General features: G+C 52.2%; 1 protein-coding gene across 1 annotated transcript; it reads left to right on the top strand.

Moving 5' to 3' along the window:
* The first annotated feature begins 6,468 nt into the window (after positions 1–6,468).
* Positions 6,469–33,471, top strand: CHST3 (carbohydrate sulfotransferase 3). The gene is made up of 3 exons (XM_054572648.1): positions 6,469–6,685; positions 31,143–31,367; positions 32,193–33,471. Exons 2-3 carry the CDS (start codon positions 31,228–31,230, stop codon positions 33,469–33,471), a joined length of 1,419 nt encoding a protein of 472 aa, XP_054428623.1. The 5' UTR covers positions 6,469–6,685; positions 31,143–31,227.
* The last annotated feature ends 18,269 nt before the right edge of the window (positions 33,472–51,740 follow it).

The raw sequence follows: 51,740 nt of genomic DNA, 5'->3' as shown, positions 1-51,740 counted from the left end.
GGAGGCTGGAGAAACCCGTGTGTCGAGATATCTGCTCTGAAAACCAGCCGGAAAGCATGTCGGCTGATTCGAGGGCAAAGCCAGACCCTCTCTGATATGACCAGAGGGCAGCACCCAGGAGACATGGAGAGAGGGTCCCGGGGGCTTATCCAGGAGGTACTCTGAGGTCTGAATTCTCACCAAATCTCTGATTCTCTATGGCAGGTGTCATGAGCGTCTGTTTCATGATATGTAAGTAGCTTTTACATATAAAACTCAACCTCTGGTCTGGTTCTGGTCATCTGACCCGGGCCCCAGGAACCAAAAGTGCCAGGCCACCTACACTCGCACCAGCCCTCCTGGTGACACCAGCACTAAGAAATAATAGTGAGTCGACACAGGTGAGTATGCTGTTCACCCAGTTTTTATTAATGCTGATTCAATCCAAATCCATCCTAACCTAACAATAACAATCACTCAGAAACAATCAACAATAACCTCACACAAGAGAATTAGAGGATCATGAACCGAAGTCCCAGGAGTCAGAGGGACTGAAGCTCAGGAGAGCTTTCTCTCCTGAGGAGGAGCAGGCAGGCTGTCTCAAAGTGACTCACTCTCTGGATGCATCATCATGGTCTTAAATCCTCTGCTTTTATGCTTCTTTTTGTTGCAATGTCATGTTGCTTTTGCACAATTTCTCGTAAACATGTTTTTCATAATTTGGATAAGCACATGTTGTTTTCCTCAGTCCCGTTAGGTGCATTTTGTATACATCAGAGCTGATAGGCACGAGTTGTTTTGTGCAACCTCCACTGGCACACGGGGTTTGTGGTGCCTTACTGCGTATGCTCTGAGAGGGCAGTGGTACTCTTCAGGTAAGCATATATTGTCTACCACATGCATGTTGAGGGACTGCATGCTCTAAACATGGCTGCAGGTCCTGCTCTCCACGGCGGGTCACAGAACTGTTCACAACAGACTTGAAAGTACACAGTCAGGCTTTTCTGCGAAAAGAGACACCACGGTCTCAACTCACAGTCTGGAGCAACGCGCCCTGCAGCTCACAGCCTTGGGGAAGCTTAGGCTGGTCTGGACCCAGATAATGAAGAGGAACCTCTGACTTTGCCATATGTGAAGACATGCTCCTGGGAATACTAGGGTCCTGCTCAATTCTATTTGGGTTTCTCATCAACAAATGTTGATAATGACAGAGGGAGGCCAAGTACAGGTGTTGAGGTTTTTGCTTTTTTGGATTTTCCTATTTCTCCTTTGCATGAAATGACTTATTATATCTAAATCCTATTAAGTGCCAGGACCACTGGTCTTAGAGAGGCCTGAATTACTGGCTCACGTCCTACCTGTTGGTAAGACTCAGGAGAAAAGCCTCACAGGCTGGAATCAAAGCCTGAGAGGCAGGTGAGAGGCAGGTGAGAGGCAGGTAAGAGGCAGGTTCCGTTTGTGTTCCAGTTTCGAGCTCTGCGCCACGCTCCTGGTGAAGCCAGCCTTGTACCGCGAGCCTGCGCGACCCCGTCCTCGCTCGTCCAGCAGCCCCCAGCCGGAGGCGCCAGCTTCCCAGGAGGGTCTGAGGACATCGCGAAGCCGCTCCAGCCGGCCCGCGTGGACCCTACTTCCTTCTCACTTCCCAGGCGTCAGAGAGAGGGTGTATGGTCTTCGGAAGCCTGGGGGACCATCATTTGACCCTCTTGCTCCGGCCCCTCCCTTCCTCCCGCCGTGGAGATGGCGGAGAACCCGTGCAGCCAGAGGGGTCTCTCTGGGGAGGGACAGGACGGCAGGCTGGTAGCGGCCTGGGGGTATCCGGCCGAAGCAAGCCAGGAAGACCTCCCCCACCTACCCACCCAGGGGCCGGGAGCCCCTCCCAGCCTCTCTGGGAAGGGGTGGGGACCCGAGCGGCCCCAAGCGAGTCCCCGGGGAGGGGCGGGCTGAGGGGCAGCGCCCGGAACAAAGGCCCACAGAGGGGTCCCGCCGAGCACGATCCCCCGGGGGCGGGGGCGGCCCCCTTCCCACTCAGCTCCTCTCTCTCCTCCCCTTTTTCCACCCGGAGGCCCGGCCGGCACGCAGCCCGCAGCCCGAACTGCGCCAAGTTCGCCAACGGTTCCCAAGTTGTCGGCACGCAGGGGTGGGAGCTGGGTGGGGTGAGACGGAGAGGAGGAGGGCTCCCCGGGCGCCTTGGACGCGGTTCAGGAATCCGCCGCCGCCGCGGCCGCTCGCCGCTCGGCCCGAGCGGGGAGGGAGTCAGGCAGCACCGATCGCTCGCTCACTCGCTGGCCGGGACGGCGCCCGCCTGGCGCCTCTTCTCGCCGGGAGTGCGAACCGGCCGGGCCGCGCCGCGCCTCCCTCTCGCCTTCCCCGCCGCCTTCCTCAGGGAGGGCGCGGAGCCGGGGCCCCGAGGGAGCTGGTTCCGCTGAATCGAGGGCAAAGTTGCGAGCGGATGCTGCGGGCGCCGGATCCCAGTCGCGGAGAGTCGGATCCGCCCCCGCCGGAGGAGGCTCTGAGGCTGGGGTAAGTAAGTAGCTAGAGTCCCGGAACCGCCTACGGGGCCCTCGGAGGCTGCCCAGCCGTGCGCCCCCTCCCTTCCCCGTGCGGGCGCGCGCGCGCCAAACTTCGGAGGAAGAGGGGGCAACACGCAGGCGGGGAGAGGGAGCTCCCGGCTCGGGAAAAACTCCACGCAGGCATCCACAGTCTCCAGACCAGCTGCACTCAGATTCACAACTGCCAGGTACACACAGCTCACCGTCTCTCAACCCACCGACACGGCGCACACGCTCAGAGCAGGCGCCACACCGACCAGACCAGGCACACGCGGCAGCCCGAAATTTACAATCCGGGAGCGCGGCGGCTTCAATCTGCAGACCTAGCGTGTCCTGCTGCCCTCAGATAAATCCACGGTCTTTGTCTGCTGTCCCTGCAGCGTCCCACTTCCAGGCCCCCCAAAAGCGACGGGCATGGTGGGGGGGATGTCTTTGAAAAGTCGTGGCCAGGACCCTGAGGCCGAGAGGGAGGGGAAAGCAGAAGTTGCGGTCCGTTCTTGGGGTTTATCAGAAGCGAGTTTAGTGTGGAAACGGTGTCTGGGTGATGTGTCTGCCTGTGCACAGCTCTTCCGGCGGCGAGGCCGGGAGAAAGGAGGGAGTGATTCATGAACTCAGACCTGGCGTTCTGGGGTCTGTGAGCGGGGTGGAGAAGGCTGGCAGGCCGGTGCTGAGCTGGACAGCTGGGTGGTGGCGGTGACAGGGCCTGCGAGGGAAGCACAGACCCTTCTTGCCTCGGCACATGTGCTTCCTCAGAGGCACTTTCTTCCCAGGTCCGACTGAGGGGGATTCCAGGCCCAGGAGTAGATGTGTAAAACAGGGTAGGGTGTGTTTAAGATTCCAAGGTCACAGAGAACCCAGGACGTTTCTGAAGCCTTATTTATTTTCATTGCATTCGAAGTTGTGTGCGTGGTGGGTTTTTTGTGTTTGTTGTTTCCCCCCCCCAGATGTCCTGATGTTCTGAGGCTCCAGGATGTTTCAAGGATTGTCCTGGACCTAGCGCAGTGCCTAGCACCCAGTGGGTACTCAGTAAATAGTTGTTTGACAAATAATGACATCGGTAATCAATACCTGTTGATTGATTAAGGGCTCACTATGAGCCAAGCCTGGTGGCCTCGTCCGGGCTGGCATTGGTCTTCCTGCAGAGGAGTGGGTGCTGAGAGGTTCCAGGGCGCCCTGCCTGATCTCTTCGGGGAAGTGGCCCAAGCAGCTTGTTCCATAGTGTCTTGTGGGCTGGCATCGGGGACTTGAGTTTCATCACTGGCATCCGCTGCCCTTAGAGGGGCAGCAGGAGAGTCCTCATTTCTGCAACTGGCTACACTGGGGCTGGTGTGGGTGTTTCGTCCTGGCCTCTGCCGGCCAGGTTGGAGATGGGTCTCGTGAAGGGCCTCGGAGCCCTGTCCTCCAGCAGGGGCTTGGCTCAGTGGTGGTGGCAGGTGGAGGGGCCTTCTCTGTCCCTGCACTGAGCATTGAGTGCATGCGCCTGCTCCACCTGGCATGAACTTCCTGAGCAGCAGCAACATCTCATGTTCCTGAAACTGTGATTGTAAGCAGTTTTAGGAATAATCAATCCCCTGTAGCACCCGATTGAGTGTGCAAGGATGTGGGGCCATGTAATTGCAAAGAAGTGTGTCATTTCCTACCTCTGTCCCTTTGTGACTAGGTTCAGGGCGCAGTTCAAACTTCTTAATGGTCTTCATGCTGAAATTAGCAGAGTATGTGGGCAGCACCCAAGACTGTGGCCCCAGATGAAAGAGGGAGTAATCTGGGCTTGGCCACCCCCCAGTTTCAGGTAGGACGCTGCAGCCGGTGCCTTCCCAATATCATCTTTCCTCCTTAATTATGTCTGTGAATCAAGCTCTCTACATACATTTTCTCATTGAGTAAGCCCTTACATAACTATGAGATTAGCATTTTATCATTATATTATAGATTAGGACGCTGAGGCTCAGAGAAGTTAAGTACTGTAACTTTCTCAAGGTCACACACCTGGTGAGCGACAAAGCCAGGACTTGAACCAAGGTAGTCTGACCCTGGACCCGTGTTCTTTCCCCCATGCCAGGCTGTTTCTAAGCCCTAATGGTTCTCCATGGCAACAAGGATGCAACACTGATGCATTTACTAACATGGTCCTGGGGCCTCTGACTGCAGCCCCTTCCCTCCACACACTCTGCCCAGCCTGGGTTACACCATGGGCCATGGGAGTCAAAGGCTGGGTGGCAACAGGCTGCTAGAGCTTTCCATGTGGATCTGGAGTCAGGAAACAATGGGGGCTTGGGAGTGATTTCAGGGAGATGTTGCAGTAATTCCACTGAGAGATGATTCAAGGCTTATCTGAGAAATGGGGACGAAGCTGCCACAAGTCACAAGTTTGGTTTTGGGAGAAATTGCCAGATGAACATGCTCAAATGGATTACTGTATTCCTTTCCCTTTTTGGCCTTGGAAATCTAAGGATAGAAATCTATTACACAGGGAAATCAGCCCTCCCCTGCCACCTTCTGCTGTCACTTAAATGGTAAATATAAAGGGATGGGTCGTGGTTGTCTTTCTCATCCCGACACCAAGTGCCCTGGAGAGCTGGACTCCTCTGCAGTGTCTGATCCTCAGGAGAGCCAGCTCGGCGGGGGTAGGGGTCAGGGAGGTGACAACCACACGGCTTGCCTGGTCCCCAGTTTATGCTTTCTCACACAGCCCCACAGAGGAACAGTGGTTACTGTGCCCACTTAGCAGGAGAGGAAACGAGGCTCAGAGATGCCCACAATCCCAATGCTGGGGAGCTGCAGTCACGCTGCCTTTTGGACCTCCTGCAGGCATTTAGGGGCAGCCGTGCTTCTAGTCTGGTTGGTATTCTATACCCGCCCCCCGCCACCCGCCCCCGGCGGCCTGAGGGGGATCACCCATGGGGACCGGCTCCTCGCTGCTCTGCCCACCTCCACCTCTGCCCCCAAAGCCTCTGATACAGGTTTCCATAGTATGGGAAGAGCTGGCAACTTTAAACAAGGGGCCCGCCCAGTGGCCCCAGGAAGCCCACATGGATGCGTTGCGAGAGCCTTCGCAGTGCCCAAGTCCCTCTCCCTGCTCCTGCGGAGTGGACATGCCACCTAGGATGAAAGTTGGAAGGCTGGGTATGGGGAGAGGCGGCCCCACCCGAGGAACAAGGACTGTTTGTCTTTGTGCTGCTGGCTCTGTCCTGGAATCTGACACATGGAAGGACTGGGGAACGCTGACAGATAATAAGTGAAGGCCAGGGACAGGCTATGAGTCCCTCTGCTGAGAAGTCACAAAGCAGAGGACCCGGGGGAATCTTAGTCACGAGGAAACGTGCAGAGAGATCCTACCCTTCATGAAATCACACAGAAGGAAAGGAAACAGCCTTTTTCATTCCTTAAACAGAAATCCTTGTGCCTTTTTCATTTCTGATGCTAAACAAACGATAAAGGGCTGCTCGTGCTGCCCTAAGCATGTGGACTCCACTGCTGGGAATGGGGTGGGGGTGCTCCCTGGCCCACTGGACCGTTAGTCTTGTGCTTGAAGGTGGACCCTCTCGGCCTTCTTGTCCGCTGCCTCCAATCTGACTGGTCGCTCCTACACCCCTCCACACTGCGCCCCACCCCCAGCGTGGAGGGAGGGGGCAGGCAGGCCACCAGAGCCCCTGACCACCAGCAACGGCATGTCTCCATACCCCCATCTCCCTCTCTTGCCTCCCCCTCCCCGCCCTTCTCCCCACAAAGATGGCTATGTGCTGAGGGACTGTGGGTTCTTCTGGGCCCTGGGAAATTTATCACTGGGGTTCCAGAGAACTCTCTGAAAAGGATTTGGAGGAAAAGTGTGGAAAATAAATAAGCCGGTTCCCAGCTCAGCCTCTCCTGAATGCCACAAGTAAACAACCACCTCAGAAGCCAGCCTGGAAGCTCGGTTTTGGCCCCTCCTTCCCTGGTTACACCTGGCTCGGTGGCTGCCTTCTCCAGCTCCCCGCTCCCTGCCCCTCCTACTCTAGCCCCTCCTGCTTGACTTTGGGAGCTTCAAAAGTCAGGCACACACCCACCATTGGCCTGTCCTTGTGCTGGACGCGGGCACAGTGGCACACTGGCCGCTGGGGCAGGAAGAGCATGGGGAGAAAAGGCCACCGAGGCTTGCAGCTCAGCCCGGCCCCGTCTGAGTAAGTCTTCCAGCCTCGCCCGCTCAGCGAGGCAGAGGGTGGTCTCTGGGTTGGTGAGCTGGACTTCGGTGACAGAGAACGGAGGGGGCTTTTTCACATTTTATGACATCTTAGGAAGCTGTGTGACTTAAGCATCTGTTTGGAGTAAATGGACCAAAGCTGATTTTCCTTGTTGTGTCCCTCCAAGGTGGGGCTTGCGTGTGAGGAAACACTCAAAAACCTGACATTTCCATTGTAGGGCTTCCCGACTAAGTCGAATGTTAAGGTTCTTTGCTGTTGACCCAAGTCCTGTCAGCTTGGGCCAGATCAGTTTAGGGCGCTAGTGGTGGGAGTTCACGGTAATGGTTTCAAGGAGCTTGAGCACTATTGCAAGTTGCTATGTCTGTGGGGTAGGAGGCAAACTTGTGCTAACTTAATAACTTCGATTAATTCAGTTGACCCGCTCTAGGACCCAGCACCCAGTGAACCAGGGATCTGGAGTGGGGGCTGTTCCGTGGCAGGGGTGGCAGCTGAGGTCCACCCTCAGAGCCAGGGGGTGGCTGAGGGGCCTTTGCATTGCATGTGGCTAAGCCAAGCTTGGGATCCGGGGAGCGGGCCCTGCTGGAAGGCTCCGGGTGCTGCCTCCAGAGGGGAGGCCCTTTGTCCTGCTGCTGCCAGGCTGCTAAGAGGGGACTAGAGGGCTGAGCCCCATAGCTTGCAGCGTTGGTGGGAGGGAGGCCGCACACCACATACTCACATGCTATCACATACATTGTTATGGGCTGAAATACACACAATACACACATTCAGACGTACCCCCACCCCACAGGCACAAATATTTCTCTTAACGGCCAGGCACATCACACACCAAAACAACTTTTGTAGGCACCAAGTATGTACACATTACATACACATACACACACAGAGAGATAAACGCAGGAACACATTCATTCCAAAATGCAAAGGCAATGATTAAGAGTACACATGCTAAAGCCAGAATGCCTGAAGTACTGTGTGACTGTGGGCAAATGACTTAACCTCTCTGGGCCCGAGTTTCCTTTTGGCAAGAGGGGGCATGGTAATAGGTCACAGGTAACAAGGCTGTAAGTGAATTAATATCTGCGAAGAGTTTAGAAATGTGCCTGTGTGTAGTGAAAGTTAAGGCCTCCCATGAAAGTTGTTTTCTGAGAAGGCTCCACAGCTGAGCCGGTTGAAAGGTCCCCTCTCCAGGATGAGCCGCGTTCCATCGCCCTGTGCGGGTGGGCATGCCTGTTCACACACGCCATGCGCACGCCTGTGCCTGCGAGCCCACACAGCTACCTGAGGTTTGGCCCTGGGCTTCTCCTGCTCTCTTCCCCGCTCTCCTCTTCTCCCCTCCTTTCCAGCTGCCTCACCATCTGCAGGATTTGGAAAGTGCTAAAGTGTCTGAGCCAAAGCAGCGCTACCTGAGGAAATATTTTGAAAACAAACTGGGCCACCCCTGGCTGAGACTGCCCTGATTTGCAGCAAAGAATTTCACAACTCAGACCACGTGGGCAGGTTGGGCTTGGGGGGGAGAAGAGGAAGAAGCCTGGCTGTCCTGGAGAAGGCTCTCTCTCTGCAGCTTTAAGGACAGACAGGCCTGAAGAGGCCTGAGATTGGAGGCTAAAATCTGTGTCAGCCATGAAGGGGGAAGTCATGAAGGGAAAGAACCCAAACGTCAGCCACCCTGTCTCATTTTTATTTTGAGAGATTTTGTTTTTCTTGCACTGTTCCTCATCCTTTTGCATCTGTTGCAGGTGCCTAGGGGTAGGGTACACACGAAATATTGGTGATAACAGCCAGCAGGAGCAGCACCATACTTAGCACCTTTTGGGCTTGTGTTCATTGAGTTCTCCCAGGAAGCTCCTGAAGTAGGTACCACTGTTAGCACCATTTTACAGACGGGCACACAGAACCAGACAGGCGGAGTACGTTGCCAGCTCCCCTCAGCTAGTGAGTGCAAAGCTGGGCCTGAACTCTGCAGCCCGGCTCCAGTCAGTGCTCTTAACCTGCCACAGTGCCACCTGCGTGTGTCTGTCCTGCCGTGCCTGCAGCCCAAGAGGTCGAATGGCACACAGGTACTTTTTTATGTTTTATTTTGTAACTGTGGCCAGGGCGTGGCCCTGGTTCAGGCCAGGAGGCTCTGGGGAGGCTGGCTCCTGGGGTAGCCGCAGCCCCTGTGGGCACTGCATGTGGATGTCTGAGCCTCGCCTTCCCCAGGCTGACCTGGGCAGGGCATTTCTGGTGGGACAACAGCCTCTTTTGCGAGGCCAGCTGTCTGCTGATTACTGCTCCCCTTTAGCAATGGCATGTTCTCAGGAAGCGGCGTAGATGGCAGCAGAAAGAATTTAAATTAATAAGGACGAATAGCAGATCCAACAAGACAGAAACCCCACCCTGGGGTGAGCACCCGGCCGCTCAGGACGCCTGATGGCTCCCATGGGCCCTGTGATCTCCCGGGGCATGTTAGCCTTGCCCTCAGTGTTCCAAGTTTCAAGCTGTCTTCATTGGCAGGTGAAAACACTCTCTCCTTCCTTCTTTTCTCGTGGCCAGCTGCCAGTCCTCCTGACGCCTCAGCCTGGATGTCTCCTAGAAGCCAACCCAGGACAGCAGCCCTCCTCACGGCTGCCTGCCTGTCCCCCTCGGCGCACTTTTCCCTCCTGTGCGCCATGGCCGGTTTCATGGTCTGTGCTCTCCACTGGGTACAGCTCTGTGAGGCCGAACAGCATCTGCCTTGTCCACCCTTGCGGCCCAGTGCCTAGCGCAGCCCCAGGCATGTAGTGAGCGCACATACCCGGTTGTGGAACCACGGTGATGGAGGTGATATGGGGCCCTGGGATGAAGGAGCCGTGAATCTGTCCCTTCAGGCGCTGCAGTGCCCACCCTCCCAGGACAGGATGCTCCTGCTGGGAGTGATCTGTGTCTGGGCAGAGGTGGTGGCTGAGTCATGGTGAGTAGGAAGGGGCAGCTGACATGGACGAGAGGCTCTGAGCGGGACAGGAAAGGAATGGGAGAGAGGGACCCAGAGCAAATAGCTTCTTACAGTCATTACACTGCGGGCTCTGGGCTGAGAGCCTGAGGGTGGACCTGAAGCCCCCTGAGAGGCCGCTGTGAACTGGGTGGACTGGTGGGTGGTTGCAGTATGTGTGGGCCCCATTATTCAACCCCACCAGCAAGCGCTTCTCACTCTTTTCCCCTTTGCGGATGAATGTCTGTTCAGCCTCTCCAGGGTTCAGCCCTGACCCCCAGGCAGGGGAGGCCTTGGGTGGCTGAGTCCTAGCCCCTGAGCAGAGAAGAGGAAGTCCAGCTGGTCGGCTGCGTTCCCCAGGGATGGTTCTAGTTGCAGTCCTCAAGCTGTCCTCGTTGGAGCAGCAGGGCCTTGAGCTCCACATTCCCCCCTACACCTCCCAGGGAGCACACAGGCGGGTGCTCTGGCCAGGGCATCGCCTACCGGGGTACCGTGTAGCTGCTCATGCCTGACGCTGTGCAAGGTGGACTGGGGGATGGCAGAGGGCACCTCCAGGTTAGAAGAGGAGAGGAGACAGGCACAGATAACCACTTTGCAGTCCAACTGTGGTGAGCCCACAACGGTGGACATGAAGGAGGACTTGGAGAAGGCTCCATGGGGAGCTGGGCATTCCAGCGCAAGAAAGAGACGTGGGCAAAAGCACAGGATGGAAACGTTCATATCGAATTCAGGGGTGGCGAGGAATCCAGTTGGACTGTAATTTGCAGGATGCATGAAGAAGAGAGAGAGCTCGATAAGGCAGGATGGAGTTGTGGTTATCTATGCAGGTCCTAGAGGCAGGCTGCCCGCATGAAAACAGTGCTGCTTGCTTACTGGCTGTCTGACCATCACCAAGTTGCTTATTAACCTCTGTGTGCCTCAGTTTTCTCATCTGTAAAGTGGAAATACTGACAGTATCCACTACATGAGGATGATAGGAAAATAAACTGTGTTTCTCTGTAAGTATTTAGAGCAGTGCATGGCACATGGTTGAGTGTCGGGAAGAGATATGAACCTTTTGTTTAAATCCTCACCCAAGGATATATTTATTAATTTCAGAGAGAGAAGAGGGGAGAGACAGAGAAAGAAACATTGATGTGAGGGAGAAACATTGATTGGTCTTCTCCCATACACGCCCCAATCAGGAACTGAAACTGGAACCTTTTGGTATAAGGGGCGACGCTCCAACCAACTGAGCAACCCAGCCAGGGCTGTCCTTTTTTTTTTTCTTTTTTCTTTTTTTAAAAACACAGCTAGAAAAGTAAATTGAGGTCAGATTGTAGAGGCCTTTGAATGTCATACTTTCCATTTGCTAAGCATCTGCTCTGTGCCAAGTACTTTATAGACATTCTCACTAAGCCCCACATAACCTAGCAAAGTTGTTCGTAATGTCTCCATTTTACAGATGAGGAAACTGAGGCTCAGAGAGGCAGAGTAACCACCCAAGGCCACTCAGCCAGGAGAAGTCAGAGGCAGCAATGAAACCAAGTCTGTTTGGTCTTCCCTCAGTGTGAAGATTGGGCAGGACAGAAGCAGGACGGGGAAGCGCCCCAGGCCGGGGCTGCAGCCAGGGGCAGAGCATGGATGCCGTGGCCATGAGTCCCTGGGGAGGGAGGGCACGGGACGGGAGGCCCTGAGGCCACAGCACACAGCTCGCCATTCAGAGCCCAGGGGCAAGCCACTGAGTCATTCTGGGAAAACATGATATCACTGAGTGTCGCCGTCTGCTGCCCACCTGCCAACCTGCCCTCTGTCATTCTCCTGGCGACACCGTGCCCAAAGTCCTGCAAGGGGACCCTCACACCCCAGGTGGCGGGGCCTAGTCAGCTCTCCCGTTTCCTGTCCTGGGTTCCACTCCTCAACCGCTGTCTCCCACTTTCCCACCCCTTCCCTCCTACCTGGGGTCCCGTTGCCACCCCCTCATAAACCTGACTACGGCAGGAGCTTCTGGAAGTCATACGGGCATGAAGAGCTTCCAAAAGGGCCTCCATGCCAGGCCTCTGATTGGAATTCTGGGTGGGGAGGGCACAGCTCAGTAGGCTCTGGTTGAGCTTTTAGAGTTGCTTTTCCTTTGAGAATGGTGCCTGCTGTTCTCTTGGAATCACTTTTAAAATGGAAAGCCTGGTTGAATTGTGGGCGCAGCACTGTGCCAGGTCCCAGAGTCCGCTGTCTTTCTGGAAGGTACTGTCGAGTGTCTGAGAGCCCTTTATGTACTAAGCTTTCTCAGGCTGAGTGGTTTATTTGCATCAACCTGACTGCATGGGGCAACCCCATTTTTCAGATGCCAATGCTGAGGCCCAGAGGCGTGAGGTGACTTGGTCAAGGTCACACAGCCAAAAGTCAAACCTTTGGCTGCCCAACCCCAGATGTGCCTATGCTCTTAGCTGCTTCACAGTGAAGCCACCAGAGAATCACAGGAGCTGGAGGAGACCGGATCTGTGCCTGCCCAATGGTGTGGTGCAGACAGGAAGTGCCAGGGAGTTTTCATCGCAGAGTGTGGGTCACTTACCAGCGCTTCTTGGAGACTGTGGGTCCATTTAGGAGGTGGCAGAGCGTGCTCAGCAACTTGGCCACGCAAACCCTGCTGACGTGGCCTTTTGGGGTGAGACTTTCGCCTCTGGAAGGGGCACAGGGGCTCAGGGGGCGCCTGTCCTGTTTGTGGTGGGCCAGACCTGGAAAAGCAGTATGAGTCAAGCAAGCGGCAGGATTCCAGCTTCCTCAGCCCAGTCTGTTGGCACAGGATGTCAGGCTGCCGCAGCTGCTGCTACAACCCTCCTCCCTCCCGTGCCACCTGCCCTGCAGCAGCCCAGAGGAGGGGCTGGTAACCAGCCACGCTGGGTCGGGAGAGGGGCGTGATAACCCCCATTTTCCAGGTGAAGACGCTGAAGCTTAGGCTTTCTGGCTCTCCTGAACTCCCTGGGCTGGAAGGGCAGGCACCGAGACTGAAGTCTTTTCTTCGGAGAGAGACGGGAGGGAGGAGTTGGCGTGCCCTGTGACCTCGAGCAGCACAGGTCGGCTCTTTTCTTTTGCATTTCTGATTCACATGGCAGTGAGCCAGGTCCTGTGTTGCAGTGACCTCTGGGCTGAAAGAAAAGCTCTGATTTCAATGGGGCCCTCGGTCACCATTTGTCCAGAAGTACTTTTGAAGCCATAGGGGCCCTCCCAGGGTTGGTTTGGGCCTTGCGGGGGCAGGTTTCTTCTGAGCCCCTAGCCAGTGCCAATCCCGCCCTGGTCCTGGCAGTGCCTGTCCCTGGAAGGGCCTGGAAACAGGGGCCTCCCTGGGGGGCCTGGCCATGGTGATTGCCCAGCATGTGTCAGGTCCCTTAGTCTCGGACTCCCAGCGCCCTGAGGGTCTGCAGCTTTTAGCGGTGGGTCCCTTGTCCCCTTGAATGTCCAAGTCCCACATGGTTAGTGCAGTTTCATTTGCCTCCCCAAGGATATCTGGGAACCCCCCAGGATACTACAGCCTGCAGGGCGGTTTTTCCTGGCACTGTCCCCTGCAACCCCAGCTCCCCTCTGGCCTTGGGGCTGTCCCCTCAGCCCTCCACAGGAGGGTGGGGACCAAACCAGTTACTCCCTCCTCAGTTTCAGGCCCAGTCACTACAGGAATAGTTGCTGGAGAGTTGTCTCTTTTCTTGCAGAGAAAGTAGGTTATTAGACCATGGGGGCAGTTTTGCTTCTCGCTGCCCCGAAGTTTTCCTTCCTGGCTTTGCCTCTGCTTATATTCAGGGGCCTGTTCAAATGACATGCCCAAAATGAGAGTCTTACCTCAAAAGAACTTTGCCTCTACTTCTACAGGAAGAAAACTGCTCCTTTTTTTTCTTTTATTATTTTTTAGTTTGATTAAATTTTATAATATAATACATGCCCGTGGTACAAAATTGGAAAGGTATAAAAGGACATGCAGCAAAATCTCTCCCATGCCTTCCCCAGACACCCACCTCTCTCCACAAAGGCCCTCCAGCATTAAGTAGTTTCTTGTGTGTAAGCTGCTTTTAAATTGTTCAGTTTTAAAACAATTAAAGTCACACTCATTGGAATTCCTGTTCCACTACTAGTCACACTGAGGCACAATCCAGAAAACAGCTGCAGAGTCCAGCTCTGCTCAGGACTGTTGTGTGAACGCCGCCTGGGGTCGCAGCCAAGTGGCTGCTCCCTCCCAGGCGGTGCCCTCCTCCCGGCCTCCAGCCCCCGCAGTCAGCTTTGACTCCACCCACCTGTCACCGAGGACACAACCAAGGCCCTCTCATCCCTCTTCCCCTGCACGCCCTGCAGGCCCATCAGCTCCATCAGCTCCGGAGGGAGCATCCGCCAGGCTCCTGGTTAACTCTGTGTTCCTGGATGCCCCTCTTCATTTTCCCCTCTTGTCTGGCTGGGCAGCGGCCTGCAGCCGGGGCCCATGGGGTCGAGGCCTGGCCATGGTGATCTGACCAGGCCACGCCGCCTCTTGGCCAGACTGCGTGTTCAAGGTTCCCCCTGTGTGGGGCTCACACAGGCAGGGCGCGCCCTCCCCTCCCGGAGTGTGACCTGAAGCCTCCCTTGCCCCCCTCTCCCGTTTCCTCCCCTCTCCTTTCTCCCTGTCACCCTCTCTCTTCTCCCCTCACCACCTTGCCTGGCATCCTTTCTGCATCCTTCCCTCCTTCCTTCTTCCCTTCCTTAGTTATTAGGTGCTGTACTGCAAACAGTAATTCTAATGCAAAGTGGAAAGTGATAAGAATGGCCCGAGGCAGAGAAATAGGGCCTGAGACTGGCAGCAGCTTACCTTGCCCTTCAAGTTCCTGCCTCGCACCTCTAGCTGGGTGTGACCTTGGGCAGGCAGCTGAGCTTTTCAGAACCTCCCTTTCTCCTCTGGATAATGACTGACCGAGAGGGAGAGTGGCAGGTGGTAAGGATCTAGGCTGTGCCCAGGGCTGGTGTGAGAACTGAGAGGTGCAAAAGGGCTTTCTGGGGAGGAGAGGGCGACAGGTGTGTGGGGGCTGGAGCAAGGAGGGCTGCGCGCACAGGAGGGGTTAGCCCCCAACCTGGGGTAGAACTTGGCCAGGCATGGGTGAGGGAGGTGCCCGCAAGACTGCCTTCCCTTTTCCGTATTTCCATACAAAGATGGACGCTCGGTTTTGTAATTTTTTAAGTAGTGACTTTATTGTTTTTATAATGACGATAGATGCTTAGTATGTAAAATTCAGGTAAAATGGACAAATACAGAGAAGAAAGCAACAAACCATCTCTCTGTCTCACCGCCAAGAGATAATGGGTTAGTCACTAGGTCCACGTCCTTCTGGAGGTATATATACAAAGAGGAAGAAGCAACAGAGAGACAGGAAGTTTTATACATGTGGGGGAAACACCATTTAATTTAACTTTAGGCCAGTGTTGTAAAGAGGCCGTCTGCCCCGAGAGCAGCCCCTCTCGTCCGTCCTCTGCCTATGCGAGTGCACTGTGTGGGGCTGCCCCATTCAGACAAATTCAAAAGGGGAGCTGGTTGAAATGAGCGTGTTCCAGCCTGAGAACAGTGGCTTTCAATCTCTCTCTTTTGTTCAGTCAAAACCTCAGAGACACATGCACGTAAGTGAAACAAAGTCTTATGAAACCCGTATGTCCTTAGGACATATAATGCACTCTGATATTTTCTGTCCTACACAGTTGTGTTCTATTCTGTTAAACAACAGAAGTTTGTCTGACCTACCAAATTGATGGAAGAGCTGAAGTTTAAAAAATATCACTCTACAAGAGTGAGTTTCAAACTTGAGCATGCATCAGACTCACCTGCCAAGCTCATTGAAAGAGCCTGCTGTGCTCGCCCCTAGAGGTTCTGACTGAGGAGGTCTGGGGAGGGGCGTTTCTACCCCGCTCCCCGGTGCTGCTGCTGGCCCAGGGCCCCTCTTTGAGATCCCACCCTCCTGGAATGTCCCAGCCTCCTTTGGCAGAGACCACCAGAGGACGGCCTTATTCAGCAGATGAGAGTGGCTGACGGCTAGCACAAGAAGTGTGGGCCTCTGACATCTTTGAGGATACTGGGCAGGCGCTGTCTTTGGGATCTTAAACTCCACCCTCCTGAAATCCAGCTCCCACTATTACTGTCAAGTGCTGAAGGTAGAAAAGGTCTGCTAAGCAAAGGGATGTTTATGCCCAGCCCTGGCTGAATTACCTGCCTCTTAAAGTCCCAAGCCCACAGAACTAAAACCCTCCCAGCCCTTTTCAAAACACTGTTCTTCTATAGGCAATGAAAGGTGCTATTTATCATGTGGACTTCACCTTTCTGTCTTTTTGAAAGGGAAGAAAGAGAGTCAAGCATGACCACCCCATGGGGAAAGCTGTCCCCTTGGCTCTGGTTGGAGTCTGCTGGGTTTCCTTGGCTGCTTCTGGATTCCCAGCTTTAACTGGAACGTCTCCTGGCCTTGTAGCTGAGCACCCACATCGGCACCCCGGAGTCCCAGCCTTCTGACTTCTGAGGCTGGCCTGTGTTCCAAGCTGCCTCTGCTCTTCCAGCCAGCCCCCACCAGCCCCCGTCGTAGCCTAGGGGGCCTCCATGGCCCCCTCCCCAGCCTCACAAGTCCTCCAGAAGCCAGGCCTCAGCCGAGAGCAGCCTTGTGAGGGAGGGAAGTGTTAAATAGGCACAGAGCCCCTCTGTTCTGTTAACAATGGCCCGTTGATGGCTGGATTCTGCCCAGGGCCCCTTTGACTGGACTTTGGGGGAGGAGGAAGGACTGCAGCCCCCCAGGCAGCCGTTTCTGGGTGTGAGGTTGATCCAGAGGCCTTAGCCTGTGTCTGCCCACAGAACCTCATTCTTCAGGCCCTGATGCAGCAGCGAGAAACCCTCACGCCCCTCCCACCCCATCCCAGGGGCAGTTTGGGGCCCCAGGAGTGATTCAGTTCAGTCTAGTCCAACAATCATCTATTGAATAGCTCCTGGTCACTGAGGTTAGTGCGAAGTAGCTGTGGGGAATAAGAATAACTGCTAACATGAATTCAGTGGTTATAGTTAGCCCCACCGCTGACTGCCCAACAGAGTCACCAGGGAGCTTATAAAAATTCCAGTGCACAGACCCCCTTTCCCCCACCGAATCTTCAGGAGCGAACCCCAGGCACTGGTACTTTGTCAAAGCTCTCAAAGTGACGCTCATGCCCAACTGGAATTAGGCGTCATGGGCCTCTTGTCAGTTAGTCAGTGCTAAGCATTTATCTTGTAGTACCCCACTTCATGAGGTACATGCCTGTGAGGGACTGAATAGCGCCACCCTAAAAATATCCATATATGAACCCCCTGTACCTGTAGATGTCCATATGTGAGTATTCTGCACCTCACATGGTATCAACAGGAGGGACTTTGCAATATGATTAAGGATTTTGAGACAGGAAGATTACCCTGGATTATCCAGTGGGCCCAGTGTAATCACAAGGGTCCTTATAAGAGGGAGATTTACTGCAGAGAGGTTAGAGTAATACATCAAGACAAAGACTCAGCCAGGCATTGCTGGCCTCACAGATGGAGGAAGGGGCCATGAGCCATGGGAAGCAAGCAGCCTCTAGAAGCTGTAAAAGGCATGGAAACCTGGAACCTCTGGAGGGAACACAGGCCTGTTGATACTTTGATTTTAGGCCAGAGAAACTGATCTTAGACTTGGACTTCTGACATTCAGACTGCAAGAGAATAAATATGTGTTGATTTAAGCCATGGAATCTGTGGTGATGTGTAACAGCGGCCATAGGAGACTCATACAGGGCTCCTAGTAACCCCGCTTTACAGATGAGGCGGTGGTCTGGGATCACACAGCCGGTGAGTGGTAGAGTTGGGACAGGAAGATCCCAGGTGAATCTGACCCCTCAGTCAACGTTCTCTGCCCCTTACCACACACAGCCCCCCTTTGCAGCCAGACAGACGTGGGCTCAAATCCAAACCCTGCCACATTCTGTCCTTGTGTCCTCTGCTAATACTGGAGCCCATTTGGTCAGATGGAGGCTGTGGGGCAGGGGGAAGGGGGCTGTGGAGACCAACTGGAAAGCTAGGGTGGGCCAGGTTGCTTCCAGGTGGAGCGCCGCGGGGAAGAGTTTGAACCTGATTCCGGAGTAATGGAGCCCACAGGATGCTGCATTTCACAGTGCTGTCTCAGGCTCGCTCAGTCTCGGGGATCTGGCCTATATGCAGCTGCCACAGAGAACCTCAGGTTTGGGGCCAGGGGCAGCATTCACCTCACTGTTCCCGCTGCCCCCAACGGCTGCTTGTCTGGGACAGCCAGCGGGCTCCCATTTCCTGGGCGGTGAGATACGGCCTTGTGCCTCCAAAGCGTGTTTCTTTCAAGACTATCCAAGAACCTTGTTTGGAGGAGCGTGAGACGTAAAGGGGTCTAGAGAGTTGTCCAAAGTCGCACAGCAAGTTGGTGACCAGTCCTGGCAGACCAGTTCCTGGCCGCACTCGGAGCGGCCCCCGGCTGCACGGCTCCCATTTCTGGCTGCTTGCTCAGGGATACAGCACCGTGGGTGACTCCATGGGCTCTGGAGCCAGGCTGCCTGCGTTCTCGTCCCAGCTCTACCCTGCAACTGTTTGGCCTATGGTGGCCTTAGACAGAGGTGGTGGTTATTATGTGTTGTTATCTAGGAAGGTGCTGCTGTACCTTCCTCATAGGGCTGTTCTGAGGACTGAATACATGTATGTGTGTAAAGTGGTTGGAACAGTGCCTGGTTCATTTTAAGTGTTAACTTCTATTATTCGTCAGCTCTCCTAGGATAAAGGCTGTGTCTTCCCCTCACTCAATTCCCATGCCTCTTCCCATGCTTGGCCCAGAACAAGGACTTGGCAAATGAGCTTGTTGAATTTGAGCTTTTGTCATCCATAGGTTTACTAGACACTTCCCCAAATGTTTGCACTTTTTAAAAGTTCCACCTTAGTCCTTCAAACCCTTCTCTTCCCCTTCTTGCGTGGGAGCTGCAGAATCGCCATACAGCAGCCTGGAGCTTGCTTTGCCCCTTGCTAAGTCCCGTGGGCAGTTAACCCAGAGGTGCCCAGGTCTCACCAACCTCTGAGTGCCAGTGTTGTACAGTCTGTGTGGCCACCCAGATCACCTTCCCTCCAAGACTGCGCCTGCCTGACCCGCTGAGGTCCCCGAGGGATCTCTGAGCAGCAGGAGTCTTGTGTGCCCTCACGGGAACTGCATGCCTGCTCCCAGCTCCTCTCTACCTGGAGCTCCTGCCGGGTCTCCCCACGGACCGGGGGTCAGATATCATGTCGTTCCTTCCAGAGCCCCGTCCCCCTCTTTTGTTTTCCCCTGCTGTCAGTATGGGACTTCCTCAAGTGCTGGTTCTTCATTCAGCCTCCCCCTCAAAAAGCCCTCAAGTCTGTCCTTGCATATGCCTGGACCCCGGGAGGGTCACCAGTCCATAATTCTACAAAATGCCGAACTCGGAGTTGCAGTTTGGGGTCAACCAGTTCCCTCTCCTGCCCTAAGGAGGCCCTCCTGCCTTGTCTCGTTACCCGCCTCTAGCTCCATCTTCCAAAGGTCTCTTTAAACCGTGCCGATGGTTGTGGGAGCTAATTTTCTTTCCTTTTCAATGAAATGTTTTAAATCATGAGATAATTGTAGGTACACATGCAGTTTTAAGAAATAATACAGAGAGATCCCATGAGCCCATTACCCAGCTTCCCCCAATGGAAACAGCTTACAAAACTGTAGTACAATATCACAACCGGCAGATGATGCCGCTGCAGTCAAGATACAGACCACACCCATCACCACAAGGATCTCTCGCGTTCCTTTTTTATAAGCATGTCCACTTCCTTCCTGCTCCCAACCCCTCTTAGGAAGAGGGATCCTAATTCCTCTTAACTCCTGGCCATACTAATGTGTTCTTTTATAACTTTGTCACTTCAAGAATGTTATAAAAATGGAATCATGCAGTATATAACCTTTTGAGATTGGCTTTTTTCATTCAACTTCATACCCCTGAAGTTCATCCAAGTTGCTGTGTATATCAACAATCTGCCTTTTTATTGCTGAGTAGTATCCCACGTGTGAGACCTCAGTTCAGAGCCCTTAAAACCCTGTGATTTTTCTGAGTGCCGAGGGCGTTGGCAGCACCTCTTGTGCCGCGGTGGCTCTGGTCGGGGTGAGGAGGGGCCGCTTTGTGGGACTGAGCCTGGCCGGTGAGATCTGATGCTGTTTCTCCAGCCAGACTGTGTCAGAACTGAGTCAAATTGCAGGACGCCCTACGACTTGTCAGAGACTTGGTTGTTGCTGTGGGGAGAAAAAATCCATACATTTGGTGACCAGAGTACTGTTCTGTGTAAAAGTAAAGGAGACACACAGGGAAGAAACACACAGTGGGAAGAACTAGGCCTTTCCCTAGATAGGAAGGGGAAAAAAAAACCTGCATTTTTTTTCCCTTTACACCATGGTTCAGGGAGCAGGTTTTAAATGGACCACACAAACACAGACCTTGAAACTCCCCCGAGCACTTACGTCCTCAGTAAAACAAGGAACAGGCCTGTTCACCCCGCAGCCCATCCGCCCCGGGTCAGCAAGAGGTGGCAGCCCCGTGCCAGTTTGGCCTGGCTGCCGAGCCAACCCACGCAGGCAGGCGCCCTAGCTCTCTGACAGGCGCGGAGGAAGCTGGGCGCGCTAAGGTACGGCTTTCCATCTTTGTGATTCTAGGTTAGAATCAGCGGGGAGCTTTAAACAATCATGCCCAAACCATACCTACCGAAACCAATTCAGTCATAATCTCCTGGGGTGGGACCCAGGCCTCAGTAACTCCTGAAACTCCCCAGGCGATTGTCACGTGCTCTCAGGGGTCAAAAGCAGCACTCAATGCAGGCGCAGTGAGCACCCCACAGCCACAGGGGACATCGCCAGGCGATGCCCCCACTCCCTTCCTCCGGATATCCACCCACCTTTTCCAATACAGCACTACAGGCAGCCACTTCCTGCTGCTCAGCCCTGGCCTGGGTGTTGAAGTTGGTTTGTCCTCCCAGCTGGGAAGCCTGAAACTGTTCAGTAGTGACCGTGTCCGGGTGTGTCCAGGCCACAGAAAATAAGCTTGACCTCAGAATTATTCTCACCCTCGTGCTCCAGGCCAGTATCAGTCTATTGGCTTGGGTTCACGGGATGAAAATCATTTGCTGTCCTCGGCTTAATGGTGTTCTTTGGTTCAAGATGCTGTAAACCTGAGGCAGGCGCCGTCTTTGTCAAGCTCCCTCTTGCTTGTGCTGGGTTAAGTTCATCACAAAGTTTCTTGGACAACTTGTCATTAAAGTAAATTTTAAGAACTGTGTACAGTAAGTCCTCATTTAATGCCATCAATAGATTTTTGGAAGCTGCAACTTTCAGTAAAAGGACATATAATGAAACCAATTTCATCATAGGCTAATTGATATATAAACAAGAGTTAAGTTCCCACAGCACATTTTTTGGTCACAAAAACATCATCAAACTTCTAAATAAAGACCTAAACACTTCTAATATTAAACTTTAAAATAAGAAACATTTAATAAAGATCCATAAAAACAAGTAAGAGAATGACTTTTCAACCCGCTTATTCTAGTTCAAGGTCTCGGACAGAGGCGCCTGTCCCGCAGCTCAGGGTGCGAGGCCAGCCCCCACCATGGGCAGGGCACATTCACACAGAGACAGTTGAGGCACACCAGTCACCCCAGATGCACATATCTGGGATGTGGGAGGAAACGGAGGACCCAGAGCAAACCCACACAGACATGGGGAGAGCGTTCAAACTCTACACAGACAGTGGCCCCTGCTGGGAATCGACCTTTTTTTTCTTATAATGAAACGATGTTGAACAAAATGATGTTATTCTAGGACCTGCTGTATAGAGCAATGGATTGGAGCACAACTCCATACACTCTTTATTCCAATTTATTTTATAACCACTTCCTTTTATTTGGAAAAGGTAATAAATAAAAATGGTAACAAATTCAAATAATACAGGAGGGTAAAAGTGAAAAGTGCGTCCCCGTTCCCGCCACTGTTTCCCAGTTCCCCCAACCACAGCCACTCTTGCCAATTTCTCGTTTCTCTCTCTCTCGAGGTATTCCGAGCATGCCCCAGCATTCCGGCGTGTCCACCCCGATTTTTACAACTGCCAGTGTGCCGCGGCTCTCTTGCCCCTCGCTTGCATCACTTGTATCTTGAACAGCATTTCTTATCAGCCCATACAGAGCTGCCTCTTTTTTATCGTTACGGAGCATTGCACCAAGAGATGTCCCATCATTTATCTAATTCGTGGTTTTGTTTTTGTTTGTTTTTTGCCTATTTACAGACATTAAGGTCATTGTCAGCCTTCTGCGATCATAAACAGTTTGCTGCTGTGTGTTCTTATAGCCATGCAAGTGTATCTGCAAGATTAATTCCTGGAAGTGGAGTTCTAGGGTCTCCACAGGGTTGAAGGGTGTGCATATTTAAAATTCTGATGGTTTTGCCAAATTGTCCTTCAAAAGGGACGCTCCTATTGACATTATGAGGGAACCCTGTGTGTTAGGCTGTGCTGCAGTAACAAATAGACCCCCATATCTCCATGGCTTAGCACGACGAAGGCTTGTTTTTCACTTGCATCATAGATGCAGGTTAGGTGGCTCTCCAAGCAGCAGCTCAAGACCTGGGCTGCTTCCAACTTGTACTAAACCCATTGGCACATGTGGCCTTCAGTGCTGCAAAGGCAAGAAAAGGGAGGGCCAGAGGAATGAGTGGCATCATTTTAAAGACCAGGACTTGAAGTGGCGTACACCACTTTCGCCTACCTCCCACCCATCAGAACCTGGTCAAACAGCCTCAAGCTAACTGCAGGGGAGGCTGGGGAAGGTGGAGGGCATGTGGGCACTGGGTGAGCACCAAGTTGTTTCCCCAACTCTACCCACACAGTATATCATAGAACAGTCTGTTCTTCAATCTAATATGTGGAAAAACGGCACCACATATTGTTCCCATTTGTCCTTAGATGCTTTCTTTAGGCAACTGGCCTCAACCTTTTTCTATTTTAATACCCACACTAGACTGTGTTCACACTCAAGACACACTCCAGTGGACTTGCCCAAATTTTCCAAAAACCCCAAAAAACATTTTGTGGGGAAGCCCGGAGACTTTTTAATTTTGGCTCTTATTCATAAAAACATATAAAGACATGTGAGTAATAATATAAAATTAGCCGTGTAGAGGTCCGTGCCAGCTGTGGTGTGGGGTGGACTGGCAGCGGTTCTGCGCAATTTCCTAGGCTCTCTGCAGCTCCACCTCCACGCTCCATGAAAGCGCAGGCCAGGCGAGGAGGAAAGGCGGAATTATGAGCACCTTGCATCCACTGATTTCTTTTTTCTTTTCTTTTTTGATCTTGAGAGAGAGAAGGGGAGAGCGAGAGAGAGCTGTTCCACTTATTGATGCATTAACTGGTTCATTCTTGTCTGTGCCCTGACCGGGGGTAGAACCTACAACCTTGGTGTATCGAGACGACACTCTTTCCATCTGAGCTGCAAAGCGATGTGTCTCTGGCCAATTTTGATATGTTAACTGTAGTAACCTCGCCATTAATTGTAACCTGGTATTTGGTTCAGGAATGGGTTTTATCAGCTAAAGGAAAGGCTTGGAGGATGGATGTGCAAGGTCTATGTGCCTGAATGGAGGGTTTATGTGAGAGGAGATTTGGGATCTGGGCTGGCATTGCCGGGGGATGCCAGACTAAGGGGTGCTGAGGAATTTTGTTTGGTAGCCACTAAGGATCCTATAAATTTGGGAGGGCAAATCGGTTTTACCTCACGAGCCAACTCTGATGGGTGGGCACTGCATTGAGAAGTGCAGGCCCGTCACAACCGTCAGAGTAGAGAGGGCTGCGCTGCAGGGGCCCATTGTCCCAGCCCTGCCCCGTGGCGCCTGTCATTCCAGTGGCCACACGCACATCAGTGCTCTCAGCCCTTCCTGGCCATGCAGGGCCTCGTGGAATTTGTGAGCAGCTCCGGCCTCCAGGGAAGCTGGGAAGAGAGCATCCCAGAGGGTTCAGCCTGTGGGGTTTCTGGGTCTCTCTCTGGCTGCCCTGCTGCCTTGGGGCTCCAAGTGGCTCCAGTGCCTGGGATAGGGAAGGCCGCTGAGTTTAACTCCAGGTGGGGCCATGAGTCCAGGATGAGATGCCCGGAGCCAAATGCCATCCACAAATGAGTGGGTGGTGGCCTAGGAACAGTTCCAGCTGGTGGTCAGGTTCGGTTATCCCTGTTTCCTTCATTTTGATATAGTTAGGGTATGAGACACCGCCCCTCACCCTTCCAACACGTGCCGCAGTGTGCAAGCCACAGAATCTGCTGCATCTGCAAAGACAAGGTGAGCAGTTCTTTATTAGTCCCACTTACAGCATCTTCGGCATGGGCTCAACATTTTGCTAGCATCTTATTGAATTCCTCGTGACCACTGAGTTTACAGTAGATGCTGTAAACGTCCCCGTTTGCAGATGCGGAAACCACTCAGGTTTAACTTCCTTTCCAAAGGTCACAGGACTTCAAAGACAATAAGTAAAAACCAGGAAGTCAGGTGTAACCACAGCTGCAGAGAGAATCACTGTGAACTTGTTTCCAGAGTGTCTGTCTCTCTCTGTATCAATGTATTTTGTGTACACACACACACACACACACACAGTTTTTTACAAAATGGAATCCTCCTGTAGATGTGTCCTTTTTCAGTATAGCATCATGAAATAAACATGTTTCTGTGCAATAAATTAACTTTATGCCAATGTTCTTTTATCAATGGTGCCTTCTATGTGTCCAGTGCAACACTAGCACCGGGGAAGAGAACACCAACTTAGAGGAAACCACAGCTAACTCTTCAAGACAGTGTGTGAATCCATTCATTCACTTCCCAATTATTGTTGCGCCCTGCGATGTGCCAGGCGCTTGTGGGTGCAGCGAAGAATCAGACCACTGTCCAAGGGAAGAACCAGGGATCCTCCCGAGCCCTCTGTTTCCCTGCTTCCCACTGCCCGTAGACATCGCTGTTTATTTATTTTTTACTGTGGAAAATACACATACCATAAAATGTACTGTTTTACCCATTTTTAAATATGCAGGTCAGTGGCAGTACGCGCGTCACATTGCTGTGCGGCCGTCACCACCACCCATCTCCAGAACTTCTTCATCTTCCCAGACTGTCACTCCGTTGCCATTAAACACTAACTCCTCCTCCCCTCCCTCCGGTCCTGGGCGGCCACCCTCCACTTGATGTCTCGATAAGTTTGACTCCTTGAGGCACCTCATGTAAGTGGAATCATACAATATCTGCCCTTTTGTGGCTTGCTTATTTCGTGGAGGGTACAGTCCTCACGGCTCATGCACGTTGTGCCTGTCATAGCGATCGCATTGGCTTCCTTAATGTCTCGCATGCCTGTCCTCCCTCTTCACCCCTCCGCCGCCACTTCTCAGGATACCCCCTCTCCCCTGGATCATTGCAGAAAGGACTGACTTGTCTCCCAGCCTCAAGTCCTGCCCTTGTCCAATGCATTTTCCACAACACTTCCAAAGTGACCTTACGTTTTTCCTTCTAAGTTTCAGATTAGATGTTAAAACTTCCCCTGGTCATCAGAAATTCACACAGTATAAAAGGGCATAAAATGAAAAGAATCATCAGTTAACAACGTTCCATGTGTGTAGCTGTGCAGCATTTTTAACCCCTGTGTGGCTCGCGTTCATTGTGCCCATGCACTGCAAGTAGCCAGGCAGCCCTGTCTGGTGGGACACTCAAGTTGCTTTGGACATGTTGGATTTCCAGGGCTGGGTGCACATCCTTGGCCATGAATCTTGGTCCTTGTCCAGGTGAGTTCCAAATGAGCCAGCAGACTCCTCACCAGGCTGCCCCGGCTGCATGGTTATGGGCATCCTGGACGCCAGCCTCCGCTGCAGCTCCTGATCAGCCAAATGCAGCAAAGCCCAGAGCGGTGGGTCAGTTCCAAACTGGCCCGGGGCCCAGGGTTCAGCGTCAGAGGCATGGGAAGTGCCTTTGCTGACTGGGAGGCTTGGGACTGATCTCTGGGGCCCTGTATTTCGTGCAGCTGTCGGCTTTGGGGTTTGCACAGGATATATTGCTCACACAGCTGAGCTTGCCCCCAGTGAAGCGACTATATCAAATGAGGTTAGAGTGAGCGCCCTCATACCCCCGCACAACAGGCCCGAAGGGCAGCCGGGCTCCTTCCCAGCCTGGGATGGCTCCATGAGTCTGTGGCAGCGCCCCCTCCCCCGCCCCCCGCACCAGGCTGGCTTGCAGCCACATGGTCCACCTCCGGGCTCTGGCCCACAGCTTCACACAAGTTCTGGGATGTTCACTGCCACTCAGGTGACACATACCCTCACCCTCAGCTGTTTCTGTTCTGTTTTGGCTGAAATTGGACAAGTGCCCGTAGAAGGTTATAGATGGATTTGTTTTGGGAGAGGAAGCTGGAGCCCCAGGGTGTGAGGGTGCTTGAGGAGTAACGAAAGCCCCGAGCTGCACCGGGGAGCACTAGCCACACGTGCATTCACCTCCTCATTCTTTCATTCCTTCTCTTCTTCCTTTACTCATTGGTTCATCCGACAGCCTCTGGGCATTTACTCACCTGTCAGACACTAATCTTGAGATAGTGGGGGCTTTGGTCCTTCCCAAGCCATCTCTGGGTGTCACTCTGTGAAATAGAACCTAGCCTGACAGGCCACTGGATGGACTTCTGTGTTCCTGAAGCAAAGACCGTCTACAACAGAGGCAGGCCCAGCATTTGAGCTCCCTCTCCCTGTCCGGCCTGTCTCCACTCTCCAGAGGCTTCAGAGACAACTCGCAAAAACCTTCCCAAGCCCTCCCCTCACAAGTGTTCGGCAACATGGCGTGGCTGGGGCAGCCTCCCAGCCTCCCAGCACTGCAGCCCATGGGTTGATTCCGAGTTTTCCCACCATGGGCTTCACTGCTCCCTTTCCTGTCCACCAAGCCTCCTCCCTCTCCGCTCCGGCCCTCCCTCAGACTCTCCTCTCTGGGTGGCTCCTCCTCCTGCCTGGTGGAAAGGCTGTGTGAGCAGGGCCTGCAATAGCTAAGGCCACAGTCCCTACCCTGCTCTTATCCCTGAGCACGAAAGGGGAGTGGAGTTTGGCAGCCTGATGCAGTGTCTGGAACAGCGTGTCCCTTATCAGAGCTTCATCCACAGCAGACTCTGGGACCCCACCTTCCCCAGGAGGAGCCAGGGGTGGGCTGCAGTCCATTTGAAGCCTCAGGGGAAGGCCCAGGGAAGTCAGGGGCCGGGCTGGGAGCCTTCCAGATAGAAAACTTGTCTAGTGAGGACCCCTTGCCAGGCCATGAGGGAGGCCTGTGCGTAGAGCTTAGGACGACCTCTGCTCACAGCCCTCTTCCTGTGCAGTGTTCCCTCACTAAGATTTGTCTGGGGTGCCTTTGGCTGTTTTCAGTTCTCCCTGTCATTAGCACACAGCTGTAGAGGCTTGAACTGAAAGCCCCAAAGTTTAGTTTCTTCATCCTTGAAACAGTATCCCAGGTTGATATAATCATCCAAGAGACTGAAATATGTGAAGCCACAGTACACATCCATAGTATATGCCTATAGCACACACTCAGCACTTGCTTATGGTAGGTACACACTGAGACACATTCATTGAGCAGGCTTATTGTATACGCCTGCAGTACGCACTCAGACATACACACTCACAGCACACGCATGGTTCCCTCACGGGGAACAACGGCTTTTTCTTCATATTTCCCATGAATTAAGAATGATTAAGCTTCTCACGCTGGGCTAAATGCTTTGGGAAAGACACTCTTCTGTTCACCCGCAAGTACTACGGCGCACTTGCTCTGTGCCCGAAGCACAGAGTAAGGCACTGGGATTCTGGGCGTGGACTACAAAGGCAGAGCAGACAGCTGATGCTGTCGCCTCCTGAGGCTGGCGTTCAGGTATCCACAATAGACAGTAAATAAGTACATTTCTGTCAAGAAGAAATAAAGAAGGAGGCTGAGAGGGGGAAGCGATGGGGCAGGGGAGATGGCCAACGTTAGGTTAGGGGGTAGGGAAAGGATTCCAGAGGAGGGGACATCGGAGTCGAGCACTGGGTATAAGTGGGCTGAGAGCAGCTGCCCCACCGCAGTCTGAGTCCAGGCAGAACGGGGCTGGCACTTGCCGCTGACTTTTTCACCATTGGCCCACATGCCCTGGAAATGTGACTTCTGCTGGCATCCTGGTAGGGGGAATGCCACTTGTCCTTTGGTTGTCACGTCATTGCTGGGTGCTGTGGTTAGGAGAGGAATCATCGAGGACTCCCCTGGGAGGTGACACCCACCAAGAGAAAGAAGAAATTTTTCGTTCTTCCCATGAGCTAAACAAGGGAGCAGGTCTTGGCTTCCCATGAGCTAAACAAGGGAGCAGGCCCGTGCACATTGGCTTGGGGAAGGAGGGAGCATGAAGGTCTGGTCTGTGTCACATGTCACAGACCCACTTCTAGCAGAGGGCTTCCTGCAGGGCAGATTCTGCCTGGAGCTCTGCCAAGTGACCCTATCCTGGCCCTGTCCTCCTCACGCGTGACTCTGTGACCTCCTGGTACCTATGGCCTCTGCCTCCTGAGTCTGGAGACCTCCCACATTCCCTCGGGGACCTCTGCACCTCCCTCACCTGCTGCCCATCCACCCTGCTCGCGTGCCCTTTGCGCAGGCCAAAGGAGCCAGTAGTGTGCCTTGTGTTTCACGTCAGAGAATTTTCACCCTTGCTGCTTCCTTTTACGGCAATGCTGGCAGAGTTCGTAGGAACTCTGTATTATTCCAGGCGTGGTGAGTCTGGAGTGACAACTCAAATAGAAACAGTGCGGGAAGGGAGGTGAGGGGAAAGCTCAGGAGCTTTGTCATTAAGGCAACCAAACCTTTAAATCTTATCGAAGATGTTAGACTCAGAAGGGAGAAGACAGAGAGGATAACACCCCCCATCCCACCCCTACCCTTTTTTCCCTCTTTAGTATTTATTGAACTTGCCATGCTTTGGATACTGTTCCTTACAGCAACCTTATACAACAGGTACTACCTTTCCATGCTACAGGTCAAGAAGCTGAGGCCCAGAGAGGTTGAGTCACTTATACGGGGTTACACAGCATGGTAGACACGCAGAAAGGACTGGAACCCAGGACTTCTGTTTCAGTTCCTTCTGCTTCCCTCACACCGTCAGACCCAGACAACCCTCAGCTGACAGCAAAGAAGACAAAGTCAGGATTTTTTATTTTTTAAAGATTTTATTTATTTATTTTTAGAGAGGGGAAGGGAGGGAAAAAGAGAGGGAGAGAAACAGCAATGCGTGGTTGCCTCTCAAGTGCCCCCGACTGGAGACCTGGCCCGCAATCCAGACATGTTCCCTGACTGGGAATCGAAACGGCAACCCTTCGGTTCACAGACCAACACTCAACTCACTGAGCCACACCTGCCAGAGCCAAAGTTAGGATTTTAATGTCTGAGCTCTGCACACTCAATGTCGGGTCCCACCCTCTCAGTAGGATAGGCAGCCTTGCACCTGACACGGGCTAAACAGGGTGCAAGGGAAACATGGCCCTGCGAGTCATTCTGCAAACTCACACCAACAGCCTACCAGGCAGCAAGCCAGACCCCAGCTTTGACAGGTTCACTGATCATTGATTTGTTGAGCAGCTGGTTTGTGCCGGGCGTCATTCTGGATGCTAGTCCCGACTGCAGGAAGCTTGCAGTCTGGGAAAGAAAGACAGACCAGAGTGCCCTACCATGTGAGGTACAGTGGGGGCCACCAGGGAAAGGGCATTAAGGGCCTGAATGACCTGGATCTGGCAGGGGCAGTCGGGCCACTGCTGGAGGAATCTTGGGCACGGTACTTCCCTCAGCCTCCATTCCTCCTCTGTAATAAGACTTTTGTGAGGATTTGATGGGGAAGTGCAAATCAAGTGCTTAGCATGGCACCTGGCATAGAGTAGTAAGCGTTCAATGAACTTTAGCTACCCATAGCATTGCAGTTGGCCCTCCCGACCAGACTAAGCCCCATGAGGGCACGGACCGGGTCCGCCTCTTCACTGTTGTATGTCCAGTGCCTAGACCAGAGGCTGCACACAGTAGGTGCTCAGGAAATACTTGTTTAATGAGTGCATGGGAAAAGGCCCAGAAGAATTTGGAAGAGGTGCGATTGTTCCAGTTGCCCTGCAGCTGTCCTTGCATCCCTCTTCCCCGGGGCCCCTCTCCACCCACCCACACTCAGGAAGCGCCCCCTCCCCCCGGACCCCACGGGGATTGCTGCCTGCTGCCCCACTGCTCCGCGCTGCACAGCTGGGGACCTTCATTTAGCTTATTCCTTCATCCCTTCTGTCATTTAGCAACTGTGCTTGAGTGTCTCCTGTGTTCCAGATGCTAAGGGAAAATGAAAGACAAACTTGTCGTCCTCCCTGAAGGGATGATCAGCATTGAACAAGTCATTACAAGGGGGTTGTTTTATGACAAAGCCTCAGGTACTCCTGGGAGTCTTTGTATGGTGGTGGGTTCAAGGAGCCCTAACCTGTCCCATGGGAGGCTTCCCCAGGAGACCTGAAGGCCAAGGCCATGAGCAGGATTTTGTTAGAATGCATGTCCTGTGGTGGGTTTTTCCCTTTAGTTAATTTTCTAAAATGAACACATTATAAAATTCCTAACAGCGCACAGTGTAATACAGCAAATGTAAGACTCACCCCACCCTTTCTTGACCTCCCCAGCCCTTTGTTAAGAGGCCTCAAGTATCCCCGGAGTCAACAGTCTATTTGTATTTAGAATCTATATTTTTCTCTCTCTGAAAAAAAAAAAAATGTTTTTCAAATAGGATTACACTACATCAGAGGTCCTCAACCCAGGATGATTTTGCATCTCCTCCCTGCCTAGGGGACATCTAACAATTTCTGAAGGCATTTTTAATTGTCGCCTCTGAGCAGAGAGGATGCTTACTAGTGTCTTCTAATGAGATGAGATCAAGGATGCTGTTAAACATCCTCCAATACACAGGAGAGCTCCCACAACAGAGAATTATCTGGTCCAAAATATTAGTAGTGCTGAGGTTAAGAAACCCGGTTCTATATAAACACATTGTGTTCGCTGCTTGCTATATATATAAAAAAATATAATAGATAAATAGATTATTCACATCAGTATTTGTAGATCCTCCCCCATTTTTTTTTATTGACGTGTGTGCAGTCTTTTGCTATTGCAAACATTTATACTACAGGGAGCATTCTTTTCTATATACTTGCCCTTGAGTCGTGTGAAGTGAAAGGATAAATTACTGGAGGTGGCTTGGATGAATCAGAGAGCTCATTAGCATTTTAAATGACCTGATTTCCAGTCGCTTTGGGGCAGAGTCCATTAGAAGAGTGCTTCTGGGGTTTTGGCTGCTCAGCAGGACCAGGATCCTCAAAAGTCTGGTGGAAAAGCTCCTCTTCGTTCTTATCTGCAGACAAGGGTGTCCTGACAGCCCATCTCTCCACAGGATGAGGGTGTCCCCCGCCTGAAGACAACGAGCCAGGTCCTGAGTGATGCCCGGGAGCTGAGTGCCCACAGCCCCACCCTTCCCCATGGAGAAAGGACTTGCTTCGCCCCAGGACTGCCGGGACTTTCTGCACAGTCTGAGGATGAGGAGCAAATATGCCCTTTTCCTGGCTTTTGTGGTGGTGGTTTTTGTCTTTATTGAAAAGGAAAATAAAATCATATCGAGGTGAGGGATGTAAGCACAAGTCTTCCTTAACAAGGGGGACAGGGGAGAGGTGGCTGTAGGTGACACTGGACCTGCAGAGGCAATCCTTCAACCAAAGACCATCAGACCCTCCTGTGCCCACGCAGTGGGGCATGCACAAGTCCTCAGGGGTGAGATTTGAGCTCTAGGACACAGGCAACCTGGGTTGGAATCCTAATTTTGGCCCTTTCTAGCTGTGACAGCTTAGATACCTTATTTCACTTTCTGTCTTAAGTTCTTCTCTGAAACATGGCTCATAGTGGGGTCTGCCTTATTGTAAAGATTAAATGAGAAAACGTAAAAGCTGTTAGCTCAGTCCCTGGCGCATAGTTGATGTCTAGTACTTGTAAGAAAGCATCAACCAAGATAGGTAGGAATTGAAGTGAGTCAGAGCCCTGCCTGTGTTCCTCAGCATGGACTGTTGCAGTTCGTGCCTACAGGCCCCCACTGCAAGCCCCTGCTACCCTCACCGGCGAGCATTCTCTCCACCTGCGCACTGGCAAGGCGCAAGCACTGGGGAGTGAATCCTGAGGTGTGTTCTACACTGCCTTTCAGGGTCCCGCCCCCTCCCCCGTCAGAGTGATTGGCCCACAGGAGAGGTCCGCGCACCCTTTATGGACTTCTTTCCCTCTTCACTTCACTTCCGTAACTGTGTCCCAAATCAACTACCTACCCCCAAATTCTTGCCCCAAAGTCGGCATCTGGGGAAACCCAACTCAGACAGCTTTGCGTGACCAGCCTGGGAGGCTACATAGGGGATGGAGACTCCAATCAGTTACTGACCCCGGTCTCCCTCTGTCCTTGCAGGGTCTCGGACAAGCTGAAGCAGATCCCCCAGTCCCTGGTAGATGCTAACAGCACTGACCCAGCCCTGGTCTTGGCGGAGAACGCCTCCCTCTTGTCCCTGAGTGAGCTTGATTCGGCCTTCACGCAGCTGCAGAGCCGCCTGCGAAACCTCAGTCTGCAGCTGGGCTTGCAGCCCGCCCAGGAGACCGAGGGGGAGCGGGAGGGGGGGCCCCGCGGCCCCGCCGAGGTACGCCCCCGGCGCCACGTGCTCCTCATGGCCACCACCCGCACCGGCTCCTCTTTCGTGGGTGAGTTCTTCAACCAGCAGGGCAACATCTTCTACCTCTTCGAGCCGCTGTGGCACATCGAGCGCACGGTGTCCTTCGAGCCAGGCGGCGCCAGCGCGGCGGGCTCGGCCCTGGTCTACCGCGACGTGCTCAAGCAGCTCTTCCTGTGCGACCTGTACGTCCTGGAGCATTTCATCAGCCCCCTGCCGGAGGACCACCTGACCCAGTTCATGTTCCGCCGCGGCTCCAGCCGCTCTCTCTGCGAGGACCCCGTGTGCACGCCCTTCGTCAAGAAGGTCTTCGAGAAGTACCACTGCAAGAACCGCCGCTGCGGCCCCCTCAACGTGACGCTGGCGGCCGAGGCCTGCCGCCGCAAGGAGCACATGGCGCTCAAGGCCGTGCGCATCCGGCAGCTGGAGTTCTTGCAGCCCCTGGCCGAGGACCCCCGGCTGGACCTGCGCGTCATCCAGCTGGTGCGCGACCCCCGCGCCGTGCTGGCCTCGCGCATGGTGGCCTTCGCTGGCAAGTACGAGACCTGGAAGAAGTGGCTGGCTGAGGGGCAGGACCGGCTGAGAGAGGAGGAGGTGCAGCGGCTGCGGGGCAACTGCGAGAGCATCCGCCTGTCGGCCGAGCTGGGCCTGCGGCAGCCGGCCTGGCTGCAGGGCCGCTACATGCTGGTGCGCTACGAGGACGTGGCCCGCAGGCCGCTGGAGAAGGCCCGGGAGATGTACCGCTTTGCAGGCATCCCCCTGACCCCGCAGGTGGAGGACTGGATCCAGAAGAACACCCAGGCGTCCCGAGACAGCAGCGGCATCTACTCCACGCAGAAGAACTCTTCGGAGCAGTTTGAGAAGTGGCGCTTCAGCATGCCCTTCAAGCTGGCGCAGGTGGTGCAGGCTGCCTGCGGCCCCGCCATGCGCCTCTTCGGCTACAAATTGGCGCAGGATGCCGCCTCCCTCACCAACCGCTCTGTCAGCCTGCTGGAGGAGCGAGGCACCTTCTGGGTCACGTAGGGGGTCTGGGGCCACGTGCACCCCTCCTTGGGAAAGTCCCGCCCTGCCTTCCTCACACCAGGCCAGCTGTGAGCTGGCGGCGCTCGCAGAGGATGGCGGGAAGCTGTGCCGTGAGCAGGCAGCCCCTCTGCTGTAGAAGTAGCCCCCAGTCAGCTAGCTCCCCCACTGCAGCTGAGGGCTGGAGTTCCTTGCTGAGAACAGGATAGTGCCGTGCCCCCCTGAGGGCCATCAGACCCAACCCAAGGGGCAAGCCTAGGCAGGCCCCGCTTATTGACGGTATCTCTCTCCCTCTCTCTATTTCTCTCTCTCTCTCTTGCACATGGGCACACACAGAAACATATATGAAGCACGCATAAATGCCTGTAGACCCTGTAGGCCAGAGTCCCCAAATGTTTAGCAGCCAGAGGGGACTGTGGGCACTGATCACAGTCTCCGGATCTGGATTTCTACACAATGCAGTGTGGATTCTGGGTGGGTCCCTGATGGAATCTGCTCTGTAAAGAGCTACAAAACACACACACACACACACACACACAAAGACAAATACCTACATGCACACTGCACACACTGGAAAACATCATAAAAACACAATTCCACACACACACATAAATAAACACCAGCTTTCCCATTGTTTTATGCCCATGGGGTTCTAGGGATTATCTGTATCACATGCCTAAAGAGGAGCCTTTGATTATTTGGGAGCAGGGGAAGGAAATATGGTCATAGACCACAGCCCTGCTTCCCGACTGGGTTTAGGAGGAACGGTGGACACAGAACTGCCAAGTCCGCAACCCCTGCCCACTTGGAGTCTCAGGGCTACTTCCGCTGGCCTGTTCACGTCCTCACTGCTGGCAGGCAGGATGTTTTAAAATGGTGTGGTCGACCCTCACGTAACTGGGGCCCAAAGTCCCCTTCCCAGCTTGGCTGGTGCCCTAGAGCATGTCTGTATTTGAAGGCTGCCTCAGGCCTGACTGGCAGATGCAGCTGTGGTCCCTGGAAGCAGACAGCAACTCGGGTCCTGCCGCTCCCAGCCAGGCCTCCGTGGGGCAGGGCCCATGACATTCCAGAGTGCTCTTGGGGGAGAAGTCACATCAGGATAGCCCCTCCCCTGAGAAGATAGGGGACAGAGGTCAGCCTCCTGGTTGGTCACCACAGTTATGAGGTTAGGGTCTGGAATTCCTCCTTGAGGGCTCTGGGAAGAGTATTGCTTAACTTCGGATGGACTGGGTATTTGTTTTCTGGGGGATTTTTTTGCTGGGGAGGTTTAGGGTATTTATGGTTTGGTGTCTTGTTTTATGGCTGTGTTTTCATTTTTATTTCTGCAGAAGTGCCTTTTGGAAGCAATCTGTGCTTGAGGGGCTGAGGGGGCTCTGGGAGGACCAATAGGAAGCACTCTGGCTCTTGCTAGAGGGAAAGGAGGAGAAGGAAGAGCCTCGTCCCAGAAGGATCAGAGCTTAGGTGGCCACGTGACAGCCCACACAGGCTTTCCTGTTTGAACGCCACGTGAAACGAATCTCAGAAACCACCAGCATTCTTTGATATGTGTCCAGAAGCAGCATAAATTAGCAACCCTCACTCCTGCCCGGAAAAGAGGCCAGATTTATATATCTCTCCCAGGCCCGATCACACTTCCTGAGGGGTCAGGGCCTATGACCAAACACCAACATCCCCCGAGTGGAAGGCTCTCCCCACTCCTAGGCCAACCCGCGGAGCAAAGCTCAGCATTATCTTAGAACTTGCAGGAAGCTGTCACAGTTCATTGAGGGCTGTTTCTGATTTCCTGGACAACCTCTCTGTCAGATCTAACCCATTGTCAAACCCAGAGGACCGAGTTTTAGTTTGAGGAATATGGACATGAGGGAAATACAGGCTCTGAGTCCAGCTGGTGTTGCTTCAGGAAGGAAGGGGCATGTCCTGTCTAGAAACTGCCTTTTGAAAAAGTGAGGATGGCACCCATCTTGTGGGGTCCGTTCTAATCGCCATATTTGAGCTGCTGGGTCTGCATCTCCACGGACTTCACCATTCAAGGAGGTCTCCACTGTAGGTTTTCCAGCCCAAGAATAAGTTTTGTAGGGAGCTGACTCTAGTTTGGGGTCTGAAGGGACTCCAGCTCTGAAAACAGGGACAGAGTGGGGCCTGTATTTTTCTGGCAGGCCCAGAAGTGCTGGCGGTTTTTCCCCAGCCCCTGCCCTGCAGCCTGTGCTGTCCCCCACTGGGGGTGGCGGGGACACGCTCCTCTACCCAGTGTTCCTCTTGGGTCCTCCTGCTATGGCCGGCCGACTTCATCCTTCCTTTCCATGTCTGGGGCCAAGGCCTCCACCTTGAGCTCTGAGGACTGTACCAGGAGTGGACCTCTGGGACTTCTCAGGACATTGACAGTTTGTACACTGCCAGTTGACTTTATTTATTTATTTTGTGAAAAAGAAGAGACAGAAATACCTTATTATTTGCAGGGACTCAAAGCTGTATCCAAATCAACAAAGACAAACTAATAATAGAAACTATGCATTCACTGCACACAAGGGCACTCCGAGATGACTCAGAATATGAGAGGGGACTAAACCAAGACTGCAAGAGCCATGGCGGCCCCAGACTTTTGTTTGAGGAGATTCCTTGGTTTCCTCTTGTTGATTTGAAGATGCAACAGAAGGCCCGTTCTGCCATACGGCCTTTGCCCAGGTTTCTGAAGCAGGACATGAGTGAGTGTTCCCCAGGGCTCAGGGAACCCTAGGGGAAGGACAGGGTGGGGTGACTGCTGTCTCCACACTCACTGGCACCTGGTTGGAGTCGTGCCTTTGGGGCTTTCAGCATGGAACTTCGCTGGTGCCTTCTTTTCCAGCTCTCTCTTCTCCGTTGATCCACCAGGAGCCTTCGGCCCTGCAGCACCCACCTGCCTGGAGACAGAGGGAGCAGCTGAGGCCTCACCTCACAGCTACCCGCTTCCCCAGAACAAGAGGGCCATTCAGCAGTGTGCGTTTACTCATTTTTTTCTTCTTGAAGAAGAGCTCTTTAGCCTGGCCTATATAAATAGCTCAGAGCATTCCAGACCTTGGTGAGACGGGGCAGTGTCTAACGCCCACAAGCCATGGCCACCACTGCCCATTTCTGGCTTCTCCTCTGTGCCTTGTTTGTAAACTGGGGGATGGAGAAGGCACAGGGAAGGACGGGGTCTTCGGGAGCAGTCCATGGGGGAAGCTCTGTCACACGCCCCCACAGGTTGTCACTGAGATATTACTAAGGTTGAGAGACATGAAGAATTCTAGTCTTTGTCCCTTTATGTGATACACACACTTGAAAATAAATAAGTGAACAGAAAAAAAATGTTCAATTAGGAATTTGTTCCCTATCTGCCAGCACCGTCAGCCAGGGACTGGTCTAACGGGGCAGCTGCTGACCAGACCATGAGAACAGAAGACACCCACTCAGCTCATTACAGTGGCATCTTTCTCTGCCCCCTCTGCCATCTGTCTGATGACAGAACAAGTTCCAGCAGGTCAGGGGATGCCCGACCCAGAGGACAGATGCTTGGCCTAGACAGATGTAAGCATCAGATGGTCCTGACCTGGAAGGTCCCTTTCAACCCTGGGGGATCCTCTCCCACACTAGGGTCTGTTTTAATTGGCCATGGGGCCTGTCCCTCGATAGGCCCTGGATTATGAAGGGCAGGAGCAGAAGGGGACTGGGTGGCTGCGTCCCCAAGACAGTCCCCGCCCACTCCAGTCCCCAAAGGCTGAAAGCAAAGGCAACTCTCAGGAGGATGGGTTCCGGAGTCAGGGAGAGCTCGGGGAGGGGGGGGCGGGGGGGTCTGGGAGCCAATGCTTGCAGAGGCTAAGTAGGTCTCGTCAACCTGTACAAACTGAAAGAAGGAGCATCCACTGAAACCCAGGGGATTCTGCTTCCTGAGTTCGCTTGTGAAGGTTCCTAGAACGTGGTCCAACTGGACAGGAGGGAGAGGGCCCAGGGTTTTCTGAATGCAGCCACGTTGCCTCCCAACTGCCACAGTTCCAGGAATAGTGGAAGCTGCTCTTTACCTCAAAAGGACAAAGCAGATTTGATGACTTCAGGTGTCTTAACAGCTTCAAGACCCTTCAATGTTGTGTCCTTTGTCATTCCATGACTCTGCCCGGGGGACTAATCGGTTACGTGTTTCCGAGGAGACAGACACCGTGCCATCCACCTGAGCCTAGTTCATATTGTAATCAGGTCTTTTATTTGGAAGGTAAAATGACCCATGTACCCTGCTTCCTCCAAGTCTGGGCTTGACCTGGGCATCCCCTGATCTCCATGTCACCTGTATGTTTTTGGCCAAGCCCGCGTGTTTCCCCTGCTCCCTCCTGGATCCTGCCGACTGTCTTTTTGCCAAGACCTCACCCTGTATCATGTTTCATGGCCACATGGTACAGGATACTCCCTTCGTGGCCATCTGTGGCCATGATGTGTACATATGTGTCCACCTGTGTGTATGTATAGCACGGAGTTCACTCTGCTTGGCCTCATTGCTCCCAGCCCCATGCCATCAATGTCTCAGATGTCCTTGTCGTGGCTACAATTTGCCGTCTCCTGGAAACACAGGAGCTGCCCTTCAGAGAGCTGGCAGCCACCACCGGTCCGGGTCTGCTTTGTGGAACAGAATGTGAACCCATCTCTTGATGGCTTACTTGACTTATTTAATTAAAAATGAAAACATGCAATGAGCAAAATCTGGTGTCTTTGCCTTCCTTTTGCATTTTTCTCAGCAGCAATCACAAAAATTAACAGGAAATAATTAGCAGTTGGAGGAATGCGGTGGCTTCTAGCGCGGAAGCCTACTTTTACTCCCAAGGAGTAAAAGGCACGAGGGAAGTATGACGAAGTGCAGGGGGCATGATGAGTGTTCTGCATGTCGCCAGGACAGCAGAGCTGGTGGTGACTGCTTGCAGCTGGCTACAGGAATGAGGTCTGGGAGATAAATACCCAGGCACTATGGTGCAGGAACAGGAGCACTGGCTAGAGACCAGGGCTCTTGGGGACAAGTCCCAACTTCGCCACCATCTGGCCCTGTGATGTTGGACAAGTAACTTCCCTTATCTGAGCCCCAGTTTTCTTTACAATGAGGAGTGTACTCAGTGGTTTACAACCTTTATTCCAAAAAGCCCTTTAGAGATTCAAAAGTCAGCCCTATCACCCAGAACAGCTGCATTGGTTGGCTTCATATGTTGAAGTGGCACCTGCGATTTCATTTGGCCTTCAACAGAATCTTAGAAACCCCATGAGATTTCTAAGGATCTTTTCTACTAGAAAATATAATGGAACCCTTTCAAATTGCAATTGCATTGCTCTATCACTCGTAACAATTTTTGGGTGAATTAGATTTCCACCCTTTTGTCTCACGGCCATCTGGAGGGAACGGGCATTTCCCTAGGGAGGAGGTTCATTTGGGGACACAGTGGGGCAGAGCTAGTGGACCTTTGTGGGTTTGGGGGACATTGGGAAGTAGGAACCATGCAGAAACAGAGAAGAGCTGGGGACAGTGGTACCTAGAATGACAGGGTAAGACGTGAGATAAGGGAACAGGACCCCTCCCCCAAATCTCAAACTTGTGTCTGCCATTTCACCCAGGACAGGTCTTGGAAACTCCAACCATTTTCCTCCCAACCCTTCAGACGTGGGCGTCCTTACAATGATATCCTGACCCGAGTGAAATTGCCACCACCATGCCCCGAGCCAAGTACCATTGCTATCTCCACTTTCCTGGGGACCGGGAGTATTTAGTTTCATTTCTGGATTGTGTTTCTTACCACAGATGGTCCCCTGGAGAAACAAGTTGCCCTAATGATACAGCAGAGATGCCCCAACACCTCGCCACCCACTCACCCCCTCAGCCACCAGCTGAGACCAAAAGCCATCTTTCCCCACTTCCTAGACCTCTTTGGGCTCCTGAACCTTCTTCCACTACACCCCAAGTCACCCAACCCTGGGAAGGAGCTAAATACCCTACAGGTCTTGGGAGTGGCAGTCAGCTGGACCCAAACAGAAGCAGTTTGATGTGCACCACTTGCTCCTGGAGGAAGACCTGCAGCAGAAGGTCCCCACGTGTGTTTGGAGGAACTGCGGTCACCGAGCCGCTCTTAGGGGATCACAGTGGATACCAGCGTCGTCAAAGCTCTGGGAAGTCCTGCTTGCCTTTGACCTAGCTCATCAGGATTTACTCAAAATCGTTTTTATGGGTAGAATTCTTTTACCATAAAGACTTTATTTATTTATTTATTTTTGGGGCCAAACAGCATTTTCAAGACCCTGGCATTCTACAGAACTCTCTGTAGCACTGAGAAACCTGCAAGTATAAGCGTATAACACTTAACAGCCAGGGTAAGCAAGGAAGAAGGGGCTGGAGAGAAAAGCCCAGGGTCAAGCCTCAGGGCCTTTTCCCACCTTCCCCACCCATCTCACCGAGCTGCAGGCCGGGAGCAAGAGGTGGCCTGTGGAGACTGGGGGTCAGGGTTCATGGCCCCATGGCATCCACGCTGATATTATAAAACCTGCTGGTCACCTGAAACCCTTGGTCCTTGGCTTTCTCAACCCAGCGCCCATGTGCAGGGCTCTGTGACGTCACCCCCCGAGAGTGAAGACCCTGGGAACCCAGGCCGGGCAAAAACTGCACAGGACACTATTGATCTGAGACATGGGAGCTTGGGGTACTTCTTACAGGAGCTATTCCTGAAAGAACTGGACAAAGGTTCCCAACAGTAAACAGGTCCCCTGGAGATATAATCCTCTCGTAGCTAGTAAACGCCTTGCTAAATGCTACTGTGCACTTTACTGGAAGAACAAGCAACTAGTAAGGGCCCAGCAGAGAAGCCTTGCCCAAGAAAACCAGAGTGAGAGAAAGAAGGAAGGGAGGGAGTGAGGAAGGGAGGCAGGGAAAGTGACAAGCAGGGGACATTCTCAAGAGATGAAGGGGAGGAAGACAGCCAATTTGCTGAAATCGCCCAATAGGCAGAGCCACGCTGTCCCAGAATTTAGGGGACGTGCAGGGCAAGGCCAGGCCAGGGGCACACGCAGCCCTGCACACCATGGACCAAATCTACCCCATGGGTGTGTGGCCCACGCAGTGTCTGGTTTTGTTTTTAACAATTGGCATTAGAGGCTAACACTTAAAAATTAAGGGGTTTTATATAAAAACCAGATTTTTGTTTCCTCTTGAAAATTGGGTGTCTTGGTTTGAGTTACACCAGAAGCTGATGCTAAGACAGGGTTTGAGAGCAAACAGTTTATTTGAGAGCTTCAGACAGGCTGCCGGGGAAGGAGGGAAGGGAGACCGCCAGAAGCCAGCTGCCACCCCGGGCGAGTGGAGTAGAATCCCTCCGTAAAAGCATAAAGCCCTCCCGTTGGAGTTACTGAGGGCTGAGGCACGAGAGCCTGAAGTACGTCTCCACCAATTCTTGTCAGTCTTTGGCCGAAGGCTGCTCTCGGGGAATATTAATTCCTGAGCACTGTCTCATTGGTAGAACAGCATTCCAGAATTCTAGAAAAAGTGTTAGGCCCCAAAACAAAGATACAGGCAGTTGGAAGTTTCCAGAGCACAGTGGAAGTTTCCAGAGTAGAGTGTGAGGGTTCAATAGGGATCGGACAGTACCTGGTCCCTGGGAACAAGAGGTGAGAGGTCACACGGGACTCTCCTGCCCACAGGCACAGTGGGCAGCAGCTGGGAGAAGGGCAGGCCACCACGTCCCCTCTGGTCTCTCTAATAAGGATGCAGCATTCACAGCACTTGGACTGATGGTTTACCTCCGAGAGACATCTTCCCTACGAATCCTTGTCTGTCCAAAGTGAGAAAATAACAGGCCAAGAGGGCCATGGCTGCGTCTCCATTCAGCACGATAGTGCCCCAGGTTCTACGAGGGGGAACCCCCCCAAAAGCAATATACTTATTAAAAAATGTGTATTTATTCTTACATGTTTAAACTTCAATCACTTTCCACATACTCTCCACTTGATGCAATATACCTAGCGAGACTTCTTTCCACTGCTTGAAACTGTTTTTGAGCTCATCAATTTTGATGCCTGTTAGTGTTCCTGCTGTATTTTACTTCACCTCTTCCATATCAGCAAAACATTTCCCTTTGAGGACTTCTTTCACCGAGGGAAACAAAACAAAACAGAAATCTCTTGGGGCGAGATAGGGCAAATAGGGAGGGTGGGACATGAGGTCATGCCGTTTTTGGTCAAAAGCTGCTGAACATTCAGCGCCATGTGGGCAGGTGCGCTTGTAAACCACCCATCATGAAGTGGGCAAACATGTTAAAAGAGTTTTCAAAAAAATTCACTGAAGCCATATACAGCCTCTCACAAGAACGCCAGGTGATAGACTGACACAGACAGGTTTCTAGAACATTCACTTAGCAGGGGAAGCCTGTACTACAGGGGGCCCACCCTCTGGAAGATAATTCCAGCTTTTTGGGGTCTTCCTTCATATAAGCAGTTGAGTTTTCAAGCCCCCACCCCTTACCCCGACCCCCCGCCCACCACCACTTAAAGTCCTGGTGGTGTCCTGGTGGTTGGTTGGCTTTCCCAGCCCAGGCTTCTTAACACTTAGACCAGGAAGAATGTTAGTCCAGATACCAAGGTTGGCCTGGTCAGAACCCCATGGAAGTCAACCACCCCATCGCTTTCTCTCTCTGCCCATCCCACTGGGATCTCTTCTGCCCTCCCCTACCCCAGAGCAGCTGCTGAATAAGCACTGAGGAAGAGGACAAGGGATCTTGTCCACCGGGAGGGCAGGCCTGCATCCAGTCCCTACCAGAGCTGCCCTCCTTGGAAAGTTTTCAACTTCTTCCTGCTCTGATGCACATGTGAGGGGTGCCCGCCTGTGGGGCGCGCAGGTCCCTGGGGCATGCTCTTGATCACTGTGGCAATCCTCCGTGCCTGAGTTTAAATGCTACCCTGTTCTTGCCCACCCAAGAAAGCTCAAAGAGGATAAAGGGAACTTGGAGCATTTGGGGACCGAGCAGCAATTCATTCCGGCTGAGATGGAGATGAGACGAGCGTCTGGAGAGGAGAGCTGGGGCTGGAATGTGCAGGAGCCTCTAAGCCCCACTAAGAAGAGGTCGGACTTGAGCCTAAGAGCCCTAGGGGACCGTGCAAAGGCAGAGCGAGGCAGGATGGCCTGGTCTGATCAACTACATCCCATTCTACAGATGAGGTGAGTGCAGCACAGAGAGGGGGCATGACCAGCAGTATTAGCATGTGAAACCACATCCTTCATCCTCAGAGACCCTTCGGTCCCATTTTATGCTTCAAGACTCCAACTTTGCTCTGTTGAGACCCTGCAGGCCGTGTAAGTTCCACGGAGGCACAAGCCCAGAACCAAACGCTTCCCTTCGGGTTCATACATGAGCCCTCCCCTCCACACACCAGCTCTTCAAAGTCAGCCCAAGTCTGCTCTTCTCCATGCTTGAACAGCAGCAATGTGTCCTAGCTGTGTGGCCTTGGGCTAGTGAATTGCCCTCTCTGAGCCTTAGGTTGCTCGTGTATAAATAGGGGATAATATAAAGTGGAGGACAGGCATGTACACAGTGTGCCTGCTTCCTGCGCCCCAGTGAGACCTGAATAAACAGTGGCTGCCCTCGCTTGAAGACAGGCAGAGGCCTTTGCCCCATGTTTGCCTCCTTCTGGGAGCCTCTCACTTAATCAGTGAATCAACAAATACTTTGAAGGCTTGAACGAAGGCCCAAGGAGAGCTTATAATAGAACCTGGGGCCAAGTACAATGAGTCCTGCGGCATTTGCCCCCGTCAGTCAGGCTGCCCCCTGCAGGACGGGCACTGAGAGCCAGAGCCGAGCTCCCAGGGACTGCCCAGTGATGCCCCACAGAGCAACTCCCAGGGCCTGGATGGCTGAGTCGGGGCTAATAATCTTCAGTTTCCTTTGGGAAGTTTTTCTTAATTCCACTTCTGTGTTTTGACATTCTTTCCTCTGACTGGATGTTGATTTCTTGAAGCACTTTCCCTTCCAGGAAAAAATGCCCTCTGACTTCTGTCTGTATGAGTGGAGAGACTGACACTTGAGAACCAAGAAGACTGGGTTTAAATCAATTCATTCAAAACAGAGCCCGACGGGCAGAACTCCTCCTGCCCCCTCCCCGCCCTGGCCCCGGAGGGCTGGCTGGCCCGAAACGGAGGCGCGTTCGCACTTGGCCTGGAGCCCGCCGCTTCCTGACTCATGTCTCATTTGGCTGGGAAGCAGAGGAACCGTTGAGAAAACATGTGTCAAGACTTGATCATGGAAGGAAGATCCAAAGAGCCCATTACAGGGAAATGCTCCTGACACTTCTAGGTGTCTGGCCTTTCTCCTTCTCTTTCACACGTGATGAGGCCTCAGTGGAAGCTTTCAGTGCTCACGCTGTCTCTCGCTGTGCCCGATACAGCAGTGCATCAGGCTGAATGAATGAATGATTAATTTTAAGAAGCACTTGGAATAAGTACTGTCACTTTTTTATTGTGATAGAATATACGTGGCATAAAATGTACTGTTAGTGGCATTTAGTTCATTCATAATGTGCCACCTCATCATCACTATCTAGTTCCAGAAAATTTTCATAATCCCAAAAGGAAACCCCCATGTCCCTGGCAATCTAATCTGCTTTCTGTCTCGATGGATGTACCCATTCTGAACATTTCACATAAATGGAAGCATACAGTACTTCTTCTTCCGTGTCTGGCTTCTTTCACTCGGCATAATGTTTTCAAGGTTCATCCATGTTGCAGGATGTATCAGAATTTCATTCAATGTTCCATTCAGTAATATACTACATTTTGTTATCCATTCATCAGATGATAGAGACAAGTTGTTTCTATCTTTTGGCTGCACTTTCATTTCATTAACTTTTCTTCAGCACCTACTATGACCCAGGTACTAGGCTGGACACCTGCTCATTATCTTTTATTGAACCTTCAAAACTGTTCTCAACTGGCTGGAAATTACTTCTCCATTTTACCGATAAAGAGACCTAGGCTCAGCAAGGTTTAAGGAACCCACTGAGATAAAAAGCATCAGAAACAGCCCAGGCCAGTGTGGCTCAGTTGATTGGGAGTGTCATTCCATAATTGAATGGTTGCAGGTTTGATTCCTGGTCTGGGGGCATACAGAAGGTGACCAAGCAATACTTCTCTCTCACATCAATGTTTCTCTCCATTCCTCTCTCTAAAAGCAGTGAAAAAATGTTCTTGGGTGAGGATTAAAAAAAAAAAAAGTAGTTCAAAACACTCCAGATACAATTGATCGATAATCATAATGATGATGACTTAGTGAGCACGTACCATGTGCTAGGCGCTGTGCCCGGCGCCTTCCACGCATCATCTCACTGGATTATCCTCCCAGCCTCGTGCAATGGGCACTTGATTCTCACCCATTTTACCGATGAGGAAACTAGGGCCTGAGGAGGCGGAGCGAGGGCGGATCCAAGTTGAAAACCAGGTCTTTTCGCCTCCAGAGCTTGACCTCGGAACTGCTGCAGCACACCACTGTGCGGACACCCACTTGCTCGGGGTCTTTGGCACCCTGGTCCCCTCTCCTTGGTTACAGGATAGATAAAAGACCCTCTTCATCAGCCTGGTTGTCTGGGACCATCAAGGCGGAGGAAGAAAGAACGTCAGGTGCAGAGCCCCTGGAGGAAAGGCTCCTGCGGACGCCAGCCCACATTAAACGCAAGGACCAAGTTCGAACTCAGCTGAGAGCTAAGAAATGCAAAGCAAAACAATGACCTCTTAAGTTGGCCTACTGGTGTGTGTTTGTTTTTTCACAATAAAACCCAGTGCTGATGAAGGTGTGGAGAAACCTCCATTCATCTGATGAGAGACTTTTGGAGGAAAGTGTGGTAGTATGTAGCAGACGCTTTCCACCCAGTAAACCCAGTACAGGAATTTATCCTAAGGGAATAACTGTGACTGAATGCTAAGATTTAATGTTCTTAAACACTAAACATTGTTTATAATAGTGAAAGACCGGAAAATCACTTACGTGTTGAATAGTAAGGGGTTGGTCAAATAAATTATAGTTACACATATGATAAGATTCTCTGCAGCCATTAAAATGATCACACAGAAGACTCAATGGCAGTTAACAATGTTTAAGCTATATTAGATGACAAAAGTAATCTATAAAACAGAAAGTACCATTTGACTCCATTTATATAAAATAAAATATACTCTATAACATGACTATATTTTCACAGAGAAGTGATTGGAAAGACATTAGCCAAATTATTGATAGTAAATCACTTAACTGAATTTTGAACAACTTCTTTAACAAACTTATTCTTTGCATTCGTCACACAGCATTTAAGAGTGTAGCCTCTGGAGTTGGGCTGCCTGAGTTTTGATTCCAGTTCCATCCTTCATTCATGGAAACCGCTTTCCAGCTCAATCTTCAAGGACAAATGGGGATAATAATGCCAAAGCCCCTCCCCTGCTCAGGGGGTGTTGGGAGGCTCTAAATGAGATGATATATGGGAAGTTCCTAGTACCGTGCCTTCAGTGATTTATCATTATCATTATTACTATGCTCCTTTTAACTGATCATTGTGATGATTAGCGATATAACCCTTGCAGTTAGGAAGGAGAAAAGTCGGAGTCTTTGTCGCCTTCCGCTGCTCACCTAGCGGGAAAGCCGTCCCTGCCAGCGCTCCCATTGCGGCCGGAGCTCACGCTGCAACCTCCTGTGAGCCTCGGCTCACACTTGCCAGGACTCCAGTGTTCTCTTCTTTGCCTCTGTCCACAGAGAGGGCTTGGAATAAGCAGCCCAGCAAACGCCGGTCTGCTGGCCCCAGAGTGAGACAAGGAAGTTTACAAAAATGCATAAGCAAATGTTTGATTTGGGAGGAGAGACAGAACAGAGCTTCCACCAAGAAAGGAGGCTTTTCAGTGAAGACTGTCCGTCCTTCACTGCTGGGTCTCCTTGTGTCGCCTGTTTGTCTCTTCTCTTCATCTTGACCACCTCATTGGCTGGGAAGCTCCTGGCCCCAGCACAGGGCTGATTTTAATAAATCCAAGACGTTGCCTTTAGTGCAGCGGATTTGGAAGAAGTCGAGAAACCCCACGGTGTTGCGGGTGGGAGCCCTGAGCGGCGGAGATGGATAGGAAAGAGGAGGGTGGCTGGCAACCTCGTGAGGACCAGGCTGCGTCTGGGCGTGAGGCTTGTACAGATGACCGGTGTGCTCAGAAATCGCGAGATGGGCCAGAGAAACATGCCCATTGCGGCAGGCAGCAGGCATCCACCTGACGTGGGTTTATGCTCTTGCCTGTGGCCCCTCACTAGGCAGGAGCTGGCTCATTCGAGTCACAGACTTCTCCAGATGTGGGAGAAGAATGGGGTTGAAGGACATGTTGCAGCTGTTTCCCCTGTGGTTGCTAAATGCTGTGGAGTCGGCTCCGGCTCCTGGAAACCCTGTGAATGAATGACGTCCACCATGTCCTATCCTCAACAGCCTTGCTCAGCTCCTGTTGACTCAACGCCTGTGGCTGCTTTTATGGAGTCAATCCATCTCATATTCAGTCTTCCTTTCCTTCTGCCTTGTATTTTTCCCAGCATTACTGGTTTGTTTGTTTTTCAAAGAACCCTGTCTTCTCGTGATGTGATCAAAGTAGAACAGCTTCAGTTTTGTCTTTGTTTCTTTGTTTGTTTGTTTGTTTTTTGCCTCCAGTAATGTTTTAGGCTTAAGTCGCCCTTGGACCAACTTGCTCATCTTTCTGGCCGTCCAGGATATGCATAGAGCCCACCTCCAATGCTGTATTTCCCCTACACAGACACAGACGCAAAGACATAACCAGACGCACACACCCCCAACACACACACCTTCTTCCAGGTGGGGAGAGCAGAGGGTTATGGAGCTCCAGCCAGACTCCATTCCCTGGTTGCTTTAACCCTGAAGGATGCTGCAGTCTCCTCTGCTTGAAAAAAACTGTCACAGGTGTTAAACTCCAGTGACTGAAAACAAAGCAGAGCAAGCGTTGCTGCGTAGAGCATCAGGAAGGGCAGCTAGGAACATTAGACTGGAAACGAGAGAAAGAAGTGAAAGGGAAAAAAGCTCCGAGTCCTAGAAATTCCCACTCCATCCACTTCCCACAACTATTCTATTACTCCAAAATAAGAAATTAATTCCTCCAGGAGTAGGATTGTGAAGAATGTGCCAAAGCCCAATAAAAAGTCTGTATGTTTGCAGGGCGTGAACTTGGCTTACATGGAACTCACTGGGACACAGCTAAGGAAGCCTAGACTTGACCTCTTTGCATTTCAGTAGAGTCTCAAAAATACAGGGCGCCCTGATGGGCTGTAGCCTGGCCTCTTCTGTTATTGGTGCTGGTAATAGAACTGAGGGGACAGGAATAGTAATTGTGACAATAATTTTTGTCTTGTTCTCACTTGTGTATATAGATGTTCAAAGAGTGGGAAGGTCACAGCCCCCTTCGCCCGACAGGAGTGGAGCCAGCTGTCCTCACCCTGAATGCTGGGCATCACCAGGGAAGAGATAAGCCACTGCTGAAGAAGCCACTAAACTCAACACTATCCCTTTTGCTACTTATTTTAAAATAAAAACTAAAGAACTTCCCAAACTAACCCGGTGGTTTTCAACTCTGGACACACATTAAAGTTACCCACTGGTTCTCAGGCCGCCTCAGAACCTCCCGGAGGACTTGTTAAACAGATTTCTGAGCCCCAGCTCAGAGCTTCTGATTCACGAGTCAGGGGTGGGACCTGAGAATAGGCATTTTAACGAGTGCCCCGGTGCCGCTGGCGCTGCTGGTGCCTGGTGCACACTCGGAGAGCCACTGCCCTTTTGCAGAACTCAGAGGCTGATTCAACTGATCTGCAGTGGGGTCTGGACATCGTTATTTAAAAGTGCCAGGGGACCCTAAGAGAACCACCACTAACACTTCCAGGGCCCATTAAGGTGAGCTCTACTACAAGAGCACTTTAAAAAAATGAGTACAAACATCATTTAAGTACTTACTCAAATCCAGCTGTTCTCAATCATGGCCTTATCTAACTCCTATTCCTTTTTTATATCAAAGAGAAATCTTGACATCTCGCTCTGACTTGGCCAGCCTACAGCTTCGCAGAGGCCATTTCTGCCTGTCCCTGCTTTGCCCCTGGTTCGGGCTGGACTTTGGGGCACCAGCACTTGGTTACAGCTCAGAGGTCAGTTTGCAGGCTCATGGGTGTCTTAATGCTCTCCCTCTTGCCTTTGTTTTGAGAGAAATGTTCACGCTCCCTGCACATGGCGCAGAGATCCTCTGTGTCTTGGCCTTTTTATGACTGAGTGTAAGGAAAGCTGACTTGCCTTGTTCAGTGCAAAAGCCAGTGAGTGGCTTGTGAGCCCACGTCCTCCGTCTGGGCAGGCAGCTCTGAGCAGCACGGTTTGCCTATGAGGCCTGGCAGCGGGGGAGCGGGAGCATTGGGCCTCAGCCTCCAGCCCCCTCACCGCCCCCCACTGCCCCCCACTGCCGCCGCTGTGGGAAGATTTACAAAACAAAGAGCAGATGCTTCGAAACAATGACTTCACTGCAGAATGGGGCCCAACACATCCACGTCTGGAGGGGAAGGGTCAGTGGATACTGGCCAAGTCCTGCTCAGAGGAGCCCCAAAGAGAGACAGGCAGGCAAGCTCACTGGCCTGCCGTGATGAGGAGCAGAGAAGGGAGAATAAATACACCCCCGACCCCGCCCGGGGCCGAGCATTTGCGAACATTTTCTTATTTAATCCCTGCAACTCCACAGTAGGTGCTGTCATTGATCCTATTTTGAAAATGAGGAAATAGAGGCTCAGAGAGGTGAAGCCTTCTGCCTACAGTCACATGACTGGTATGATAGCTAACTTACTACAGAGTACTTATTTGCTAACTTGCTGACTCCTCACTATACGCCAGGCACTGCTATAGTTGCTTAACACACATTGACCCATTTAATCCCCACAATAGTCCTAGTGGTAATGTGTTAGTCAGCACAAACTAGTTTGTGCTGGTAACAAACGATCCCCAAAGTCTCAGGGCCTAACATGACAAAGGTTTATTTTCCACTTACGCAATGTCTGCGGCAAGTCTGTGAGACTCTCCACGGCAACTTTCCTTCACGCGGTGACCCAGCAAGCCACTCTTGATCTTCTGACTCAGCCAAGTGAACAGGAGGCCACGGTGAGGCTGAGGCAGAGGAAAAGACAGCTGGAAGGTCGTGTGCTGTCTCTTTTATGTTTTGCCCAAGAAGTGACTCATGTTGCTTAAGTCCACAGGCCACTGACCAGCCCTAGTCTCATGGTACTTACCAAGTTGCAGGGGGGCCGGAAAACAGAGAGCAACAAGTAGAACATTTGGTGACCACCATAATCTCTGCCACAGGAAGGTACCGTTATCATCCCTATTTTACAGACAAGAAAACTGAGACCAAGAGGTGAGGTAACCTGTTGTTTTAGTTTGCTATTTAGTTTGCTGTTTAGTTTGCTGCCATACCAGAGGGCCACAGCTGTGTGGCTTAAACAGCAGAAATGTATTGTCTCAGAGTTCTAGGGGCTGGTGGCCTGAGGTGAAGCTGTCAGCAGGGCCGGCTCCTTCTGCGGGCTGTGACGGCTGATGTGCTCCAGGCCGGTCTCCCGGTTCCTGGGGGTTTGCTGCCACCCTGGCCGTTCCTCGGCTTGTAGCAGCATCACCCCAGTCTCCGCCTTCATCCTCACAAGGCGTTCTCCCCGCAGGAGAGTCAGTGGCCACGCTTCCCCTGGGTGTACGGACACCAGTCACATTGGATTAGGGGCCCACCCTGCTCCAGTATGACTTCATCCTAATTCATTTCATATGCAACAACCCTATTTCCAAATAAAGTGGTATGTGAATTTGGGGGGACACAATTCAAACTGTAATAGTTGCTCAAGGCCTCACACAGCGAATAAATTAAATGGCTTGAACCCTTATCTGCCTAATTTTAACTTTTGATCCAAGGTGATAATTACTTCCTCTGAAGTGGAAGGTCTATAAATTACTTGGAGCCATGTTGAGGATGAGAATGAGGTGTGTTAATCTTGTCAGCTCCCCCAAAGCAGGAATCATTCCTCATAAAATTCTCTCATACTTGTCCTTACTCAATAAACACGAAAGTCCATTTAAAACCTTCAACCAGCCCTAGCTGGTGTGGCTCAGGGGATTGAGTGCCAGCCTGCAAACCAAAGGGTCGCTGGTTCAATTCCCAGTGTAGGGCACATGCCTAGGTTGCAGACCAGATTCCAAGCGGGGAGCATGTGAGGTATAACTTCACATTGATGTTTCTCTCCCTCTCTTACTCCCTCCCTTCCCTTCTCTAAAAATAAATAAATAAATAATCTTAAAACAAAACAAAACAAAACCTTCAACCAAAATGTTGAAAACTTCTTCAGAATTAAAAATTCCTTCTCTCCCTACTCCCACTACCCAAATAGGCTGCCGTGTTCTCCTTGGAGCAGACAGTGGTGGGGGCTCATCCCTCAGGATCCCGCCCACAGGTCTGGTCTAGCAGGAAAGGGTCTGCCTTTCCCATTCCCACCAACAGGGATGATGATGTGGCCCCAACAGCGCCGGCTGGGTATTGCAGCCGACCTTGATCTGGAACGGTTGACAACTGACCTACTCCGCCTCCTTGTGTCTGATATTAAGCCATAAATGGCAAAGGACGTGTGCGTGTTGACTCAGGCGCCTCTCTGCCCTCTCCCCCCCCACCACCCCGCGATCCACCCCTTAGTCCTCTCAGCTCCACTGCACACAGAACACATCTTAATTTCCTTAAATTTTCATCTTTGCCCATAGCCTCTCCCAGAGGGTCTCCTGGCCTCCCCTTAGCCCAGATAGGAAGAAAAGAATCTAAAGATTTTAGAGTCTGGGTGTCATTTTATAGCTGGGCCCTGAGGGTCTCCCGAGCAAGTCCATTTGCCCCTGGACCCTCAGTTCCACCACAAATAAAATGCAGGCAGTGAGGGGGCAGGGCTTCTGGTTCAGCTTTATGCTCGTGCTTTAAGGGAGGGCCCCATGATTCCAAAATCATCGTAATAATGGACAAAATATTTTTTAAAAATACAAAACTCCTCCCTCCTTTCCCCCAAAAGACAGGGTCACAGTCAAAAACATGAAAAAACCCTTCTGGGTGAAGAAATGGAATGCAAACCCAACCTGTGAGTGGGGTGGAAACCCTGGGCTCCGGGTCAGGAGCCCCCGCAGCCAGGGAGAAACTGCGCCAGAGGACAAGGAGCGCCAGGACGCAGGGCGGCCTCCTCGCTGAGTCT

Source organism: Pteronotus mesoamericanus, unplaced genomic scaffold (genome assembly GCF_021234165.1).
Source record: "Pteronotus mesoamericanus isolate MK-2021 breed Mesoamerican mustached bat unplaced genomic scaffold, CSHL_Meso_final contig_24, whole genome shotgun sequence".
In the NCBI taxonomy this organism is placed as follows: Eukaryota; Metazoa; Chordata; class Mammalia; order Chiroptera; family Mormoopidae; genus Pteronotus; species Pteronotus mesoamericanus.
The sequence above is the reverse complement of the archived record's forward strand: the minus strand, read 5'-3'. Positions and strand labels throughout refer to the sequence as shown.

What these genes read in the sequence shown, in the direction of transcription:
- CHST3 (XM_054572648.1), top strand. Translation starts at nt 31,228, where the DNA reads ATGGAGAAAGGACTTGCTTCGCCCCAGGACTGCCGGGACTTTCTGCAC. An exon ending in GAAAATAAAATCATATCGAG is followed by an intron (nt 31,368 to 32,192) that starts GTGAGGGATGTA and finishes CTGTCCTTGCAG; the next exon opens with GGTCTCGGACAAGCTGAAGC.